Source organism: Centroberyx affinis, unplaced genomic scaffold (genome assembly GCF_046629955.1).
Source record: "Centroberyx affinis isolate AG114_WGS23_722 - 3 ecotype Tasmania unplaced genomic scaffold, CSIRO-AGI_Caff_v1 ptg002702l_1, whole genome shotgun sequence".
Taxonomy (NCBI): domain Eukaryota; kingdom Metazoa; phylum Chordata; class Actinopteri; order Beryciformes; family Berycidae; genus Centroberyx; species Centroberyx affinis.
Genome location: NW_027280879.1, coordinates 152868 through 224956, shown reverse-complemented (window position 1 = coordinate 224956; position 72089 = coordinate 152868). Strand labels below are relative to the sequence as shown.

Here is a 72089-nt window from a genome sequence, read left to right as displayed (position 1 = left end):
ACATATAAGACACAGACTTCCAGGTCACTCAGCATAATAGCACAAACTAATATAATTCACAACAAGCAACTACTTATACAATATACTGTATGTTTTCTGAGTGTCGATGCTTCATCTAAATCAGTGTTTCTCAATAGGGGTCCTTTAGGGGGTTCCAGGGGGTCCCCAGCAAATTGATGAACTGTTTAACTTCAACACTATTTAATTTACAAGAGCTTAATGCAATTAGAGAATGTAGAAGAATGACTATTTTGATCATATTTTCACTGTTATCTCTCTACCTACAATAGTGATAGTCATGGAATTCTGGACAAAATCATATCTAACAATAAAAATATTCTCAGATTTGGGTCCGAGAGACAAAATCTCATCAAATGGGGGTCCGTTGCTCTGATGTAAAGTCGATTAGGGGTCCTTGATATGAAAATGGTTGAGAATCACTGATCTAAATAATACACAAAAGCAAATGTTTCCACCTTGCACAATTTCTTCTTGATTTCTGGGTCTTCCATCTATAAATAATCAAGATCTTCTCTGTTGATCTTATTAAACAAACCAATTCTGTTCTTCATGGTACAATCGACAATATAAAACAAAATGAACTTCATTTGAAATTTCCTTTAATTCACATGAATAACAGGGATTTGTCTTGGTGACACTGACTTATTGATTTATGTCTTAACTAATTGCGCAACACAAATATATATTGACACACAGTATAGAGACAAGTTCAGTACCAGGAGACAGTACAGCACAAGACACACAGTAAAAAGAACATATCAGTCTATACAGTAAGGAGCTCAGGTTAATGGAATCAGTATATTCTTTTAAATCCCTAGTAAAAACTTATTTTTATAGAAAAGCCTCTTCATATAAAGGTTCTATTATTTATTTATTTATTTATTTTATTTATTTCACAGGGACAATGGACAGTTAGTAACTGTCCCAGAATTAGCTAGAAAGCTAAATTTCATCTGCAGGTCCCTGGGCAGGTGATACATTAATGCCCTGGGGCCGGATTCACCAAAGTGTTCTTAAGATAGATCTTAAGAAATGCCATAAGAGGAAATTTTAGGAAGTTCTTAAGAAGGCTCTTAAGTGCATTTCCTCAATATTTTCTTAGTCACGGTCTCATTTCTTACGGATTTCTTAAATTTTCCTACTTAAGAACTTCTCAAAATAGGGCGTGAATTAATTCTGGTTATCATGATATAGTTTTACTGTGTTTCGCAGTCTTGCTCTGAATGAGGAATGTGAGAATAGCGCTGCTGCTGTGAGCTTGTGTTCTGCTGCCAGCATGGTGAAAGCTGATCTGTCATTGTAGTCACAGTGATGCCATCTGCAGCCAAACTCTACTGCAGTCAAACCCATACAGAGATTATCGCAGTCAAGCTGCCTATGGGAAAATGTGGAAATTCAGGATAAACCACTGTGATTGTTTTGTTTCTTAGATGAAATCAGTCAAGCTGAAGGTTGCCAAAGCGACTTAATTATCCCACAGTAAACTTGCTGCAGGGTAATCTAGCTCTGAATAACAGAGGTTTTGCCATGTTTTTTATTGATTTTTTATTGAAACAGTTATCCTTTTATCTATCCAGGAAAGTTTTGCTGAGCATGCATGCATTTTTCAACAATGCTCTGCTTTCACATTCATACAGTTAACCTGGAGCTGCCCAGTACAGCCACACCCTTCTGATGTTGTGCTATGCAGAGGTGGAAAGTACATTTACTCAAGTACTGTACTTGTACTTTTTCCTCCACTTCATTTATCTGACGGCTGGAGTTACTAGTTACTTTGCAGAATAAGGTTTTAAATGCAAAACATACGATAAGCTCATAAAACATGTTGCATTGTTAGAGTTTAAACTCCCCAACAGTATCTGGAGCAGTTAGACCGACAACATTAAAATACTTCTGACAGGTTAATGCTTCAATAATTTAACTCTGTGAAAGAATGAGGACTTTTACTTTGGATACTTCAGTACATTTTACTGCTAATACTTCTATACTTTTACATAAGTAAACTTTTGAATGTAGAATTTCTACTTTTAATGAAGTATTTTTCCATTATGGTATTGCTACTTTTACTTGAGTGAAGGATTTGAGTACTTTTCCCACCACTGTGTGTATGATATTGATACCGGAGCACAGGAACACACAGAAGTCAATCTGATCAATTAGTATATTAGGTTAATAAGCTTAATGATGCATCACTGGAGAGGAACAACATGAACAAAGTCTGACGTTGCAAGCTTTTGTTGGTTACGATAGCATCGGTAAAACGCTCACCCATCTCCATAGACATCCGTGGTTGCTATGGCAGCAGTAACGGCCCCCACGATGGCACCCAGGATGCCAGGCATGCCGTGCAGGTTGTGAACCCCACAGGTGTCTTGGATCTTCAGCTTTTCCTCCAGGATGGGCTAAAAGAAGGAGGAGGAGAAGAAGAAGAAAGGATGCCATTTGGTGGACACTTTTATCCAAAGCTTCTTACAGTATCATGAAACATTTTAGGCCCAGTGGGAATCAAACGCCATGCTCTACCCACTGAGCTGTGCGTAATATTTGGGCAAGTAAATGTAGGTTGTTTATGGGTCGGATTAGAGTCGTAATGAAATATTAATATATGACTACATCTGTACTCTGAAACACCTCAAATCTATAAATACACATGGACCTTCCAAGTATGTTGCTGCCAGTTTCTCTTAACGCCTGCTGGCATTACAACGTTATTACATTTTACCCATTTAAATTTAGTTGACAGCAGAAACAGCTGAGTCGACATGGCTAACTATTGTGACAGGCTAACAAAAATGCTGCATTTGTTTCACTGATTAGATGAAAATTCTTAGTTTGGATAGGAATCCTCAATTGGGATGAGTGTGCACCCACCTTGGTAGTGTGTTTGCTTTTGCTTTTTTACAATTAGCCCCGCCTCTCATGTGTACAGTAGGCTATCTACACTCTACACCCAAGACTGAAACATGAAACATGAAATGCGAGGTCGTCCGTACCGAGAGATACTTGAAGCCCAGGACAGAGATGATGCCGGCCAGGAAGCCGACGATCATGGAGCCGAAAGGTGTCAGCATCATTTCACCGGCCGTTCCCGCCGCAACTCCACCGGCCAGGGCGGCATTTTGGATGTGGACCTGAAGAGAGGAGAAGGACATTAAGATTTAATATGGCACATCTTTATTACATTACATTTTAGGCACTTCACTAACGTCCACTGACTTTCGGTGGAACGGCACCCTGATATTGCACCAGTCAACACTTGTCAACTTCAAATAACTGTCATTGAAAAGTCAATGCAAGGCAGAGCTGCTCTGGAGGCAGAAATAATCTTGCTGCTTGAGTTAAACCTCAGTGGGCGGAGCCACACTAACACTTTTTCTGGCAAAGTAACATCAGACTGAAGCCCAATGAAAAAGACAAGAGGTAAGAGAGGAGGAAGATAATATTATGAAGCCTAGTGCTTTTTCTACGAGCTGATAAAATGTAATCCAGCCATACTAAATTATCTAGGTAAACTAGTTAAGTTCAAAGTTCAAAGTTCACGTTTCCCAGTTAGCTAACTTGCGCTCTGAAAAACGGTGGTTCTTTGGCTCCGCCCACTGAGGTTTAACTCCACCAACACCAGTCAGATTATTTCTGCCTCCAGAGCAGCTCTACCTTCGAGAAACTAAAGTAAAACTCTAACCTGCAAAACAGTGAGGCAAACAGATCTGCACACCAGAAGAGGTTGCAACTTAAAAAAAATGTGCATAACAGATGAGAAGGAGATGAGACTTTCTCATGTGACAAGCAGGTACTTTCCAAACAATAAATAATTTTGCATCATGTTACTGCCTCTTTCATGTTATGTGGGGGTGTGGCAGCAAAGTAGGAATGCATTATTTGATTTGCTATGCCGACACACAAACCCTTTACAGACTAACTGATTCCGTCAGTCGATTAGCTTGTCTTCACTATCAACAGGCTATATGGCATGTCCACTCCCTTCTCAAGTCTTTGCACTGCATATGATTCTCTTTTGTTTGATTGCTATCAGTGCAGGAATGTCCCATCTTGATTCCCATATGATTCACTGTCAGCAGCTGAGTTGTCAAACGACATGACAAAAACAATACACCGTTTCACTCACCTGATGAGATACCATGTGACTCAGCTACAGTAGAAAAGGTGCATTGCTCCAGCATGATTTTTTTGGACAGGTGACACATTCGTGAAACTTTATCTTGTGAGAAACTACGTAGCAATTTTTAAACCCTGATAACCCAAGATCTGCAGTACTGACAAAGTCGAGATGTTATAAAAACCTTTCTGCCTCTTGCCCTCGGCTCTTATTTCCTTACCAACATTTCTCTATCATCCATGACCATTTTAGGGTCACAGGAATATTTATTACATCCATTGTCAGACTCTGTATTGCCCTTCACACTTCTTAATATTGGTTGCTTGTAATGTTGGTGAACTAGGAGCTCAAGCATCTTCTACTTCATTGTAAGACACTCTGGATAAGAGTGTAAGATAAATGCTTATAATGTAAATTAATGAACATACATTATCAGATTTAATCCTGGCCTAGGCCTTTTTTACTATATTCTATGGCAAGGCTTCTAAGGCTAACCCAGAGTTAAGATAATAAGACTTTAATCGGTGACAACAGACCAGCATGAATGGAGTCTTATGACAACAAATTATTTGCACCATTTTCATTTGGCTGCTGTGGTGACTGAGGAAATTTGAGTTCCTTCCACCGTTTCACCCACTCAACTTGATCAGAGCGTCACCTGAATGCCTGATGAGTAATCAGTGGGTTTTGTGTGAAAGCCAAAACACTCATTCTGTTCCCACAATCTCTTCATTATTCTCTCTAAAACTTTGGCTTCTAACTACTGAAGACTCAGTTTCAACTTTAAACTGTTCAGGTTCTTCAGGAGATGTGCATATGTACTCAACCTTTTGGTTCTCTTCATACTTTTGAAGATATTTAACTTTTATTCTTTCTTTTTTTTTTAAATGAATGGTGGAGACTGAAATGTGAATCTTAATAATAGAAACACACCGCAAAAAATATTAAGGCAGTTCAACTTAAAAACATAAGTTTCCTTGCTGCCTTAAAATTGTGAGTTGACTGAAGTAGTACTGAATAGTTAGGTCAAAGGTCATTAGTTAGTTGTTCTAATGTAGAAAAGCTAACTGAGTGAACTTAAGACAATAAATTCAATCAACAAATGTCTAGTCATGCTGATTCATGTTTCCAAGTTGAGTGCAAGACCAGCTACGATTAAGCAGTATGTTATATTGCTTTTATACAACAGTTCTATAAACAAAGCTGGTAATTTGAGACAACAAATTATGATTTTTGTCTTTTGTTCATCTCCGGATTCCACTGCCAAGTGTTTCTATTCTCTAACAGCTCTAACAGCTGTAAAGCGGAGTGATACGTATAGTAAAACGTCCCACTGCTGTTATACTGAATAGCAGCACTCATGGAATGCCTCCTGTCCAATCAAATTACTCAGTTGGAACTACCTGTTGTATAATTAATAATACAATCATAGAAGTCAGTGTTGAGCTAACTGCTGCAGTGTGAAAAAGGGGTAAATTAGCTTTACTTAGGACTAAAGATAACCCTGGACTAAGTATGTGCAGTGCGGAGACGCTGAAGTGTCCCTGTGCTGGCTGGACACCTCAGTCTCAGTGTCGGTTCCTGTTTCCTCACCATGTCCAGCTTGCCGTCGTGGGCCGTGAGGGCGGACATGGCGTAGGTGGACAGAGTGCAGGCTGCCAGGGAGTAGTAGGTGTTCATGGCTGTGCGGTGCTGGTCGTCTCCGTGGGCCGTCACGGCAGAGTTAAAGCTGGGCCAGAACATCCACAGGTAGATGGTGCCTGAGCCGAGATACAACAGGTCATCAGAATGTCACTCTATTGGCTTGTCACTAGAAATTAAGTTAAATTAAAGCTGCGCTGGGCTTCATGACAGTTGAATTGTTTGACTTCAATACCCAGAAATCCTGTGGTGACATCAGTAAACTGCAAAAAAACAAAACCCAAGAGACAAGAGAGGAGGAGGTCTAACTTTGGTGAGTCAGCTTTCTCTGCTGCTGTTTAGGAGACAGTTTGGATTTTGCTCTTAAGTTTCGATTCATTACTTACCTACAGAAAAGATTTCCACCAGTGTCGATACCGGCACCAGAATTTCATTTGACAGAGCATAAACATGCAGGTGTATTTTTACATAAAAATCTTGTATATTGAAGCTTAAAGATCTGTTTGACTATAGGTCTTGAGTACGGATGCATATCAAAAACCACTGCCTATTAGTTCATGCTGTACTCTCAAGATGAGAACTCAAGTTTTCTTTTTTCTCATGGAAACTGATTCCATTTTGAAAGCCAGATGGCATTTACAAGAGTTAAATTGAAAATAATTAACTCTTATGCACAATGAAATGTACTTTCATTTGATAAAGAAAGATATCAAAAAAATAGTACTTCTGAACAGGTATCAAATTTGAAAGTATCAGACTTGGTATAAAAAACGGGGGCGCTAGTGAGCAAGCTAGTAGGCTGTGTTTTTGTGAGCTCTGCTGAAATCCGCACAAAAAACTATATTATTGGCACGATATTCTCGCAAAAAGTTGCTGATTGACGTCGTTTGTTTGTTATTGTTTATTTGTGCAAGTTATAGCTACTTTTCTTCACGTAAATGGCCAGTAAATTACGAAAGTACAAGTACACAGGAGCCGCTAGCAAGACTTATACCGATGAGCAAGCTAATATGGCGAACAGGAAGGCCGAGATTCTCTCTTCTCTGAAAAGTGACATCGCCACACTCATTCGATCAGAATTTAAGTCTGTACTCGCAGAGGAATTTAATGAAGTCAAATCCGAAATGCAAGTGGTAAAATTTGAGCTCTCTAACAATACTACTGTGCTTCGTTCCGATCTGGACAACATGAAAAACGACCATGACTGATATGGAACGCGGTCTATCTACATGTTCGGATGATGTGACGGTTTTACAAACCACTGTGGGCAAACTGGAATCTGCCGTGACAAGTCTACAAGAAACATGCCTTGATATAGAGAGACGAATGAGGAGGTCTAACATCCGTATACTTAATGTGGCAGAAGGACCGGATCATGCTCCCCAACGTCTGTCTCAAAGAGGCTCTACACCTGGATAAAGAATTGGTATAAAAAAACCTCAATGCAACGATTCCCAGCCCCGGTCTTGTGGATCCTTACCGATCATAGCGAACAGATCAGAGTGGTAGACCGAGCTGTTCCGGTGTTTGCTCTTGTCCAGGTTGGGCCGGTAGAGAACCCGGGTCACCACCAGGCCGAAGTACGCTCCGAACGTGTGGATGGTCATGGAGCCGCCAGCATCCTTAGCCTAAAGGAGAGTTAGTTTGTTTTAAAACCTGAAGTGCATGTGCTAGTCCAGGAGATGAGTTGAGGAATGTACATAGAACTATAGGTTAAGAAAAATGACATTGTGCATGAGGAATTTTATTCCAAAATGAGATACAAACCAAAAAACAAAAAAGTGAAACTGCAAAAATGGTTGACGTAGCATTAAAACAAATTATGGTGCATTTAAAATGATAGTAGCTCATTTTAGGGTTAGGGTTTCCATCTTTGTTGCTCAGCCTCATTGCTGTGGTGTTTTTGCACTGCACTTCCCAGAGATCACCTGTCAATCAAACAGTGTGGGCGGAGCTTGGATTCTCTGTTGATGCAGTTTGAGTTTCTCTTTTCTCTGTCTGTTCAGCTATGGTGGCTATCGCTGCTCATGCTAACTACCCAGTTCTTCTTCTTCTGTTTAGTCCAGAAAATAAAACACATCACTTCCTGCACAGCAGAGGATTTTTCCCAGGAAAGAGCTGCCAGACACACCAGAGTGTTTAGAACAGACGATGGAAAAGCTTTCATCAACTGGATATAGCTTGGATCACTGTTGTGTTATCAGTCAGCGATAGAGAGTAGGAAAACTTGTTGATTATTATTTCAGGTAATTATTACAATATTTATTTTCAAAATGGATAATAGCATTTTGGAATAGATCTCTTCATATAAACTACGGTAACTCACCCCCAGAGCAGACAGCAGGATGAACTCATTGACAGCGAACAGGGTGACTTCAAATAAAGCCATGACCAGTAGCTGGACCGGGCTGGTTTTACCCAGGACCGCTCCAAACGAGATCAGCACAGACCCGGTGCAGAAGTCAGCATTGATCATACTGAAGAAGACAGAATTAGTGAGAAACTGCATTTACAAACGTTTGAGGAAGTTAACTGACAGTAAGTGGAACAGCAAAAGACAGTTACATTACCAGATTGTAGTACTAGAGGCAAATTGTAAGATATGAAATCGCCATGAATAAAACTCCATATTTAAGTTCACATAATTAATAATGAATATAGTAATAATACCTTTAATAATAATTTTATTTATATAGCACTTACTGAAAATGGGTTAGGGTTAGGGTTTACAAAGAGCTTAACAGACCAGCAAAAAAATCAAACAAGACGAAACAGCGGCAATAAAACAACAGTAAATAGAATAAATGAGAACTGTAAGAACAGTAAAGGAAGAAACAAAAAGAAGAAAATAGTGGTAGAGAAAAATCAAGTATGGCATGGAATCATTGTACGCCTTTTTGCATTTACATTGAAATTCTGTCTGTATGAGATGTATGGCCTATTGAACTGTTTTTGTATAGCAAGAGCTACAAGAGAGGAACAATGGGAGAAAGTGATGTGTGTGTGTGTGTGTGTGTGTGTGTGTGTGTGTGTGTGTGTGTGTGTGTGTGTGTGTGTGTTCCTACATGCCTAAGGGTGTGTTCATGCGTGCTTTGGCATGTGTGTTAGAGAGGGGAGTGAGGACAATGAAAAAGAGAAATAAAAGAGTACATATTTTGCATATTCAGTATATTTATCTGTGTATATGACATATGTGTGTGTGTGTCTGTGTGTGTGTGTATGTGTGTGCATTCGTACATGCATGTTACGCACGCACCTCTCCACCCCGATGTGGATCTTGCCGCCGTGCATGCCGTGGAAGAAGCCCTGCATGAGCGTGGCCCACTGCAGGGCGAAGGCCGCGATCAGGAAGTTGAAGCCCACGCTGCTGAACCCGTAGCGCTGCAGGAAGGTCATGAGGAAGCCGAAACCGATGAAGATCATCACGTGCACGTCCTGGAAACCTGGAAACGACACACACACACACAAAAAAACACATGAGGCTGAGACCTGAACGAGATCCTGAGCCCGGAGGGACAGAGCTCGGTGTTTGTGGCCTTTTCTATTCATCGTAATATATGTTTTATTTGGTGGAGAGGAAGGATGGAGAAAGACACAGGAGGTTGGAGGGCGCATGTGCATGACCGAAACACAGAAGATGTGGTAGAGGAGAAACAAATGAATCTGTGTTCATCAACTTGTAGGTTTACGTTGAAGTGATGTTGAACTTTGGTAGTATCTTGGGTTGTGTCTCTTCCTCCATGATAAAACCCAAAAAATCAGTGATTCTCTGTTATCTGTTGCTCCGGTAGAGGAGATTGGAGAATTGTGTTTTTTATCTCTCTCCATTCACTGCCATTGTATGAAGGAACAGTCTGAAAAAAAACACTTTTAGCACATAAAGGAACGCCAACAAAGCAGATTCTGACAATATATATATAAAAAAACTAGTCCTGTCACTGAATTGTGGTGAATCGCTTTCTTTATGTTTATTAACCTTTTCGATTTAAAGAAGTGTAACACTGAAACTACTGTACTAGTATGAAAACTAGTACAAAAGTAAGAAAATAGTATGTTTACCAATAATTGTAAATTGGCAAAAAAAAAGTGAGAGACTTGTTTTTTCTATATTGTCAGAATCTGCTTTGTTCATGTTTGATTACGGGCTATAAATGTGATTTTCAGACTGTTCCTCCATACAATGGCAGTGAATGGAGAGAGAAAAAAAAAACACAATTCTCCAGTCTCCTCTACCGGAGCAACAGATAACAGAGAATCACTGATTTTGGGGTTTCATCATGGAGGAAGATACACAACCCAAGGTACTACCAAAGTTCTGCTTTGTATTTTGTCAATAAAAAGGTAAGTAGATGTATGGCAATAGTACATCAGTGAGGAATGAAGTGGCTTCCCATCGATCTCATATTTACTCAGACCATCTAAGACTATCAACATCCACAAAAAAACCATGTGATCACCGCCAACCACTCTATCACTTCAGGGCTTTGTCATTCAAAACAGCCATTCTTTCTGAATCAGCACAGTTACATAAGCAGTGGTCAATGGGGACTTTGCGGGTTCAGCTGCCCCAGATAGACCACTACACACTATGCGACTCAAGACTGTTTTTTTTGTTTGTTTTTTTTAGATTATTTTTTGGTCATTTTTGAAAGTTGACAGTAGCGATAGATAGGAAATATTTGGTGAGAGAGAAAGGGGGATGCGACAAAGGTCCCAAGCCGGATTTGAACCCAGGACAGCACGGTTACATGGGAGTTTTACAGTTTTATTCTATATAGTGCTCTATATTAATTTTGAAAAAAGAAGTTCTTTAAAATATAGATGGTGGTGATAGTTGAATAGAAGTGGTAGTTCATTAAATAAGGACTACTATACTTAAAAAAAAAAAAAAAAAAAGCATTAATTTGTTTTAAATAGTGGCATATGTGGCATCAATACTTTTGTAAGAGTGTGTGTCACTTTTTTTAAAAATGCTGATCTCAATGCAACTCTCTGAGTTCACACCCCGGTGCTTCACTCTGTCCTCCCCTCTCTCCCGGTTCACACAACCCGCTAGAACTGCATTGTAGCTCTCCTTGTTTGGCCCGAACCGCCAGACAATATACCACTGTGCCGTGGCTGCTGTCGCCATGGAGACGGATAATTGGCATGACCGGTGGAGGTGTTGCCAGCGTCCCCGTTGGCATTTTGGCCCAGATTCACGGTGCCATCCGCAGGGACGCCAACACACCCGAAATGACAGGGTTTACTGGGTGCAATTAGTCTCATCTTGAACTGTATTCTGCACAATCATGCATGCAGGTTGCACATGCGGTTTAAAAAGTGTCCATTGTAAATCTTGTATGCATGTATTAGGATTCGACTGATGGGTTTTTGAAGGTGGATACGAATATTTTTGGATTGAAGCTGCTGAAATCTAAAGTCTTTAGTGTTTCCCGCCAGGATTTTATTCTCTGCAGGGTGTAAAATTCTCTGAAACAGCATTCAGAGCATCGTGGGACACTAAAACTCTCCAATGAAATTCTTAGGTGGTTTTTGAAACTGAATCTAAAACTATTGAGTAAAATCAAATCCTCCCCTCCATCATATCAACGATGGGCAATAATGACTGGCCAATGCCCAATTTTTATTGAAAGGCCAATATCGTCCTTATATCAATAAACCGATATCGCTTCTAATCCTATATTTACATTTACCTTTTTTTGGCATTTAGATGAATCTTAGCAGTGTCTTACTGAAGAACTCTTGAACAGGACACACTGCTGCTGTAGGGATCTAACCTGTGACCTTTCAGTTATGGGTCCTATATGTATTTGCCTTCAGGTATTGCGCAAGAGGGAGACAAGAGGCATATTTCCAGTTGACATACCATCCTTATCTCAAGGGAACGTACAGACAATACATTCAGATGACCTGCACATGCTTAAATCACAAGCCGCACATGATCCTGCTTTAGAAAAACCAGTCAAGCGTGCATTTGTGTTTTTACAGCACTGTATAGGTGTGTGGAGGGTGAACTTGTCTGTTTATGGAGCAGCTTATGCAGATGTGTACTCAGAGTAGGTTGTGTAAATTAACAGGTGAAGAACAGTTTGCACACTGCCTTTAATTATTTTAATGCACCAGAGAAGAGAAGTGATGTTTCGAGCACAAAAAAAGAGTTTTGAGCACATTTCAACATTTCAAGCACAAAAAGACCATTAAAAGAAGGCTTACTGAGTAGGATTTTGGCTTGTAAACACCTCTCCTCCCTAGCTCAACGGGACATGACGCACACAACCCCTGATGCCAGAAAAGCACAAAACAGTAAAAAAGTTAAAAAATAAATAAAGAAATACAGCGAGGCAAAACAGCAGACAAGGCTCGTTCCAAAACGAGAGTGAATCTGGGGTTTGCTTTCATCCGTTGGCGAGTATTGAAGGAGAGGATGGAGATGAAGAGTTAGCCTGTTTTCTGTTGGACAGGCAGCTGCCGGTTTAGCTTAACTATCTATATTAGCTACTACAACAAAGCTACGCTAACAACAGTATAGCTTAGCCTACTCTGTACAGTATTAGAGTTCGGACCACTACCGCAGCCTGCGAGGCATTTAGATATAAAACAATTCAGCAGTGGTTTTGGTCGCAGGCGGACACACCCACTGCCAAAAGGTTGACGCCCAGAAATGTCCCAAACATTCAGAAATAAGAAAATCCAAGCAGAAGGCAGCAGGCTCTCTACACACACACACACACTGTCACTCACTACCAATGGGCCATAAGTAATGATTGAGTAGGATCATTTTTGGATGAGTTTATGCTCTTTCAAGGGGGGAAATCCTGCTCAGTACGCCTTTAAAAGAATTAAAGGGAGTTAAAGGGAGTTAAAGGGAGCCTTGCAGTGTGCGGACTGTTCTTCACCTGTTAATTGACTTCTGTCCAGCTCCTGTCCCAGATAAGGACAATGGACATGCGTGCCGCCACCACTCTGCTGTAGGTTTTGTACACACATGGCACTGAAACATGAAGGTGCTCTTCCATCCAGCTCACGCGACGGTGAAGGTGTCAGGTTAAAGATTATCTGAAGCCATTAAATCTTATAGACCTTTACACTCTGCTGCTGCCCCTTATTTATCTAACCTCTTTTCGCTTGAACTCGGGTCTTTTCCGGTTGAAGGACGGCCTCCATAACCACTAGTCCACCTTGCTGTCTAATCTGCTGACAGCTCTACTGTATCTGAAGAGTTTTATTTGAAAATGAGATATTTGCTATCTGAAAAAGTGATACCCACTCTTGCAAAATAACTGATCGCATGTCATTAAAGCAAGTTCTGGGAGTATTTTTAAAGGATTTAAAGGATTTAAAGGATTTAAATTTATTCAAATGACTCATTCATTCAAATATCCAAATAAATCAGGTCAGGTTTGGAGACTTGATGTGAACCCGACTTTGATGTTTTTCTCCTAACCCTGAACTATTCACCTCTCATATCATTGGGTATAATATATTCACTGTAAATAACCTGGCTGCCACACACAACCAGGTTGCAGGTCTGCTGTCCTTGCATGTCAGTGACACGCTATGACTTGTCAATCTATCTGCATCAATGTCATCAAAGACAGATTCTTTTTCATGCTTGGCGATTCTGATTCTTTCACATTTTCCCTCCCATCTATTATTTTTCTTCCACTCCTTTCTCTCTCTCTCTCTCTCTTGCATTTGCCAATATGTTAGGCTGATACTGGCCTTTTATTGAAACTATTCTGGGTTGTAGTGTCCCATGATGGTATAAATGCTGTTTCAGAGGCTTTTCCAACCTGACAAGAATACAATTCTGATTGAAACACTGTACACTTGAATTTTTTTTAATTTTTGCCATGAAAATTTATTTAAACATGTTTAAAAATGTTGCATGTCGGCACAAAATAGCAGCTATTGGCAGCTTTAATTCAAAAATACTGGTATTGGTATCAGTCTTCAAAAACCCATATCGGTCAAACCCTACAGGTTCCTTCAGCCTCAGGCTAGAAGCGGTTTCAAGGTAGGCAGTAGAGTGACAAATCTTGGGGCGGGAACCTGTCCAACTGATGAGGAGGAGGGCAGGGCTAACAATACGCCCAGCTGCCTGAAGGCAAAATGTTGTATATTGCAGCTTTAGACAGTGCTGGACTGAGAGTATTCCTCTCTCCACATTCCCATGTCCCTGTTCTCTGCCCAAGGCCATCCCAGACACCTGCAAGGCAGTGCAGGGAGAGAGAGAAAGAGAGAGAGAGGGGGGGGGGGATGAGAGAGAGGGAAAGAGAGAGAGGGAGAGAGAGAGAGAGAGAGAGAGAGAGAGAGAGGGAGGAAGAGAGAGGGAGGAAGAGAGAGAAAGAGAGAGAGAGAGAGGGAGGAAGAGAGAGAGAGGGAGAGAGAGAGGGGGGAGGAAGAGAGGGAGAGAGAGAGGGAGAGAGAGGGAGGAGGAGAGCAAGAGAGAGGGAGGGAGAGAGAGAGGGAGGGAGATAGGGGGAGGAAGAGAGAGGGAGGGAGAGAGAGGGGGTGGAAGAGAGAGGGAGGAAGAGAGAGAGAGGGAGAGAGAGGGGGGGAGGAAGAGAGAGAGAGAGAGGGAGGGAGGGAGAGAGGGAGAGGGAGAGAGAGAGAGAGAGAAGGTGTGTTGTAACAGGTAGACCTGCAGGCCTGGAGGTGTGCAGCAGTCAGACAGTCACACACTCTGACAGCGTTGGACTTGTTAAGACACGCCCACCAGCTGCCTCTCACCCATGTTGCTTCAGATTGATTTGTTAAGGTGGAGCTGTGGGCGGATGAAGTGGCTCGGAGGTTTATAGAGATGAATGGAAATGTAAGCCCAGGTGTGTATTTGTAACTGTCAGTGTACTCTAACTGCAAATGTAAATTTGAAGGTAAACATACACCTGCAACTGTCAGGATGATAACCGAGACAGAAAGTGTTTCATGGCCTCTGTACTTTTCTGTACTTTTCTGTCTGACACTTATGTTTTCTGTTTAGCGCCTAAAATTCTAATTCATTTCAATGTTACCTTAAATTCAGTAGTTACTCTTTCAAAAACAGAACTATTATGTATGCAAAGCTTTTAAGTTGACCCACAACTTCATTAGCAACCCATTTTTTTTACTTTCACTCATTTTCAAAGTGTACATTAGGTGTCAATTTTGTGAAACGGTGGACAGAAAAGGGGTTTTATAAAACAAAAAATGAGCGATTTACTGATTGATAATCAGCGGCCTGCATTTCACCTCCAGCCTGAGGGGAAAAAACGATTTTTCTACACCATCAATCAGGAAATGAATAATGAGAGAGATCAATGGATCAGCCTCTATGGGACATCAGTGGACTGGAAGACATCTCCATGAGCTGTTCACTCGCAAAGAATGGGACCGCAAACACCCATCCAATTAGGAAACAAGAAAGCTATGTACTGCTGCTCAGCAACTTCTTGTCCCGTTACACAGGATGCAATATTTCCCACACTAACTAGCAGGGATCGAAAAGTGACAGTCTGACAAAACAAAAACAAAATGTCCTGGATATGGTGAAGGAGCTGAGATAGCATGCAAGGTCGGCATACTTACAAGTATGTAAAAAATCATTGAGGGTAGCATGTAAGAGAGGATGAAGAAGATTTTAGGGTTAGTGAATCATTAGAGCAATAGCAACTGTTTCTGTATTTAAGATGAAATTATTCATCAGTGCCAAAGAAATATATACATTTTCATCGGAAAAAAACATATAATTGTTTGGCATTAAAGTTAGATAACTTGTGAAATTATTAGTAAATGAATTTCACTTTGCTTCTATGTCTTTACAATGCAATATACTGTAGTTGCAGCACTGTGCTATTCCCATTAATGTAGCAATGTTCAGGATGGGAAAAGTTTTTGGAGCCTCAATCTAAAGCCTCTCATTAAATGAAGGCAAGAGGATGTACCAACAGCATCTTTGATCCTCAAATCCCATCCCAACTCTTTAAAAGTATCCCCATCCCTTAATTATAGGCAGGTAAAAAGAAATTCAGGCACTTATTACTGTTCAGAGCCAAAGCATCTCCACCCATGACCCCAGCTGTAACCTCTGACCCCCCCGCCTCTCTTCCCCATCCCTTCCAGAAATCCACAGGTCACTCACTTGGGTAGCGGAAGTAGAAGTCGTTCTCATAGTCGGAGTGGTTCTTCAGATGCTCGTGCCACTTCCTGGCGTCCGTCCCGTGGTCGTACTGCACCAGCGCGCCGAAGAGGATGATGAGGATGACCTCCAGGATGATGCAGATCAGCGGCAGCTTCAGCCGCATGTTGGTCGCTGCGTCCGTCATGTTTCTGGGTGCGAGGAGGGAGAGTTGGGGGGGGGGGGCGGGGGGGGTCTGTGGCCTGTTCTTAGGTCGGGGGATGAAAGGGATTAAAGATCCAGCTAGTTTCCACAGAGAGTAAGGCACAGTCTCTCTCGCGCACCCAGCGGTGTCTTCAGCGCAGAGACGGGAGCCAGTGTGTGTGAAGGTGGAGGGAGAAGCCAGCAGACAGACACATGGGTTGGTCTTACTTGTTTTGTGTTTTTGTCCTGCTGGTTCACGCCCACCAGACCTGCCTCTGCCACAAATAAGGCAGGGCCAGTCTTAGCCCCTCCCTTCTCCTACTGTAGTTTTTAAGGTGGTCTGAAATGTTTGGGCTCACCTTAAAGTAATAATCTGTGACTTTCCCCATGTAATTGTATGTCTGTTTTGCTACTCTCTGTCTCCAGTTGATATAACACAGTAGGGATTCAACCTATATCCAGTTCATGAAAGCTTTTCCATTTGCTGTTCTAAACACCCAGTGTCTGGTAGGTCTTTCCCAGAAAAACTCCTCTGGCGCACAGGAAGTGATGCTTTTTATGTTTCCATCAGCAGCAACAGCGGGTTGTTTGGAATAAACAGAAGAAGAAGAACTGGGTAGTTAGCATGAGCAGTGATAGCCACCATGGCTGCAACAGACATAGAAAAGAGCACCGCTTACAGAAACTCAAACTTCATCAACAGAAAATCAAAGGAAAGGTGTCACAGTCCCACCCACACTGTTTGATTGACAGGTGACCTCTGGGAAGTGCAGTGCAGAAACACCACAGCAATGAGCGCTGAGCATGGAGACAAATTTAAAGAAAAAAGAATCTCAAGGACTACCACTTTACAGTAATATGACACAATACCATTTGTTGTCTTAAAGGTAATTCAGATTACAAGGCCAGAATCACCTGAACATTTCAAACACCTAAACAACAAAACAGTCAGGGGAATCCAACTAGAGCTGCAACGATTAATCGATTAATCGATTAGTTGTCAACTATGAAAATAATCTATTTTGATAATCAATTAATCGGTTTGAGTAATTTTTTAAGAAAAATACATCAAAATTCTCTGATTCCAGCTTCTTAAATGTGACAGTAAACTGAATATCTTTGGGTTGTGGACAAAACAATTTGAGGACGTCATCTTGGGCTTTGGGAAACACTGATAGACATTTTTCACCATTTTCTGACATTTTATAGACCAAACAACTAATCGATTACTTGAGAAAATAATCAACAGATTAATCGACAATAAAAAATAATTAGTTGCAGCCCTAAATCCAACATCATTTCAGAATGCTGAAGCTCTTGCAAGCCATGATGCACTGAGCATCCTGGTTTTTGTTTTATAGCTCTACTATGAGTGTGACGGTATCTTGGTGAACAGATGTACAAACATGCATGCACACAGTGCCACTAGCATGTTAACATTGACATTGTTTGCTTTGCTAAATTAGCCTGCTGGCTAGTTAGCTAGCTAACTATGCCAAAAACTATTTATTCAGGTTAACTGAGCTGACTCTTCTCAAGCTACAACTCAAAGTGTTTTGGAGTAGAGACTAGGGCTAAAGACAAGACAGTTTACTGTGTCACAGTAACATTTGGAAAAAAACATATCAGACTATTCACTTTTATTTCTAACTTGACCTGCACCCACACTGCAACAATCATTTTCTGGTAGCCTCTCTTTTTCTAGCCCAGTTGCACACAGCCAATTCTCCAATGGACCTCCATGATGGCGCTGCCCATGGTTGATAGTATATTTGTGACACAACTGCAAAGATAGATAGATAGATAGATAGATAGATAGATAGATAGATAGATAGATAGATAGATAGACTGGTTCTAGCCAGACCGTATTGGGAAGTTAAGCATTGCCTTCTAGGCCTGTTCATCATTCAGTTTTTTACCCAACTTGTTGAAGAGATACTGAAACCAAAACAGCATAATTCCATTTACCCTTCCACAGTCACAATAGAAAAAGGATACGGGCCTGTAGCTGAGATGGTGGTGCCTTTGAGGTGGGAACACAATGAATTAGCAGAAGACTGGGGTTACATATTATAGGGACACACTAGACTATACAGTAGAAGCAGGAGGGGGCCGGGGTGTTGGTTTAGGGATAGGTTTGTGCAGATCCTCCTCCTGTAAAGTTCGATAAGAGATGTCACTCACGCCGTTATCGGCCTACTCCATCAGCGGAGACTGCCTTCTCTTCAGAAAGGTAACTGATAGGAATGCTGGTATGGTTTTGGGGAATCTTAACTATTACCACTTGAAACCACAGGCGTCAAAGGCAAGTTATGAACTTCACAGTGGGAGTGAAGGGCCTCATTGTCTGTTGAGCATCCTGCCTGTCCAGCTGTCTGTCACAAAGCCAGCCAGTCTGACTTCAGATTGTGCATCTCCAGTGATTATCTGTCAAATAATAATCATTGGCGGTATATGTGAGGCAGTACACTTCATCATCCCCTATCATTGTGTGACAAACTCTGACCCTCTAATCTTTATTAATAGAAACTATTCAACTATTGAGGGATATGCAGAATGAAGTCTAACCAGTTGAAATACATCAAGGCAATGTTTGTGCCCCGTAGCAACTGATAACTCAATACTGTAAAACTTCAATTAAAAGCCGAGTCCCAATTAAACGCAGAGTCCCTTTTACTGGCTACACGGTTTGACAAATAAAGACCGGTCTCAATTAGAAGCCAGTTGCCATTGATGCTGTGAAGCAGTTTTTTTTTTTTTTTACTTGCATTCAAACGTCAGTCACATTTGCTGATCGCCATGGCGGCACAGAGAAAAAAGTGCAACCTGAAATTGAAGCTGTCGGAGCTCTCTCTCTCTCTCTCTCTCTCTCTCTCTCTCTCTCTCTCTCTCTCAGTGCATGAGGTTGGCCTAGATGCGCTGTCTCTCGGAGCGAGATCAAATGAATGATTCGTAATTGAGATGTATAGACACCTGTCCCAAATATAGGCCGGTTGAGTTCAGTGTTTGAAGCAAATAAAAGCCTGGGCTATTAATTTAAGTTTCACGGTAACTACCGGATAATGTCATAACTTATGTTATAACGTCAAAATGTAATAAAATGTCCTAAATGGGTTGAAAATCTATTAATGCAATAGATTGTTAGATAATGTAATGACATTGCACGATTGTATTATCCTGTATTATACTGTGTTTATTATTTCATAATGGGTGTAACATATTTTTAACTAATGATGTACTAATAATGTTGATTAATGTTACAGTATTAGTCAATGTTATTGTTATTATTACATCATCGGTTAATGTGTTACAAAGTAATAATGAAGTAATAATAATAAAAATGAGTAATGATTAACATTAATGTGATACTGTGATACATTTTATTACATTAACAGGTTTTATTACATTTTTTGACCCATTTAGAGGGATTTAGAGGGAATTTTGACATGTTATTACATGATTTGGTAATTAGTACATTATCAGTCACATGCCCTCTGTTTCTGCAAAATTGTGCATTTACACAATCACATAGTTGCATACTGTAATTCTATGTAAGAATTTCTAAGAAAAAATAAATTCTATTCTAATTTTACAAGAAAATAGTACTGCAGAATGCAAATGACAGCATTACATTACTTTTTTACTTCCACTGAAATTTCATAATGTTTGACACTTTGAGCTGTTGCTGACTGTTACTATTAAATGTTTTGTATTTCATGCCCAACTGTGCCGCTAGGACTGAAACAATTCATAACAATTCATTTGTCTTCACTTGAGGACAAGTTGACTCATGCAGGTGTAGCCTTGCTTTTAGAATAAACCACAGCAGGCTTAAGTAACGCTTTGGACTGATAATTTATAGGGACAAGACGAGCCTCGTCTTGTCTTTTTGTGTGAACCGTTCCTCCTCAGCTCCCCCCAGCAGTGAGAGCTACAGGGCATGTCTAAGTCAACAAGCCGTCAAATACAACTCAGTTTCACTTAATGAACCACTTAGGTTACTTCTCTTGAAACTCTGGTCAGGCAAAGGTCCACAGGTGCAGATTCCTCAAACTCTTACTGCATTGCTTAAATGTGTTAATGACACCTTTGGTACAATGTACCTGTATGGTCTTGCTGGGAAAGCTGATGGACAACAGGATAAGATACTGACCACTGTCTTCTCAGGGCATTGTGCATTAGTGTAGTGATTGATGTTTGCTGCTTTGAAGTCAAGAAAATAAAGAAAGCCTAAGGCCTAGCTAGAATACATGACAGGTAGAGAACAGAGCAGAATAGAGGTAGAAGAATAAATACTGTTGTGGTGTGGATGTAGGTCATTTCATTGATGTTATAAGTAAAAGTGAATAGTCAGGACACAGGAAATTGTCTCGTCTTTATCCCTAGCCTCTATTCAAAACATTCTGAGCTTTAGCTGGAGAAGAGTCACGCAGCATGGTTATTGGAAATGAATGCTTTATTTCTTGTTTATTATGTAGCTCCTTATATTTATTACAGAAATACTCAACTACAACTTAACCACAACACCAGGAAACCCATCCTTATCCATGTGTATTTGTTGTTGGTACAGTGTTGGTATCATTATCTTCCTGTTTCGAGCATTCATTGATAAGGCTCAACTTTTTCCAAACCTTGATGTTGCAGCTACTCTCCAGGGGGTTGAGTCACACCTCCAGTCCCCTGCCAGATAAACACACGATGGAGTAAATGACTAAAGGGATTAGTTTGGCTCCACTGAATTCCTGAGAGATGCATGCCAAGAGTCCCTGTCATTCCAGAGTAAACTCATGTGGTATATGTATAAAGTTTTGCAAGCCAGGCGTACGCTAGTCTCGTGCTAATGAAAATACCAAGCATCTCTTCTGTCATCATGACCTCCATCTCTGATAGTAGATAATACTTAACATTTCCTCAGATACCTCCAATTCCACTGTATGCCATGCTGTGCAAATGTAATGACAGAAAATTTAATGATGAATCTAGAGCAATATAGTCTGCTGTCTATAAGTCTCACTGTGTCTCTTTGTACTGTGTCTGAGGTCCTGTTGTCCCTGGACCATCGTTAGTATTTACTATTAAACTTAGTTTAGTTAAAAATTCCAGCAAGCTATTTTAGCAAAGCAACTGATGTTAACTTGTGAATACTAGCCACTACTAATGCTAGCTTCTTCTAGATCAGTGGTTCTCAACGTCGGGTCCGGGGACCACCAGGGGTCCTTGATGGGGTTCCAGGGGGTCCCCAGCAAATTGATGAATTGTTAAACTTCAGCATTATTTCATTTACCAGAAGTTAACTTTGTTTATTAGAGAATATAGAAGAATGACTATTTGGATCATAGTTTCAATCTCATCAAATGAGGGTCCATGGCCCTAATGTGTACTGAATTAGGGGTCCTTGATATGAAAAAGGTTGAGAATCACTGTTCTAGATACCTTAGCTAGTACCCAAACAGATGTGTTAAGAATAAGGCAGTGATGGATAGCTGACCAGATACTATGGTTAGCTAGCTAACAAGTTGACATTATCTAAACACTAAATGGATCAGATATATCAGTGGCAAAATGATCAGTTCCCAGTCAAAAACTGCACAGAAATTAAAGGGGCCAATCTATGACTTTTATAAGTAAGCTAGCTAGTTACAGCAGAGATCCAACAGGAGTTTTTGTTCCAAAACAGAGTGCGGGACAGAAAGTGAGTTTTGAAAGCCATCTGAGCACCTGGAAAAGTAATCCTTTAGTCATCAACAACACTATCAAACCCCCACATATATGGTAATTTTTGTTACGGGACTGTAAAAATCATACTTATTGCACCTTTAACAAATTCTGTTGAGAAGACCCAAGTTATAACCCAAGTTGAAACCCAATCAGCTGTTCGCAGCCACTGTTGCCCAAGAGCTGAGGACCTCCAATATGGCCACCAGACTGAAGTCCAAGTGTGCGTGCCACTGAGTTTTGCTGTGGAAGTGGATGGTTCTTGTCGCTCCATCAGCACAGCAGGCTGGCTCCTGGTCCCACAGATAAGACAATCTCCCAATCAGACAGGGTTGACAGGACGTAAGAGGGGGGGGGGGGGGGAGAGTAGTGGGACATCCATCGTAACAACGCAGGCCACTAGAGGCCTGGCACCAGATCAAACGAGATAAACACAAGACCGAACCTGCCCGTTATGCAATGCTGAGATAACATAGAGTAGGAAGCCATACAGGTACTTCACACTTCACATGATAATGCACAGTAGGGCTTTCATACTGTAGGCGCTTTGTGGGGCCGGTATGTGCATTTCAGAGTGAGCACTGCAAGGTATTTTTCTTAAAACAAGAAAAAAAATCTGCCAACATGGATAATTGCACTTCCAATTCAAATTAAACTGTTTCAAGAATTGTCGTTGATTTGACTTTGATACTGCCTTGTTTAACATATCGACAAAGAAAATTCCTGAAACTGCTATGGAAAACAAGTGTAATAATCTCACCCAAGTGGCAGAATTTTTCACATATTTTGAGAGACATTTAAAGACTGAATATGAGATGGACAAAGAAGATGGACATTTTTTGCAGTGTGAGACCATCTAGCCCAGCAAGCATTTGATGGATGATGACGTGCAGGAGGTGGCAGAAAGATATTTAGGTCTTAATTTCACAAAAAGATGCCGTTGGCAGCCGTTGAGTATCCACGTTATCTCAACTTTCATTTTGCTGTTATATTTACACAGGTTTTCAATGTATCACCATTTACTCAACGTCAACATGTTTGCTTGCATATCTTCCAATGTATATAGCAGCTAGCAGCTATAGTAGCAGGTACAGTATATCTAAGATAAGTTTTTCCAGTAGGATGGAAAAGGTGGCCTTGGTGTCAGAGGAGGGTTCCACACACACACACACACACACACACACACACACACTGTTACAGTATGCCCTTGTTCTTGTGATGTTTTGAGGTTTTGTGTTGTGGCGTTCACTGTAGAGAAAACCGCTCAGAGAAGCTGCAGGGAAAACAGAGGAAGAAAGAGTGGAGGAGGGAGGAAGATAAGTCGACATTCCCATACCTGAGATCTGTATCTGCTGCTGGTGTGACTCTCACATGGGGGGAATCCACGTGCTACAAAACCAGCCTTTAACTGATAAGTGATTGGTTAAAGAGCCTCAGGCTCATCAATAAATCTATCCATGTTCGGGACAACAGGTCAAATGTGAAGACGAGGCCTGTTGGAGTAAATTTACTGAGAAATGGCCCCAGGCCAGAGCATCACGTTGGACCTCCTGGAATAATGCTTTCTGTTCACTCTCTTGTTTTTATCTGTCCTCTCTTGCTCGGAAAAGCAGTTGGTGTCAAAGTTGTTTTGTTAAACAAAAAGTAAATTACTTGATTTGACTAATTATGCATTCATGAACAGTTTAATTACTGCATTTACAAATGCATTTGTTAATTACTTAGTTAACATGAAGAAATGTATTCATGCCTTAGTTAAACATTTGTTCCCCATTAATTAATGCATTCACTCATGTTAGTTAATACAACCTTATTATAAAGTGTCACCAACTATATGAACATCTTTCCTCTGACATAAATACTTTTATAAGGAAGCATTAATGAAACAGTTTGACTAGAACTGGCATAGCAGAGTATCTGAACGGGCCAATCAGTGAAGATCTCAGCCTTGATTGGCGGAGCCTGCTTGCCCGCTGGGTGATGCGTCGCAGAGAATCACATGACAAGAATCTCACACAACCATCAGCAGACCGTGGAAACATGACAAACACAGCTTCACTCAGGAATGTGTGTAGATCCTTTATCAGTCGCACCTACATCGGTATTTTGTGAAGGCAGAAAGGAGTTCAGTGCTGAAAAGAGAGCGCAGAGGCAAAAAGTTCAAAACATCTGCGTATAGTTTTGTGATATTTTTCGAATGCCAGGTCAGCATACCTTCGAGGTTCACCTGCACAGCATCCATAGTGTGAAACGGTTCCTTAATGTAACTGATGAAAGAACCACAAAGGACAGAAAAACAAGATAATGAATCAGTTCTCCTGAAATGGTTCTTTCATTTCGGTTCTTGTAGAAAGACCGAGGAGTTCACCATTTTCGGGTTCACATCTTTTGGAGCAAACACATAACATAATCTTGCACAGCTAACCTTTACATCCGCTCCACTGTTACATTTAGCCTTGTAAAGTTGTGGAATTGTATATGGTATTCACACCGTGTTCTTGTTGTTCAAAGCTGACCTAGTCTCAGGATGTGCCTGATGTTCCTGCTGCAAGGACATTCGGCTCCAAGCATCAATTGTTCCGTCAGCTATCAGGCATATGGAGACAAGCAGGAGCCATGTCTTGTCATTTTATCTGTCATGGACGTAACTGACCACTATATAGATCACAGGTCTCTCTCAGTGCGAGGAGAGACTAACAGCACTGACTGTGTCCATGTTGTTCCTCTCCAACAACTTATTGTCTACCAACTGATCAGATCGAATCCTGTCTGTTCCTGTGCTCCAGTATCAATATCACCATTCAACAAAGTAGTAAAAATATGGTACTAGAGGAAAGGAATTCAAAATACACTGCAAAAAATATCCATCTTAACAAGTCATTTAGTCTACTATTGAGTCCTAAAATCAAAATGTTCTTAAAATAAGTGGGAAAGAAATCTGCCAGTGGGATTAGATAATTCCACTTGTTTCCAATGCAAATCAAAAATCAAGAGTTTTCCAGAATAAAGTGCAGTGATCTGCTTTATTCTGACTTGTTTCAAGATGCTGACACTCATTTCTAGAAAGTTCCTGAAACAAATGAAGCTGTATTGGAAACAAGAAGATGTTATCTCACCTCATTGGCAGAATTTTTAAGAAAAATAAGATTTGATAGCTGAATATGAGACTAAATGACTTAAGATCTACATTTTTTTTTGCAGTACCCACTGTTTTCAGCCCCACTATGGTTATTTACAGAAGTTAATTGTTTGCTGCATTACCAAAGGTCAAAGGTCAAATTCAAGTCCATTCAGAATCCCTAAGATAACATGCGTAAGGTATGCAAAGACACTGAGACTACCCGCATTAACCTGCATGAAGAGGAAGGGGCACGCAGGAAGGGGGAACCTCTCTGAGCTGTCAGGAACCTTTAGCTTTTTAAACTCAGAAGAGGAGAAATCTTTCACAGCACTCCAAACCTGTCAATCACAGTGTGAGCTTCAGGAGAAGGGGCATCTGTAAGAATGTTAAAAACGCTTCAATAGTGTTTTTTTTTCGTTTTAAAAATGGGAGGGAAAGGGGAATCTTTCAGAATGATAAAAAAGCTGTCAGACAGTGCATACTTTAGGCTGTGAGCGCCTTCATGACCCCGCTGGCTGTCACAGCTTTTGTCAACAGAGTCACGCACCGCTGAACCCCGCAAACTGATACTGCATCAGGGCTGCAGGCAGCTCAACCTGCTCCCCTATCAGCCTCGCTCATCTGCCGTATACGCACACGGATGGCAGAGACATTCAGTCAGCGCTCTCAACTGAGACGACACCTTATGTATCTTAAGGTGGATTGCAGGTGTTGCAGAGTTTTGCTTGTGTTAAAAATGTATAGCAGGTAACGTTCTGGATAAGAACTATGAACCGACTTCCAAAAATCCATGAAAAACCTGAAAAAGGCTTATCTGTGAAAATATGGTGTGACTGAAATCAAGTCTTAAGTGAAAATTTAAAGTTTGGAGTGCCACCATTCCCATGTTTTTTCATGGATTTTCCCTATATGTTTATTTAACATCTAAGGACATTATACACACTAATAAAGGCTTATTTTCATCTGTAGTTACCTAAAATTAAAAGCAAATATTAAAAAAACACAATCAGAGGACAATATTCAGGCAGATACACAATGTCAAAGGCCCCCATAGCATAATGGCATATTTGGTCAATGAGGTGAACCACCTTTCGAATATGCAGCGATAACACTCAAACCATATAAATATACAGTACTGCAATACATGCCCAGACTTTGGCAAAGAACATTTTTTCGTAGCACATTCAGTTATTTACATTAAATGAATTCTGGTCTGAAGAAAGACTGGAGGTATATGCGATTCTATCTCATGACCCATGAGCTTTACCTGAAAAACAACACATACATACAGTGAAAAGAACAAATCCATCAGTCATATGGTAATGAAGTGTCAGTATGTTGCCACAGGGGCCGAGGCTGTTTACCTACAGGGTGGAATGAGTTATGACCTCGACAGCTGCAGACAGCAAGAGCTAGAAAAAAAATCAGTCAAACAGGGAGACAGAGCAGCAACGGCAGGCTAAAAAAAATGACTGATTCCCATTTCTTTTGCCTTAAGACTTATGTCCCAAAAGAGTGCCCAAAGAACTGACCTTCTGTGTTATGTTTACCTCTGAAAAGCTGCAATAGGGTGTCTCTATTTAGGCAGGCATGATGTGAAAACCATGTAACGTTTTGGTGATTTTCATATTTTTAAGTCCTTTATGTTGAGATCCTTAGGTTCACTAAACCCTTTCAGAAGCCATTGTGTATTTTCAAAAATACATAGTCGTCAGTCTAAAACTAAGTCTGCTTTTCTTCATTAAAAGTTGACCTTTTGAATATACAAGATGTTCACCTTGGCCTACATATCACCCCATGTCTGACCTCTGACCTTTGACCTCTCAGCTGTAGAGATCAGACAGTCAGGATGAACTGTTGGAGCTTTTCACCACAGGACATAAACCCTGTTTCTGTTCATTGAACAACATTCAAACAATGCATCTGACCACTTGAGAAGACATGTACGTATGTGTTAGGATTGCATCAAACAAATAATTTAGCATTTAATATGATGACATTCCTCTCAATGGCAGTGATCCCGGCACATTTATACATGATATAGACAGCAGAGGGCAATGTTTCTGCAGCTCCTTCACCAAAACTGGTGCTGATGATGGAGAAACACAGAGAGGAAGGACATGAGAATGAAGTGAAGGGAATGGAAGGAAGAAGGTGTTGATAAAAACCTACAGGTGTTAATAAATGTCACAAGTCTCTTTCCAAATGCTCAGATGATGAATGTGAAAAATAGAGATGGAGAGAAAAAAAGAGACAGGGAAGATGTCCAGGAGAAAAGAATTGTCAATAAACAGCAATGACTGAGGGTAAAATAAATGAAGAGCTGTGTTCCAAATAATCTATAGATCCATTTTGAAAAAACAAATAAGAAACAAAACATTACCTGAAGTTTATCATTCAATATCTTTAAAATAAAGAGAATTAATATCAGTAAAGATTTGGTTAAAGCGTGAAAGCCTTTTGTAAAAAATGTACAATTATTTGTTTTGTAATTTTCCTAGCAGTCATTTTGTTATATGTCACTTTTTTTCAAATGATAGATACCTCAATTTGGAACAAAGCTGTAATATTTTGTGTGAGAGGGCAGGGAAGATAGATAGATAGATAGATAGATAGATAGATAGATAGATAGATAGATAGATAGACAGATAGATAGATAGATAGATAGATAGATAGATAGATAGAGGGTGGGAGAGAGAGACAGCAGGACAGAAAGAAGAGGCAGTTGTCACCTACGTGTGTCTGGATGAATACTAATTGCCGCACTGGAGCGGTAAGAAAGAGTCCCATTGATGACGGAGCACAATGGAGAAGGGACACAAGGGAAACAGAAGAATCCCATTATTTCATCTTTTTCCACATTGGACCGTGTTTGTGTTTGTCGCTGCGGGGAGAACGGACACCGTGGCCCTTCACAATGCGGCCCTTGTGCCCCGGGGGCCGACGGAGCAGAGGAAACCAGAGCCGACACAGCTTCCTCTCCCGCCGCCCCCCTGATGCCGTGTGGGCCGCGACAAAGATGGCTGAATGCACACTACAGTCCTGTTTGGCAGCGGCCGGTTGGGAAAGGTTAGGACACACAGGAAGGCTTGTTGTCGCATCACTATGCACTGTATGATACAGCAAGTTTGTCTTCAGGTTCAATCGATAATGGATTTTTGAATTTTTTGTACTGATATTTTTAGACCGATACCAATAGCCAATATCTTTATCAAAATGTATTCTCGGAAGGATGGAAAAGCCTCTGAAACAGCATTTAGACCACCATGGGACACTAAATTGAAATCCAGGATAATAAAAGCGTTTCAGGGTGGGTTTGCAACGTTGAACAAATTAAATGAATAAATAAGTTATGCAGAGAAAATGAAATCATGTCAGATTTACAGACTGTTTACAGACGAACTATGTCATAGGAGGACGGCATAAAAGGCTGAATATATCAGCCTAACCCTTGTTTGTTTTATGTAAAGGAATAATCTGCAACATTTTCATATAAATAAATGTCTTATTTTGTGTCTCTGAACCTATAGCCAGTTCATAAAAGCTTTTCCATTTACAGTTCTAAAACAATATAAAGACAAGACAAACGGTTATCCTGGAAAATCTTTTTCAGCTAAATTTGCACATAGTTTAATCTAAATGGAAACTCAAATAGAATACAATTACTCAAACAACTACCCAAACCTTAAATTTCCTCAGTTGTCCCTTCTCTTGTGCTTTTGTCCCGACTTTACCAAGCAAAAAGACACCAGGGAAAGACAGAAACAAAGAAAGAATGGCAGACTGTCATGCGGTCATTAACATCTGGAGCAGAGATCACAACAATCCTGTTTACACGCTGCTGACCACAGCCTGCACCATATGACCAGAGTGAAGGGGGGGAGGCGAGGGACAGAGAGGGAGAGAGAGAGAGAGAGAGAGAGAGATGAAGCGGGTATGACAGCTAAAGATCTCTGAGTGCGGAACAAACAGGGAGACGGCTTCTACTTCATGAACGGTTATCAACAGTAATCAGATAAGCGTTTTCTGATCTGCCACCTGCAAAACGTCGTTGTCATGTGGGACAAACCTGGAGGCTGAGCCGTCCCTGAAAGGAAATCTGCATCGTCTCAACTACACAGGTTTAAACTATTGCTTTGCTTTTTTACATATCAGACCGGAGTCAAATAGTGTTACCTATGAGTGTTTCCCTGCCACATAGGATAATACAATGAGTACCTAAACATTTAGACTATTTGAGAGTCAATTCGTTATACTTTCTGGTGAATGACAACTTATTTAACACTATATGAACTGCCCTCCTCGTCAGGTGTTTTAAGTATGTTAAAACAAAGACAAAGAAATATTTGCAATTAGATCTTTTTGATCTACATACTTTACAAAGTGTAATTTTGGTTTTGTGCAGCAAAGATTCCTTAATAAGAATTCTGTCCTGTTTTTATAGGAGCTGGAAGAGTGACTCCTTTCATAATGAACTGTGCTGCTATTCTTCTATTAAGCTGTTTCATCTGCTCCTCCGCTATATATATCCCCAACAGACCAGGTAGACATTATAATACTTGTGAATGGCTGAATGAATGGATGAATGAATGAATGATGAGTAATTGGTTCTTACATGAAATTTGTGTCATGTAATCTTCACGCTGGTAAATGCAGCCAAGGTTTGTTGTGAGTTAAATATTTTTGGCTTTCAAAATTCGCTTTGTGATCTGAACTATTTTGGACCAAAAACTGTCCACCCATTGGCTTCAAGACTTTCCCATTTCCCTCCCCACACCTGCTGGTATTTTCATCTGCTCAACATTACCAGTGAGCTATACCAGCATCGCAATACATTTCAGCTACAAAGGCTAAAACTCAACAAACAAATGACAAAGCAGTTTTATTATTCCAGTATTTAGCATGGTGATATTTTACCTCTTAGATGCTTCTGTTGGATCTCTGCTCTAAATAGCTGCTTACTCATCTCTATTGTTAAAATATTACTTTATTGTTTGTGGCAATTACAGGCCACCCTGGGGGGTGGTGGATTTGCCAGATACTTCTGTAGGAGATAAGTTGTTGTAATTCCTATTGGTTGCCAATAGCGGTCGATAAAGGTCATATATTAGCCTACTCAATGCCCCTTTAAAGTGACACTGAAGTGAAAAAAGACTTTTGTGCCTTTTTAGCTCATTCTATCATACCATACACATATTTGACTACACAAAAATTTATGCCACAAAAAGGTGCATTTTATTGTATTTTTATATCTTTGACTTCCTGGAAAATGTAAAATCTTTAGTGGTGACTTCATCATATCTCTTATCCCTCCCCGCCTTATGTCCGGTCCCAATATCCTGTTTCAAGAGGAAATACATCACATTAAGGAAACAAGATGCTCTCAAAATGCGCTTTCATTGTAACTTTAAATGAACAAATGAATCAGTGAATTGTAAGAAATTCCACATATAACAAGGGAATTTGATGGTTTTGCCCACAGAGCCCAAGAAGCTGAAATATCTGATCGAGCCTCTTGTTTACGCCGAGGTCAGCGCCCGCCGGGGGGAAAACGTCACCTTGCCATGTATGCTGAGAACCAAACCCACCCACTACAAAATCAAATGGACAAAACTGGAACCAGAACATCGAGGTCCGGAGAACATTGTCCTAATATCGAACGGACACAGCTTCAAGCCCTACGGCCATCTTGGACCGCGGGCTTCTCTTCGGAAGGCCCACGGCATGGACGCCTCCCTGCAGCTCTGCCATCTTGAGCTGGAGGACGGCGGCAGGTATCGCTGCGAGCTCGTCAACGGCATCGAGGACGAGAGTGTTGTCATTACTTTGAGGATTGAAGGTAATGATCCCAGTATCTATTACTTGAAGGAATGCTTCCCAACCAAAGATATCAGAGAGGTGCAAGACCTTTGAGAATTTGAGTTGAAGGAAACATATTGGAAAAAAAACCTCAAAGGAATTTGTTATAAAACTCAATTTTTGAAGAAGATTCATTAAATTTACTGGTCTAAATGATGTGAAATGTGTGTTTGAAAGACACACATGCCATGCAGCCCCGCCCACTTTAGGAAGAGTGGCTTTTGTCAGTTGTGCGACAGGAGAACCTTACAAAAAAAAAAGGTTGGGAATCATGGACTTCAAAGAAAGACAGGACTTTTTGATGTAAGTGTCTGAAAATGAACACTGACAAGATGACTTCCATTAACTTTTAGGGGTGGTGTTCCCGTATCAGAGTACAAACGGCCGCTACCAATTCACTTTCCATGAGGCTAAGGAGGCTTGTGCTGGGCAAGACGGCACATTAGCCACGTTCAAGCAGCTGTACAGAGGTACCACACAGAGTTTATTTCCAAAAATATATATATTCATTTATGTCCTTATATAAGAATGAAAAAATCCTGTAGTTCAGTAAGTAATTCTAAATGAGCGAGTACAGCAGCAACACCAAATTAATTCCCAAAATGTCAAATGAAACAAATAAAAGAAATGTAGAGAATCTGGTCTGTTAACATGTTATCATTTTGTATGAGTTAAGTTACCAACTATTGCTCAAAAAGTGTCATAATTAGTGGTCATTTTGTACAATCAGTCATTGTACAAATCATCAACATCTCTGCCTCTGTAGCCTGGACAGAGGGTCTGGACTGGTGTAATGCAGGTTGGCTCAATGATGGAACCGTTCATTACCCCATCCTGTATCCACGACCCTCCTGTGGAGGAGAGCTGTTCCCGGGCATCCGCACCTACGGACCAAAGGATAAGAATCATGATCGGTTTGATGTTTTCTGCTTCACCTCCTTGACATCTGGTAAGCTGAGTGATGTTTAGTTTATATAGCAGACCTGTCAGTAAGGTTTGGTCTAGTTTTGGTCAGTTTTCAAATTCTCACAGGAAGCTGGAAGCAGATTGTAGTTTTAGTTATACAAACATTTCTTGGAGGCAGAAATAATTTCTTTGGTTGAGTTAAACCTCAGTTTGCTAACTGGCAAACTTGAATGGCAAAGAAGTTTGGTCAAAATATAAATTAAAAATATGGCATTCATGTTGGAAGGTCAGCAGCTAGCTAACTAGCTTACCGAGATAGGCTAGTATGGCTAGTTTGAACTTGGAAGGTCAGCTATAGGCTAACTAGCTAACCTAGATAACTCAGTAGCCTATGGCTAGCGTACAGATTTTCAGTTATTAGCAAGAGTGCTAGGCTTCATAGTATTAGCTAGCTCCCCTCTTACACCTTGCCTTTTTCACTGGGCTTCAGTCCATTGAGGTTTTACTAAACCAATCAGATTATTTCAGTCTCTGAGAAATGAGTAGAACTCAGTGGCTCTTTATCATTGTGCATTCTTGTGCGAATTGTGTCCTTTTGTTTGGCTGTTTGTTTCACCTTTAATGCCCAAATGAGATTGATTTCAAAGCAGTGCTCAATTCCTGAACAAGACAATGTACCCAGATTGTAAGAAAGTCATCACACAGTGTGGATTTCCTCATTATTGTCAATGGAGCAGGTGTGGAAGGTGTTGCTTGATAGGATAACAGATGGGTTAGGGTCAGGGTCTTTAAAATGACTCTCTGCTTCGTCCAACGACTGGGCAGTTCAGTGGAGAGTCACAGGCAAGGCACGGGCAGGCGCATATAGGGTTAGGTTAGGTTTAGGGTCAGAGTTAGGGTTAGATTTAGGTTTAGGTTTGCCTTAGGGTTAGAATTGTTTCTAGCTTTGGGAAAGACTGGTTCATGTGAATAAACATTGATCTTCTAAAAGCATAGAAACAAACAAAATTTGGAAGTTTAATTTTGGTTAGTTTCTTTTTGCTTGAATACACTATCATTTCATAGTGTTTTGGCCAATTATGAGAACCACATCCCAACCTTTCTTAGCAACAAGCTGACCTTTAGCTTTGTATAGGAGTGGGATTGGTAATGTTTGACAGAGAATAAGGACAATAAAATCTGTTGTTGAGACACGCTGCAAACATGCTCATCTGTGGGAAAGTACTTGGCCCTGGAAACACTGGAAACATCCACTGCAGTCAGAAAAAAACTGACAAAAGAGTTGAAAACTTGATAAGAGAGTGGGCACAGCATCACCAGTATCACACAGATCCAGTCTGTAAAAGTGTTGTCATCTTGTAAACTATGAACTTATACCTATTATCCTTTAAAAACTACCATAATTTGTTTACATTTTGTGATATTAAACATTTTGGAAGTGTGGGTGTCAGTTTTTCATCTGAAGACAGCTCTATTTCAAACAGTGTTTAAAATAATGACACAATAACCACTGGTTTGTGTTTCCTTCTGCAGGCTCTGTGTCCTACATAGCAGGGTCTTTCTCCTATGGGCAAGCAGCACAAGCCTGTAAACATAAAGGAGCAGAGTTGGCCTTGGTCGGCCATCTTTATTCTGCCTGGCGTTTCCAGAACTATGACCAGTGTGACGGCGGATGGCTGAGAGACGGCAGCGTGCGGTATCCCATCACCACCCCCAGGGAGCGCTGTGGAGGCATGCCTGAAGCCGGGGTGCGCTCCTTTGGGTTCCCCGACAAGACCCTGCACCTGTATGGAGCCTATTGTTATACGTAGCTTAAAACACACACACTTTAGAGAGTAACTAAACCCCAAATCCCATGGTGGTCAGGTAAAATGCATGCTACTGAAATCTGTTATTGGCTGATCTTTGGTGCCAGGTGATGTCACCACCTGTTGTAGGCTACTCTATAGAAGATGACGTCACCCGGCACCAGAGATCAGCCAATAGCAGATGGCAATTTCAGTAGCATGCTTTTTACCATTAGATGTCAGGCTTTACACAGATTTGGGTTTGGGGCTTAGTTACTCTTTAAAAACAAAAAACAAAAAAACTGGTTTGAGACAATGCACATTTATGTTACTTTTCAACAAAACATTTGTAAAACATGTGTTGTTAACATATCGTTGCTGTTAGATGAAATCCTTGTAACTTCAGCTGAAGGATTACATGGTTCCTCTGTGGGTTGAGAAAGTTCTTTGACCCTTGGGTTTATGAAACCTTTTCAAAACCAATTAGATAAACTCAAAAATGCATGGTGGTCAAGCTGAAAACAAGGCTATTTGTTGACATTTTGGAGATACAAGATTTTCAACCAACAACAGCGATGTGTTAATACAGGTGTGTTGTCCCTAGCTAGACATACTGTACGCCTGTGTGTTGAACATGACATCCTTTTCAAGACAGCAGGATAGCACAGTACAGACTTTACAGTTTCATAATTCCAAAGATGGGGAATTTCTTTATGGAGTTTCAAACATTACTGTTGGTTCCAAGCTCATGCAGAGCTCAGAGATATAACTGTTCATCAACAAGCAAACAAACAGACAAAAAAACCTCAAGGGCCCAGAAATTTATAAGAATGCATCAAAGGGACAAACTACAGTCCCAAGCAAGAAACCTCACATCTGAAGCAGTTTGACAATTATGTCTGTCGTGAAAATGAAGTGGTTGAGTTTCACTACATGTAAACTATCTGTTCTTTTTAATGTTTTGTCAATGTCCTAGAAAAGGTTAAAATCTCCAAAAGGTGCACTTCTAGAGAAATGAGGAAACAGCCTCATTTTTCAATGATGCTCATGCATTTTTGACACTTTAGAAAACTTTTGGAACGGGCTTACTGACCCTTCACACAAAAACATACACAGGACTCACATACACAGGAAAATGAATGTTGAATTGAGATAAAAACTAAACATTTTTTCCAGGGTGCTTGCAATTTGTCCAGTGATGTCAGATACTATCGCACAAGTGACCTAAAAAGAAAACAAATTATGTAAAACTTAATATAATCATGGTGGGAAATCACCACAAGCCACCAGACAAATGCTGGTAAGTTTTGTTTGTGGCGAATAAGTTTGTCTACTCTGCCAATTGCCTCAGAGTTCTTTTTCATTTCAAAAATCCTTGTTGGCTGGTAAAATAGTGAATGTGTTTAGTTTATTTTGGAAGCCACCAGCTGCTGTGGCTGATGGATGGAAGGAAGTTTGCCCTGAATGTAATATCTGGTGAATAAATGGCATAAAAATGTGTTATACATAAACAATCATCTCGCAGTTCTAAACCTGTAATAACTTCTTGACGTTTTTGCAAACTTATTCTGTAACTCTCAAACACAGAATTATGTGAAGATTACGTTGCTCCACAACAAAAGAATTATGTGACAATGGTACGAATCAGACAAGCCATTTTCTCCTATTTGTTGTGAAAAGGGTAGTTAATGGTTAAGTTTAGGAAAGTAAAACAACTTTGGTTAAGGTTGGGTTAGGTTAAGGCAACTAAAACTATTTGGTTAAGGTTAGGGTTAGGGTTTTGGCCGTGGGTTAGGGTTAGGCTTAGAAAAACTTTTGTTCAAAATGAAAACTTCACTTACAGAAGAAAACGTCTCAAATGATATTTCATTGTATGTTCCTGCTGTAAGAGAGAATAATAATAACTAAGCCCCTGTGGATGGAAGGAGGCTTCAGTGTTTAGAGAGACTGTCCCGTAACTGAAAGGTCACAAGTTCAATCCCCACAACTGTCGACTGAGCATGACACTGATCTCCTGCCTGCTCACTCTCTGTTTCACTCTGGATAAGAACAACAGCTAAGTGCTTGAAGTGTAAAATGTAAATAACACTGTTGGTTAATTAAAGGGTGCACTGCTTTATCTGTACTTTGACTGCATGCAATTTAATTTATTGATTAAAAATCTTTAACCATTTCACTCCAGGTCATCATGTCATTGCTTGTCATGTCAGTGCATTGATTTAGCCAATAAATTATTTGCACATTGTTTCAAATTAATGAGGTAGTAATTTTGAGGTGTACTGTTCACCCTGTTGTCTTTCTCAAAACAGTGTGTGACGTGGTTCACTCCTCCTCCTCCTCCTCCTCCTCCTCCTCATCCTGATCATCATCATCATCATCAAGATCAAAAGCATTGACTTTTATTATAATTTTTGAATCAACAAAAAATAAATCATTAGTGGCATCTAAAGATCACAATTCATTGCATATATCGTTTGGACACAAAATTTCCTATTTCAAGAGGAACAGTAAGTGATTTTGGCAACATGGAGGAGATTACATTTTCTCATTAGGTTATATTTATTTTCAACCCTGTTTGTTTGTTGCAAAAAGTAACAAATGGATCTGGCTAAAATTTGTTGGACAGATCGCCCAAGGATCAGTTGATTTTATGCTGCGTTCAGGTGCTGGTGGGAAAGTCTGACACCTGAGATTCAAGTCGATTCCTAAATACCGTTGCATTCACATGCTATTTTGTCACAAAATCGAACTTGGAAGATACAATAAACAAACATAAACCATTATGGAGGCTGCAGCTTTGCAATATGGAGAACTGTTCAGCGTTGGTGGAGGTTTGTGCTCTACCGAGTGACTTCTAGTTAACCACAGAAATGGTTTTGGGATAACCAGGCCATGGACAGTCAGTACAGACTCACAGTGATCATGAAACCTGAAGACCTTTGCCTTCATATGCCAATATGGGACAAAATCATAGCAAAATCATTCTGCTAGAATGTATAAAAAACTGTGCTGAATGCACCTTCTGTGCCATAATATTTTGCCCTGATATGGTTGATTATTTCACCGGTATAACCCAGTAAAAATATTAGCAGCACCGTCTGATAAGATAAAAACATAGAAATTCCATGTAGAAATCTTCACAACCTTTACTTGATTTACAGAAAGACTGTATATTTGATAAGACGTTGTACTATTATGAAAAAAAAAAAATAAAGATCATATGATTACGGTGTATAAGTACAAATGGTTTGACTCTTACACGTACTTTTTGTAATAGTGTTTGTGTTTTTTCAAACAGTTAAAACAACCACAAGAAATGTAATGATATAAAAATGCAGTCTACTTTACAAAATTACATTTTATTCGTCCTTTCTTCATTGGATCCATTTTTACCATATTATTTCTACTTTTACATTGATTTATTACGTGTTACATTAGATCGACAATTAACATTACCTGCATGGTTACTGTCACAGCGTCCAATACAGTACTTCATTAAAAACTAGAAAAGGATGCAGCTGATGAACTATTGTCACATTAGTTACATTATCAAAACATTTGTTTTTCTTTGTGGATCCCCAGAAGAATAGCTGTCACCTTAGTGCCAGCCAATGGGAATCTGGATAAATTTAAAATTAAACCTATTCAGTGTTTATGATAGTATAAGCTAATAAACTTAGGATTCTGGCCAAATACAGTACAGTACAGTACATATCAGCTAACCATGGTACAAAGTTTACAAGACACCTGAATAAGAAGCACCAGAGGACAAGCAGAATAAGTGATCTGCACTCTTAAAAAAGATGTGTGGTTTGTGCACAGAGACAGTCGAGTGGTTAAGCTTCTTCCCTCTGGAATGACGTTTCTTTCCCTTGCTACTTTCCCAACGTCTAAATAAAGAATAAAAGGTACTCAAGGTGAAGGGACGGCCCACTTTCCTTCTAGGAAAAAAAAATAGTTTCATTTTCAGCACATCTGTGTGTCTAACGTGGGACAACAGCCATTTGTCACAGTATCTGCTGACATTAAAGCTGCACTAGGCAACATTTTTATGTAAAAATACACCGGTCTTGTCAGCCTAAATCACAAAGTGGGGCTGCAACAGAGAAGAGCGTCCCATCCGCACTAATTGAGACGCTGTAGATTTGTCCTATTTACCCAAATTAATTTCTGGTGTCGGTATGGGCACTGGTGGGAAATCTTCTCCACACACAGGGAGTGACAAATCAAAACTTAAGAGTAGGGCTGGGCAATATATCGATATTATATCGATATCGTGATATGAGACAAGATACCATCTTAGATTTTGGATATCGTAATATCGTGATATGGCATAAGTGTCTTTTCCTGGTTTTAAAGGCTGCATTACAGTAAAGTGATGTAATTTTCTGAACTTACCAGACTGTTCTAGCTGTTCTATTATTTGCCTTTACCCACTTAGTCATTATATCCACATTACTGATGATTATTTATCAAAAATCTCATTGTGTAAATATTTCATCCCTACAATATTGTTGCAATATCGATATCGAGGTATTTGGTCAAAAATATTGTGATATTTGATTTTGTCCATATCGCCCAGCCCTACTTAAGAGTGACATCTAAAACTGTCTGCTAAACAGCAGCGAACGCTCCGTCCAGAGAAAACTAGAAAGCTGACGTCACGTTACACAATTTCTGGGTTTTGAAGTCCACAAAATTCAAACAGTTACCTCTTGCTACCATTATGAGCCGTTGCCTCGTGCAGCTACAGTATGTTGTGCTGAAAAGTAACACAAATATGTGTTGTTGCCAATTAGACACACAGATGTATTGAAATTGACACATCCTTTTTAAGAGTGTAGATTTTGGGAGTCGAGGTGTATTGGACATCTATTGAACAGTTCTTGACATTCATACAAATCCCTAAAAAAGTAAAAACAAGGAATCTTCTAGATTTTAAAGAAGAGAGAGGCTTTAGTGAATGTCAGACCAGCTGAGGCTGAGAATTAAGTTGTACTTTACTGAAACCTATCAAGAACTTACTGCAAACTATCATAAACACAATCTGTTATAAACATGTTAAAATATATATGGCACTAGCAGTCAAATTCATGAATTCAACATTGTCACTGAACAGGCTGATGTTTCATTTCTACACTCGTCAACAATACATGAAAAGTTTCATTCCAAAATGAGATGTCCACCATTTCAAAAACTAGATGCCTTCACTTACAAAACGCTTGCTGACTATGAAAGTAAAGCACATTATAGCCTACTGTTAAATAGTTATGTTGTCAATGACAGAATCATATTTGTTTTTGAAATACTGCTGAATCTCAGGTTGCCTACATTTTAACAGAATGAACATGTACCATTTTGGAACAAAATCCTTCATATCACCTAACCAAATCCATCCATTTTGATGGGACACACAATGCATTAAAATGAGCTTAGGTTAGGTGATGAAGACTTAGAAAACTTACATTGATGTTGGGTTATAATGGCACTTCCCATTCTCCTGTTCTCTAATGTAATTTCATATGTGTGATTGATGGAAACTTAGAAAACTTACATGATCAGAACGGGCTTTGAGAAACATCAACATATCCTGATGTTACTGGATAAATGGGCCTAAGAGATGGAGAACTTAGGGTTCCTGCATTTTCCCTTTTCTATGACTATTTCATGACAAAGAGTGCAATCCCCATGATCAATATTTGTGAATTTCTACAATCAAATGCTACTTCTTTGTTGTTATTCTTGATTCTCTGATTGAACTGTTTCAAGTTTTGTTGTAGCTAGCTACAGCCATCACACTAAATTGTTTTTTTGAGTGTCATTTCTTCCAGGGGCGTCTACATCAACCAGCAGCCAGGCTTGGTGTTTAACTTTTTTTTTCAGCTGGTCAAGTGATTATGAAAACATTTCTATGACATTTCCAAAACCTTCTAGCCTTTAGCATCACTTTCCATCACTTCTCCACGCCTGGAAAACACAATTTTCAGGTTCCATCGGCTGTAGGAACCCCGGACTTGAGAAGATCACTCTTGCATGGATCCATCTGAATGCAAGGAATGGGCTGGATAGTCTTTGAAACACAGGGGAAGTGTGTGGAGGGGGGATACTGTTAGAAAGGGGAGGACGGGTTTAGATACTCCACTTAATGTCCCAGAACTGTGGAGTGGATTTCTCCGTGGCTGTGTCCACCTCCATGACGTCTTCATGCTGGGAAGGAGGTGATGTCACCAGCTCTTCATCCATCGAATGGGCTAAAGCAGGGATGGGACAGCAAAATAAATCATCACAGCCTTTACTTTACCTATCAGGGAAAGTTGTACATATGCCATGCTTTATCAAAAATCCCAAGCATGAGAATTATTTAGGGTCTGTTTTTACATATTTAACATTAAACAATAGCGGTTTCAGGCTTCTATATTATGAAACAGTCACACTTTAGGTTTTTGATGTTGCATGACACATTCAGAATATTCTATAATACAGGCTTCACTTTTAAGAAACCATTAACACACATGTAAGTCTTATCATTTCAAAGCATATTAACTGTACAGTTAACATTACAGACATGTGATTTCTGTTGTATTAATGCATATGGCTAATCTGTGTCAACCAGCGGTAGTTCTGGGTCTTTACTTGGTGTGCAGGTAATCATAGGCTCCTCCCACTGGCCGTTGGGCAGGCACCTGACAACAGGGTTCAGTCTCTGCAGGAAGCCCTCCTCGCAGTAGTACCGCACCTTGGCGTTGGTCTCATAACGCAGCCGCTTCTTACCGAAGAGCTTTGCATTGGGAATCTCGGGCGGCTCGCCACAGGAGGCTATAGGCAAAGAAGAAAAGGAGAAAAACACCATGCTGAGATGAAAACATAACATGATTAAAACCTTAAAGATTATCGGGAAGGGTAACTAAAATGGTTGAGAGCAACCTTTAGCACACTTCCATTTAATTAGTGCATGTACATTTTAGCAGCCAATTAATGACCCTGAACAGAACGGCGGTATCTCTCAATTCTGCTTTTTCAACAATCTTTTTTTTGTTTTACATAACATAGCTAATTGGTCAAGAGCCAAACCACTTATCATTCAGCTGCTGAAGCAGGCATTATGTGCATAGTTTAATGCTCAGTCACTGGTCTGTCAGAGAAACCTGTGCTTACTATGGCAACTTCCTCAGTGTGGCAATTTTTTGAACTAAAAGATGACAAAGTGACTTGTGGAATATGCGAGAGAAGCCTAAAGTATTACAAATTAGCTTTAGGCTATTCACTCATGAAATAGTTACTATACTTACATCTCACTTACATCTTACTTTACTTAATTAAGTTACTGACTTCGCCTATTGTGTGCCGCATTGGTCTCAATAGCTCCCAATAGTTTATTCTATAGGAGCTGAAGAGTCGATTCCAGTGACTTCCACCATTAGAATCAAAATCAGGATTGTCTCCAAATACTTGGGAGTCGTGCACAACTAATGATGGTGGCACCTATGGCTGCTGGGAGATTTATGACGCAACTGCAAAGACTCTATTGTAAGGAGAGCAAGGTCCGAGCCACAACACTCAGACAACAGACGTCACTAACAATCCTCTAGCATCTACTAACTAGTTAGCAGAGGTGGTAGAAGTACATAAATTCCCTACTCAAGTGCAAATACTCATTTAAAAATATACTCTGGTAGAAGTTGAAGAACCATTTCAAATCCTTTACTCAAGTCAAAGTATAAAAGTACGTGGACTTACATTTACTTAAAGTATAAAAGTAAAAGTCGTTCTCTAAAAAAGTAATTTCTTATGTTCTAAACCGGTTTTCTGTTGAGCGTTCCTCTGAATCCCAGATGAGAAAGAGTCTGCAGCTCAGATCACGAACCCGAACCCTAGCAGCTGAATTCGCTAATGTTAATTCTCTCTCTTGTTGCTTCTCTCTTCTTCGTGTTGCTTCTCTCTCTCTCTCCCTTTCCCAAATTTTTGGTGTCACTTTACTGAACAAGCAGCCAATCACATCTGGCTCTTGATCAGCTGCTTCCGGGATGGAAGCCGTCTGATGCTGAAAATACATTTTTCTTAGAAAATCAGTTGATGATTTCCCAAAAGTAACAAGTCTGTTTTGAAAATGCAATGAGTAGAAAGTACAGATTTTTCTTTTGAAATGTAGTGAGTAAAAGTAAAAAGTCTTCAGTGAAAGAAAAACTTGAGTAAAATACAGATACTTGAAAGTCTTACTTAAGTACAGTAATGAAGTATTTTTACTTTGTTACATCCCACCTCTGCTAGTTAGTTTCACTGAAGCACTGGAGAAGGACCCAGACCAGAGAAAAGTGGTGTACTCACAGGTGCCCTTCTTGCAGGTGTAGGACAGGTGGTAGTTACACGGCACGTCGCTCCAGCGGCCGCTGTCGTGCCACACCATCACCGCACAGTCCTCACCAGACAGGAAGTAACTGTCAGGCTGGCCTCTGTACCAGTTCTCATACAGCTGGCAGAGAGAGGGAGCGAGCAAAGGGGGAGAGAGAGAGAGAGTACAGTAGAGGAGAGTAGAGTATAGTACAGCAGAGTAGGGTGGGGTAGAGGTTGTTGAGATTGAGTCTGAGCACTTATACAGTTCACATGCAGATGAGAGCCAGTAAACATACCAGTTCTCAGGATTATTCCAGTTATAACATATATATATTTTGGATTTTTGTATCTGTTGTATATTATTTGCAAATAGACATCTGTTTAACCTGCTTCGAGTGTAAGATGGGTGAGACAATGAGCACTAGGAAGCTTAGACAATGATAAGAAAGTATTTGACAAGTAAATTTATTATAGTTTTCTGTGACTGACAACTTTCTTGAATTGAACTTACTAAATTGTAAACCACACACTTTTGGTACTGCCAGTAAGTTAAAACCAACATCAAGGATTATTTGCAAATATTATTTCACCCAGGTCTGACAGTATTCAAGGTGTAACCAGGGAGAATATAAAAGCAAAATGTAAGATACACTGGAGGTTTAGTGCAACAATTTGACTGAGTAACACTCACCAGAGGGTTCCCGTCCGACCAGCGGAAGTCTCCCTCAATGGTTCTGTCATTCAGTCCGATCCACTGGTACTCTCTGTATTTGTCTAGAGGTGAGCAGATGTTAGGAGAACAAAAGAAGGGAGAAAAAGAGAGAGAGAGGGGTCACTGTATCTGAACAGGGCTGTAGTAAAGATAAAGTAAAGACCAAGATGAAATGGGTTCAAATCCAAGTCAAAATCAAGACCAAAAATAGTAGACCAGTCTGAGCCAAGTCATTTTCAAGACCACATTTCATTGGAAGGATAAACTAAATATTGCAGGATTTTGTTCTAATAATACAGTTCCTGATGGTAGCCTAATATATTTGTTGCCAAATATATGGTCAACTTTTTAAATCAATCAACTGATCAAGACTCAAATTCTACAACCTTGCTTTTGAAATTCTGATACTGCCCTCTCTTGCACTTGCTAAACATACAGTATGAGTCTCCATGGCAACCACCCGCAGAGTCAGGCAGGCACCACCAGAGGAATGTGAGATAATTATCTCATCGCCTTGTTGCCAGACGCAATACCAACACCAACATCACAGCCATGACATTTTCTGGATAAACCGAGTCAGTGAGAGGTGAGACATGAAAGACAGTTGTTGTGTCTGTTCTGGACCACACAACTTTTAAAACAAACCAACTCAGTGCTTGAGGTTATACAAGGGTTTGAATTACAGGGATGTTTGGGTGGTCTGGTGGTTAGAGATGTAATGAATGAGCATAAGCGGAATTTGAATAGGTGCTGTGGGTGGCCATGGAGATCATGAATGCCGTGGTCATGAATGGATGAAAAAAAGCAGTCATTGCCATTTATATTTTTATTATATTTATACCAGAGTTCCCTCTTTGCTTTTCGCACTTATGCACTGCTGCACTTCTTTTAAAATGTTGTATTTTACTTGATTTTATGCATTCTATGTACTCTATTTTTTAACTTTATTTTTATTATTATTATTCAGTGGGTTTTATTTTCCATCTTATGTTATGCATTCCTCATTTTTATCTTAATTTTACTATTATTATCAAGTGGGTTTTATTCTCCATCTTATTTTACATTAATTATGGCATCCTATCCCTGTTTTTATGCTCATTCTATGTCTATTTTCATGTGAAGATGCATTCTATCTATTCTATTCTCTTTATCTTATTTTTACTATTATTATCAAGTTTTATGTGAAGCACTTGGTGCATGTAATTTCTTTGTTGTAAAGAACATTGAGCTGCATTTCTTGTATGAAAGGTGCTATACAAATAAAGTTTATTATTATTATTATTATTATTAATATTATTATTATTCAAGTTTGCCAGTTACCTAACTTGCGCTCTGAAAAAGTGTGGTTCTTTGGCTCCGCCCACTGAGTTTTAACTCAACCAGTGAGATTATTTCTGCCTCCAGAGCAGCTCTGCCTCTGAGAAACATTTCCAAAACTAAAACTCCAATCTGCAGCTGTGAGCATGCTATTCTTCAGCCAACAGTACCGTTGATGTAGTCCTGCTCCTCGGGGGTCATGAGAGAAACCAGATGTCCTCCACACATGCGGCAGTGCTGCTCGGCCACCTCCCAGCCCTGCCGCTTGGTGAAGTGACGGTAACAGAAGCCCTCAAACTTGTCCCAGCCGGGCTCACAGGCCTCCAGGTCTGAACAGGATGGAGAATCAGAGGAGAGGCAGTCAAACAGCAGAGAGAAACACATAAAAAAACACACAGAAATGCAAAATACATCAAGGGTATAAAACACACTAGGAAGACGTGTTTTGTCCATGAAATAGTAGGTAAGTTCAAGTGAAAGATATGATCTGTTATTGTTTTCACCTGTTAAATCCATTTCAGTCAGAAAGGAGAGATGTACACGAAAGGGAGGAGACAGGTTAAAGAGAGATTTTGAAGTTTTGAGGAAACCAAAGCAAAGATGCAAATGCTTTTTAATGCATTTTAATGCTTTTGCTTGTTTGTTTGTTGTTTGTTTTTATTTTTATCTCAGCAGCATACATTTTTATTTTTTTCTTTGTTTTTTACTATAGTATTTTGTTATCGTGTTTTTGCAATGCACTTCTATGGTTTGTCAAACTAAACTAGGTGAAGGTCTTCCTAATTCTTTGTACACTGTGCGTATAATTAAATTAAATGTTTAGAGAGAACTTAAAATAGGAAATTATGGAACAGTGTAAATAGTAGGTACTGCACCTGTTTGGCACAAGTCTCCTCCATAACCAGGCAGGCAAAGGCACCGTGTCGCTCCACCGTCCACACAAGTCCCTCCATTCAAACAAGGGTTCTCCAGACAGGAATCTAAGGCATTGTGAACATGGTGTTACTTAGTAAATAACAGAGCTCCAGGCAATGTAAAACAACAAATGCTATATATCTGTTCTGAAAAGACAATTTACACTTTATATTCATTGCTCAATATTTTAAAAAATCCAGCTGATTTTCTTAAATATCACTATTTTGTAAAAAATAAATAAATAAATAAATAAAAAAAAATGGTTAAATAAATGTCAGCAAACATTTTGTCAGCAATCGTTTTATCAGAGTAGGTGTCACTTTTTCAAATGGTGAATATCTAATTTTGGAATGAAAGTCCTCATTTGTTGAGCTGGAGGGAGGCACCACCAGAGGGAGCTGTTACATCAGGGATGGGACCCATTCCTCCAAAAGCTGCAGTATTGTTTATGCTCCTGCTCCTGTTTCAATATCTTAAACAATTTCATGCAATTTTAAAGCGGCAGCACTATGCAGCCTAGTTTTGGTTCTAAATCATATTATGGTAATTTGAAAATATTGCTTATCCAAAAACACTTAAAAACCTCTGTAGACTGTGAAGTTTAAAAATTGTAAATGTGATGGAAGGGTAGGGTCATCACAGTTAATGAGTTACTGTCTTGCTACATCCAGCTATAAAGCCAAAGTTTTTGATATTTCAGAGGTTCAAATTGTCTTTCTAAAACTACCCAATTCAGCTTTTCAGATGAAAAATGTGACTGTATTGACTCTATTTCATGGTGATTATGTTTAAAGTGAATAAACATTATGACTGGGTTAAAAATTGTAATTGTATATATCTCTGTATTTTAAATAAAAAGGACTATTGAAGTTGTCTTCATTTTACAGTCACTTTTACCTCATTATGATTAAGGCTGAGTCACAAATATTCAAGCGAGCAAGCATGTGAAGACTTTTATTCCAGAACAAAAACATTTTAATTATTAGCAATTTTAAGACTTTTGGCCCCCAAATACTACCATTGTTGAGGATGGAATTGATTATATTTTTTAAACTAGTCTAAAAATGGATATATAGCGTTTTGGAATGAAACCCCTCTTGTGTAGCACAGTGAAGAGTCTCCCGGTGAGAACCTGCTGTGTGTTTTAGTGTGTGAATTAATCCAAAGAGAAGAGAGAAGCTAATCCCTCTGTTGGGCTGAGTCAGCTTGAGGTGCTTGGATGCAATGCAAATCCTTCTCCTGATTAAGCAGTTTGGAGGGAGAGGTAAAACCCCCCAAAAATCAACAGTCAAGTGTACTTACACTACGACTGATGTTTTTGTTGTTGGCAAAATTATGCAGCAATTTTTATGTTGAGCCGTTACCTGAAACGCCTCCCTGTCTTGCAGCAGACACTCTACTGGCAGGCGGTGTTGCAGCTATGGTAGTCTGCTCTTCTTCTTCTTCTTCTTCAAGATCCTCTGGGTACAAGGTGGCAGCGGTCACAGCCGAATCATCATCGTGGTCTGTGGTGAGGGTCGGACTGGCGGTCTCCTCTGGTTCCTCTGTAGATGGGGATGAGGTGGGGTCTTCCGCTATGACCTCTTGCTCTTTAGACACATCATCATGTTCCTCAGTGACAGGCGGCTCTGCGCTGTATTCCAGATCAGAGCGGGACTCCTGGGGTACAGTGGGGGGAGGCCTCGATTCCCAGCCGGGGCTGAAGGTCAGAGCGGGGAGAAGTGTGATTTCTATCTCTGCTGATGGCGCATCGGTGCCCGACTCCGTCTCACTTCCCTCAGATCCGCGGTCTGTTGAGAGAGTTGGGTTTGTCAGCAGGAGCTCTGGTTTCAACCCCGGGCTTTCCCCCGAGGATTCACCCGATCCCTCATCTGATTCTGGATGCTCCTCTCCTGCTTCCTCTCCGCTCCCCTCAGGCTCACCGTCCGCGCTCTGTCCGGAGGCTGTGATATTCTGGGTGGTGCTGAGGAATACCTCTGGGCCTTGTCCTAATCCCTCCTGCTCGACTTTATGCTGGATCTCTTCCACAAGTTCAGACCCAGATGTAGCATTGCTTTCAGGGATGAAGGTAATGAACTCACCTGGGGAGCTAGCCTCCACCTCAGCAGAAGGGGGAGACAGGGTTACAGGAACAGGGGATGTTAATAAAGTAACCAGATCATTCTTTTGAACAGGACTCTCTTCACTGGAGCCTGAGTCATCGGTGACTGTCATGACTTCCACAGTTGGGATTTCTGCAGGGTCGATGTGTTCATTCTGGTCGGTGGAGGTGCTTGGATCCACTGAAGTACCGTCAAACTCTTCATCACTGTGGTCGACAGGCGAGGAGGACTCTATCGTTACGCCTGACTGTTCATGAGTAGGATCGTAACCTGTCAAGAAAAGGGATCATATAAAATTCTAGGTGTAAACATATCTACACACGGGAAAGTTCAAGAGCACCTTGTAGTTTGATGTGAAAATGGATCATTGCAGCAAGGAACAGGATATAAAACACTGAAAAGTCATGATTAAAGAATGCTTAAGGTCCTAAAGCAGTATGAAATGGGTTTTAAGTTGAGAAATGCAATAAATATAATTTGACAAAACTACAAGTAGCGCAACAAAGCATTGTCATGCTGTGTAGGCCTTTATATTTCATATATTCAATAGGGTTCAACTGATCTGGGTTTTTGAAGCCTGATACCAATGTTTTTGTGTTAAGCTGCTGACAGCTGATATTCAATATCATTACATGTGACTATTGCCAAAAAAATACAATAATTCAGTCTTTCATCCAGATTTGTATTTTTGTTAGGATGGAAAATCCTCTGAAACTGCATTTAGAACATCATAGGACACTAAAACTGGCAGGGAGACCCACCACACCTATTCAATGGTAGGGAAACTCTGGGATACAATACTGCCTTTAAAATAAGAATTCATTTACCAAAAACATTATTGAACAATTAAATGAAAAAAATATGTAAAGGAAATACATTTCATTGCAGACTGTTTTCATGTAACTGTGGTCAGGGAGGAACCTCCATCATATTGGAATGGATTGCATGACTGGCCCATATCTGGATATCTATTTAATAAAAGCCCAATACCGGCCCGATATATCACTCTAGCCCTAATATTCAATGTATATACTTACTAGACTCAGAGGTAGGGACCAGTCCAGAGTTGTCATTGGTGTCCATGTCAACTGGGCTTTGAGTGACCGGATTTTCTGTTTCTTCAGCAGCAGAGCCATCGTGCTCCACTGTTGGGGCAACAGATGAATCAAGCATGTTGGTGTCCTCATCTGGGAGAGGATTTGCAGTCTCCTCTGCAGAGTCTTCTTCCGTTGGAGGGTTCTCCGGTGTCGTATTGTCGAAGTACGGCAACGGGGTGGTGGAGTGGATGTCCGGTTCCTCATCGTGGGGCGAAGTAGCCACCACTGACGTCTCCTCAGCACCACCAGCACTGGCCTCCTCTGGCCTTCCTGACACATCGTGAGCGGTGCTTTGGTATACCAGCTCAGTTTCAGTTGTGTGCTCCAAGTGGATATCTTCAGTGTGGTCCTCTTGTGAAACGGGCAAATCACTGTCCTGATGCACCTCCGAAGAGTTGTTGAGCATTTCACCGCCATCGGCTCCAGATGTCGCGTTGACACCTGAAGCGTCCAGGGTTTCGGTCTCGTGGTTGTTCTCAGAAATCTCATGAGGCTCTGTGGGTTCACCGCTCTCTGGAGCTGCTCCATCGGTTGTGAGCAGAGTGGATTCTTCACCAACAGTTGTAGCACCGTCCGTCTCTGGAGAAGATGTTGGACTTTCCTGAGACTCTTCATGAGGGGAAACAGGGTGGCTTGTGTCTGGGCTTTCTTCAGGGGCAGGTTGATAGGACTCCGGGTAGCTGGCCTCCTCCACTGGCTCCCAGGTGTCCTTGGTGGATGTAGACTCCCGATGTTCAGATGGGGGAGTGACAGATTGATGAAGGTCCACAGTGAACAGCGGCTCCTTCTGATAGCCCGCCGTTGGGGTCTGACCCTCCACGGGACCCTGCTTCACCCCATGCCCCTCTGGGACGGGACCAGCTGTCTGGGAACCTTGGGCCTCTCCGCCCCCCTGCACTGTCACCTTGCTGAGGCTGACCTCCTGCAGCGGGTTAGTCAGGGAAACAATGTCCTGGCCAATGTCCTCCGGCTCGGTGGCCAAGAAATCCTGGGGAGATTCTGTGTGAGGGCCATTATTGCCTGGAATAATAAATAGAATGGGTGAATGTTATTTATTAATGTCCAGGATCTGTAACTATCCCTTGTGCTACTGAATAGGTTGAGCGTCTACCTAGAAAGCTGGCTTGGATGTAAGAAAAAATAAAGGGCATCTATGATAGCATCTTTGTTATTAGAGTTATCAAGTAGGCACCTTCCATCACAGGTAGAATGATTATTCTGGGAAATACAGAAGCTCAAAGTGCAGTATAGCAGCCTAGCTTGGATGATGCTGCCCATAGAAATACATCAACTGTTACACCTAGCAATGACGGATCGCTTTCTTACTTCTGAAGCAGTAGACATCGTGATGAGTGTGAGCCTCGGGGAAGCCCGTCTGGTTGCTGAAGCGATAGAAGGTTCGGACCCCAGGTTCGCCCCCACCACAGCGCTCTCTAGGGGTCACGATGGGGTACCGCACGCTGCCGTCCGCCAGCCACCCCGGGCTGCAGTGGTTCAGCCCATCATTCCAGGCTGCGTACAGCTGACCCGTGGTGGCTAGCTCCGCCCACTGACTCTGACAGTAGGCCTTAGCCTCCCATAGGGTGAAACGCTGGGGGGCGGAGCCATGGAACACCTCCCCTGTAAATAGGGATAAGATGTGATGTAGTTTGTTAATGTGCCATGCCTAATCAGATTTGCAATCAAAATTGAGAGCAGTGGATGATTTAAGTTGTTTTCTGTGTTACCCTGAATATTCTCCACGTAGCAGTAGACGTCATACAGCTCATCAGGCTCTAACAGCCCATAGTTCCTCACTCCTGGCAGCCCATCCATGTCCCCAAAACAGCCCTCTCTTGGCATCTGGATGGGATATCTATGGAGGGAAATGTTGCACAGCATTGAAACACCAAGTCCCAAAGAGTCCTCTTCCATAATAGCTGTACTCTTAGCCTAACAACCACTTGCATGAGTACTTCTTTGAGTGAATGCTAAAGAGGCACTGGCCTGATCTCAAACCAAACATTTCTGCCCACTTAGCCACTTGACGACTTAATCTGTGTGTTCTCATCTGCAGATGCGGAGAGAGCATATCAAATCTTAGTTGCCAAGCGGCTGAGTGGTCCACTAGACCCTCTATCAGCCCTCCATGCTAACTAGCCTCCATACTGGATGCTCCCTCAGCCACTTAGACAGCGACATTTCAGCACTTTGCCCCGGTAATGCTATTCAAAGCACATTTTAGAGTGTTGTTGTTTGCCTAAAGCTGCATAAAATTTGGGATGTTGCCAAATGGGTGCTGGAAATCTGAGGGACTCAAAACTCAATTTAACCCAAACGCAAAATGCAGAACTTTCAAGTTAAGTGGCCACTTGATCCAGCATCAAGTGACAAGTGTCCCGTTTGACATTGGTCCATTTTCTCTGAGGTCCTTACCTCACTGAGTGGTCTGAGAGCCACCCTGCATCACACTGCTCATATCCACTGTGGTAGGCGGCCAGGAGCTGCTCTGGAGTGGCAATTTGAGCCCCAATCTCCTCGCAGGCGTCTCTGGCCTGCTCAAAGGTGAAGGCGTACCGGCTAGACGCATCACGATAATGGAACACCACCCCTGTTAACCCAGAACCACAGTCTTATGAATTCTAATGCAAAAAAATCTCCATCTTAACAAGTCATTTAGTCTATTATTGAGTCCTAAAATCGTAATTTTCTTAAAATAAGTGGAAAAAATGTTTCATTTTCTTGATAGTAGTGCAGTGATCTGCCTTATTGTGAACTGTTTAAAAATACTGACACTCATTTCTAGAAAATTCCTGAGACAAGTGAAACTGCATTGGAAACAAGTGGAGTTATCTCACCTCACTGGCAGAATTTTTCTCTTGGTTTAAGAAATATAAGATTTGAAGGCTGAATATGAGACTAAATGACGTTTTTTGCAGCGTTTCATGTGATCATTCCGAAAGCATCACTGATGGCAGGACACCGCAAAATCATCAGTGTTAATTTAACAACGGAGAGTGTAAAAATCAACACTATGCCAGTGTTTATATATAAGTAAGTCCCCACCCATCTGTTAATTTGCTAGTTTGAGCACCCACTTCACAGCCAGATCAACAATAATCAACACTTGTCAATTCAACAAAATTTTCGCAGAAAAATCAACACTTATTGACATGAAAATTTGCTGTGCAGTGGTTAGAAAGATTGCCCTTCAACCTGAAGACCCAGGTTCAGGTTTTGCCCCCTGCTGAAGTGCTGAAGCAAAACACTGAATCTGTAGCTGAGCCTGACCTTTGGGCAACAGAAAATAGAATTTCCCTACTGGGATCGATAAAGTATCACAAAGTGTCACTTTACATTTTAATGCAAAGGCCTGATTAATTGTGTTACAAAAGATGCTGGCGGGAAACCATCCCCAAAGAGCCAAAGTCTTTTGCATTTCGGGTCTTATAGTTTATCTTATTGGAAGAAACATGCAGTGTGAAGGCATAATTTATTGGATTACAAATAACTGTGGTCAGGGGAAGCATCGCCGCCGTGGAAAACCAGCCTTATTAACACAGAACAAGAGTCTTGTACTTTCTGGGTTCAGTGTTTTCTGTGATCATACTGCAAGCAACATTCAGTGATATATTGGGTCACAAATAACTGTGGTCAGGGGATCCATAATCTATTACTTGCTAGGTGCATAGAGTGAGACACCCAATTCATCAAAGCAGAGTCTGTATTGCATGATAAAGATACAGACATATGAGCGGCACAGTAGCTTCTCTCTATTTTGCGGGAGACGGTTTGTTTGACCTTGAGTCCTTTCATGACTTCTCCTAAATCACTTTTCTCTGGCTCGGAGCCTGTCTGCTGACATGTTGATGCTCACTGCCGGGGCTGTCAGTGCCACAGGACTACGCTGTAAAAAATGTCCATCTCAAGTTATTTAAAGAGTAAATCAACACTAAATCACACAGGGCAGAAAATTGCTGCTGCACTCCTCTAAGTGATTTAGTGTTGATTTTCTCTTACTTTATTCAATCTTATAATCGTATTGTTTTTAAAACTACTGAAAAAATCTGCTAATGGGATGAGATAATGTAATAGGGTTCCAGTGCAGCTCAATTTGCCTCGAGAATGAAGTGACATTATCTTGAAATGAGGCAGATCAATACACTTGTTTCAAGTTGAGTTGATGATATTTCACCTGGGCTGTAAATGTCATTGGACCACAACTAGATTATCTGTTTTGGCTGCTATCTAACAGCAACCTGTAGTTATCACTGTGAAATATTTCAGTATGTGAATTAGACAATAAGAACCCAGCAAGAACACACACACACACACTGATAAAAAAAAAAAACAGAAAAAAGGAAGGAATCCACCTGTGCAATAAAGCTGTATATATAAAAAGCTGATTGTATATTTTTAAATAGCAATGTGAATCATGTCAATATGTTAATACAGGAATCAACACATATTTTGAATTGCTTCCTTTAATCTTTGGATTTCTTATTAATATCCTTTACTTTTTTATCTTTTATGTTTGCTGTTTGATATCTTATTATGATAAATAACATATCTGTCTCTCTCTCACCTTTAACCTTGACCTGAACCACGTCGTCGGCGTCCTCCAGGCCCTGCTGCACCTCGCAGCGGTAGAAGCCGGTGTCGTTGTGCCTCAGGCTGTCCAGGCGCAGGGTGAGGTCGGCGGGGGAGTAGGCGTAGTTCAGCAGGGAGGCGCGGTCCTTGTAGGCCTCGCTGACTTTCACCCTGTCGCCGCGGGCGACCAGGATCTCCGTCTCGCGGCCCTGAGTCAGTACGCTCCATTTGACCCGCGGCAGGGAGAGCACGGCGTGCCGGCCGTTGGTGGAGGGGGAGGGCGGCGGGTGGGACAGAGACACCAGGCAGGGTAACGTCAGAGAGTCGCCCAGGACGGCCAGCACCGGGGCGGCGGTGGGGATCGTCACCTGGAGGAGCTTCGAATCATCTGGGGACAGAAACCGTTAAAGCAGGTGTGCTTCGACTTTTCTGACATGGAGGGTCAAGGGCTGAAATGTAACATCAGTGTTGGACCACGGGCCACAAAATGTAATTGGACAAATGTGATTGATTATTGAGTAATGCAACAAATAGGCGGTAACACTTTACAATAAGGGTCATTAAGTTAAGGGTTAGTTAATGCTTAATAAGAATTAACTAAGCCTTAATTAACAGTTAACTAATGTGTAATTTACTAATGGTGTTCATGTTAACTAAGGTATTAATTTATACATTATTTAATAGTTTATAAAGATGACTATTAAATAATGTATAAATTAATGCCTTAGTTTTCAGTCCAGGCTGTAGAAACTTGTGTGGGAGGAGTTTAGTTTATTGCTACTTGTTGCCAATAGAGGACGATAAAGGAAAAGATGACTTCTTGCCCCTTTAAAGGAGAACACTGGTGTTATTTATAGGCCATTCACCTCTGTCTACATCTAGTTATTTCCCCCAATCATTTTGCAATGCATGCCGTATGTAAATCGAGTATTTTAGTATTTACTCGTTTTTCGTTGGTTTTAAAATCCAAACTTTACCCTGTCAAACCTCGCTAGAAATGAACTGCTGTCCCGGCTAACAAAGACACCCTGAATAAAAAGCCATGGATGTGACAGTAAAGTGTTTCTAAGGATTATTTCCTGGAGGAGACTTAATTTCTTCCTGTGGTGTCAGCTGGCTGACAGGAAGCTGAGCGGAACGTAACGCAGCGCTGAGAAGAAAAACACTCGACTCAGCACAATGAAATAACTGTAAACTGTAAATAAGGGCTTCATGTTCACTGTGATGGATTCTATCGCTCTGTGGAAGTTGTTTTTCATACTGTGTAAGAATGAATGGCAGCAAATGGCTTCTTCTGAAGGAGGAAAACGAGTGCTGATATCTCAAACTACGGTGATAATGTTACGTAACGTAAGTGTTGTGCCTTACGTCACGTAACAACCAACTGTCCGGTCCGGTTCTGGTTCACACTACTAACTGAATGCGCTCTCAAATTCAGTAGTCAATACCTGAATTTTCAGGTATACAGTGAGTTCGGTTGTAGAATGCGGTTCTCTCCTTAATAACCGAACTGTGTGAACTTAGCAGGATTAAGCTCCAATGAGGAGTGACAACCGTATTTAGTTGCAGTGTAGTGGCATTTAGCCCGATAGGCGAGAGGCTATCTCTTCGTCAAAAACGCCCTCTAGAGACCATCTTACGAAGCGACATCTCACTAAGCGTTACCCAATCCTGGAACCCATCGTCTATCGGTCTGACGACGATTAGACTCTGGGGGTGACGGCCAATATTTCGGGGTTTCCGGTGTAGCCAGCGGACATCCGGGCCAAGACTTTCTCTTCCGTGCACTGGTCATTGTTTACAGTCTGATTAGCAACTTGAGATGCGAGAATGGAGTTGGAGTTGAGAGACAACGTCTACGACTGTATTGTTTTTTAGGTCCAGACGACATTTCGGCTAATCTCTATAAACAGATATCTGCATATGAGACATCGTCTCTCAACTCCGACTCCATTCTCGCGTCTCAAGTTGCTAATCGGACTGTAAACAATGACCGGAGCACGGAAGAGGAAGTCTTGGCCCGGATGTCCGCTGGCTACACCGGAAACCCCGAAATATTGGCCGTCGCCCCCAGAGTCTAATCGTCGTCAGACCGATAGAAGATGGGTTCACAGATTGAGCGTTACCTGACTGACTGACTGACTGACTGACCTGAATTTGGCTCGTGATGCCCTCAGCTGCGCCGTGGGAAAGAAACACCGGTATTATGTCATAGGTCTTAATCATCTCCTCATAATCCTTATATGACTTACAGTATAATAAGTATCTCAACCAGCAAGTATCTCACAAATACTTTCACAATTCACAGTTGTATCATAATAGACAAAATATCTTATCGCTTGCTGAAACCCTTTTATAAAGGACAAATTTCCCTCTCAGGTTCAAGGAAGCATTTAGCTGTACAGCAGGGACTTAAATATGATCCTGTCCTCTTCTGTGGTGTTATGGTGTTACAGTATATCCTGCACAGTAATATAATACACTTCACCACAAGGTGACCCGGTAGGTTCAGAAGGTTTCTCTGAGGACCGGTGACCCAATTTGTCGAGCAAATGTGGAAATCTGGAAGCCATTTTAACGTCTCGCCACTTTGCCTTCACTGTGCTCTTGACACAGTGAAGATAAGACACTTCGGCCATTCCTTTGGGCACATCAGTTATACTTGAATTTCTATACTGTGGAACTGAAACGTCCTTGAAAACGGTTTCCAGAGTGTGCACGTCAGCAAGAAACAATGAACGACAGGAAGTGATTAAAGAGCACCCCGCTACCCTTAAAAGTCAGAGGTCGCGTATGATTTAATGGACTGCTGGATGTCAGTGGTGGAGGGGAGCGGTGAGGGAGGGAGGGAGGGGGGGGTGGGGGGAGGTTTGATGTGTACCTGACTCCTGGTTGGGGGTAGAGGAGGACGGTAGGACAAGGAGACAGATGGCACACAGCAGCAGAGATAGAAGCACATCCAATCTGTGGGTAAAAGACAGAGGGAGGAGGAGGGGTGGGGTGGGGTGGCGGAGGGGGGGTGCAGATGAGGCGGGGGGGGGGGGGGTAACAGTGAGACAGAAGGAAGAAAGAGACAAAACATTTGAACATAAATGACTAGGAACTCAGGACTGCAGTACTTGAGCCGTGTCTCGGTCTTAAAGCTTAACTCATGTAACGATCTTTTTCCCCTTCTACTCTTAATAAGGAATAAAATAAAATAAAACAAAAACTCTGATTCTACAAATGCTACTTATTAGTACTAGTAAAGTCTTAGCTGATGAAGACTGTGATATACAGTTGGCTTGACAACTGTTGATAAAATGCAGTTATTGTAAGTCGCTTTGGACAAAAGCGTCTGCTAAATGACATAATGTGATGTAATGTAACTCTGTCCCTTTTCAACCTGGACTCTATTTTCCCATCACTTTCCATCATACCGATCAATGCTGACCAATATCTTGTCAATTACTTCACTATAGAGCTACTTGCATCTTATTTGCCTGGCTGCGGCTCTCCACTACAATGAACACTCCAAAAATCAACCCCAAAAACACCCAAAGCTTGTCTTTTTAAACATATTGACACTCCATCCGTAATGAAACATATATATATATATTTAATTTTCAGTTTATTTTATTATTACAGAATTCTACATTGTTGAATGGTGAGGCAGCAAGAGTAAACAAGGAAGTGCTAAAGCAATGTCCAACGTAGCATGAAAGCGGCACGAGAAAGGCAAGACTTTAATTTACTGCGCATCTTATAACTGACATGTATCATTACAGAGCGAGCAATCAATATACTGAAAAGGGCCATGCTTTGGGTGCTTTTGGGGTTGATTTTTGGGGCGTCGATTGGCCACTTAGGACTGGACTGGAGAGCGGGGGCAAGACGTTAAGTAGCTCTATAGTGAAGCAATTGACAGGATCGATCAGTATGATGGATGAGATGGGAAAATAGGATCCAGGTTGAAAAAAGCCGGAGTGAAGTTCGATCTCAAGAACTCTTTTTTGACCTGTTTGTAGACTCTCGGCCTCAGCCACTGCTGCATGTTGACTTGACTTTTTCCTGCCTATCTCAAAATATAAAAAGTGGGTGAATTTATTTGTTTTTTTCCTCAGAACTACAACCAATTTAAAGGTTTCACCTGTAGAAACCTGTGTATGTAATGGGCCTTAAATGTGCATTGATAAGTCCATAATAATTCCATACAGATAGACCTACATTTCTGTAGATTCTTAAGAAAGTTCTTAAGAATTATTTTTATATTTGAAAAGAAATGAACATGGTTTGCTGGCTATTTTTGTCTAGGTCTTGAATAATAATAATAATACTAATAACTTTAATAATAACTCTATTTATATAGCACTTTTCTAAAAATTGGTTTACAAAGTGCCCAGTATAAAATCAAACAACATGACACAGCGGCAATAAAACAACAGTAAATAGAAGCAATGACAACTGTAAGAACAATAAAAAAAGCTTATTTCAACCTTATTTTAGCATTTTTTTGTGAAATCATCTTGCTGCACTGGCAGATAATTTTACCGGTTTCAACAAATGTGACTTTTTTTTTCAGGAGAATGTAACTTGTTTCAGGACATTTACTTGGTAAAAGTGAAATCGTCTTGGAGAAAGTTTCTTGTTTCAAGATTTTCTTCATTGTTTCATGATGATTTCTTGAAAGAAGTCACATTGGCATGAATCAAGTGAAATCTACTGAAACCAGCAAGATTATCTGTCAGTGCAGGGAGAAAATTTGACTAAAAATATCATGAAATAAGCTTGATAGGTCTGGAAACAAGATAAAATCACTGGACAGCTTGTCATTTTTTGCAGTGTGAGAACTGTGAGAACAGTAAAACAAAATAAAATAAAATCAATAAAGTCAATCAAATAGGATTCTGTTTGCTCCGGTCATGGACTCCACTTGGACTAATGTGGCTTTGACTATACCGGTGTTTCTCAACGTGGGGTCCGGGGACCACCAGGGGTCCTTGAGGGGGTTCCAGGGGGTCCCCGGCCAATTGATGAATCGTTAAACTTCAGCATTATTTCATTTACAAGAAGTTAACACAGTTGAAAAATGGAGAAGAATGACTGTTTTGATCATAGTTTCTCTAGTTATCTCTCTACCTACAATAGATAGTCATGGAATTCTGGACAAAATCATATCTAATAATAAAAACATTCTCAGATTTGGGTCCGAGAGACAAAATCTCATCAAATGGGGGTCTGTGGCACTAATGTGGACTAGATTAGGGTCCTTGATATGAAAAAGGTTGAGAATCACTGGACTATACAACCCTACAGGACCTAGAGGGGGACATATGGAAAACACCACAAAGTGAGACAGTGATAGCTGTGACTCCCTCAGGTTCTCTGCAGAGCGCTGGATGCAGACGCTCGCCGTGGAGGGAGAAAAATACACAGATATCGATTCACGCTCAGAGCCATTCATCAAACTCAGAGCAGATTACAAGACGGTGGCGAGCGGCCAACTTTTCAGCGCACACTTCAGTTCGCTACTGAAGTAAAGAAGCCGGTGAGCAGATATCGGCCCTATCGCTCTGGCCGGGGGCTCCGTGGAAACAGATAGGGTGATGACTTTATCCATCACGGGCAACGTCGATGAAAACACTAAGAATGCCAAGAATACATCCTGCATTCCCATCGATTAGAGGCATAAGGGATTGCTGCGGAGTTTTGCTGCAGAGTTTTGCTTTGCATAGAATAAATGAAGGGTTTTGCAGGTCAGGGTTCAGGCCAACTGACTTTCAATTCAATCAATAGACTATCAAACTGCTGTTCACTGGCTCATGATAGGAGTCTTAATTCTCAATTCTATCAGTGTTTTTAAGAAAAAAAAGGTGTTTTGGAATTGGATTTTGAAGTGATTCCACCTTCTGAAGTGATTGAATTTAAAGAGAACTGATCAGGTGTGTTTGATAGTATATTTTCACACACATGGATCTTCTGCAGCCTTGTATTAGATGACGAGATGAGTTGGGGTCTCCTGAGGCTCATATCATAATATTCAAAACATTGTAGCTTTGAATTCAGAAATTACATTTTTAGAAAGAAAATGTGAAGATGAGTTCAGAGGTGGAAAGTAACTAAGTACATTTACTTGAATACTGTACTTAAGTACAATTTTGAGGTACTTGTACTTTACTTGAGTATTACCATTTTATGCTACTTTATACTTCTACTCCATTACATTTCAGAGGGAAATATTGTACTTTTTACTCCACTACCTTTATTTGATAACTTAAGTTACTGGTTACTTTGCAGATTCAGATTATTAATACAAAATATAATCAACTAATAAATTGTGATGTATTATTATAGATTACTGTAAGCTACCCAGCAGTATATAAAGTAGTGGAAATCAGCCCCACCTTTTCCAGCTGCAATATTAAAGTGATGCTTACACATTAATGCATCAATAATTATAATTCAATAATATAATATATACTGTATTATTCTGAAATGGGCCATTCTGCATAATGGGTACTTTTACTTTTGTTGCTTTAAGTACATTTTGATGCTAATACTTTTGTACTTTTACTTAAGTAACATTTTGAATGCAGGACTTTTACTTGTAACAGAGTATTTTTTTTTACTGTGGTATTTCTACTTTTACTTAAGCAAAAGATCTGAGTACTTCTTCCACCACTGCAAGTTAACCAGTGACTACGTGTTATAAAGGTGGCAAGGGCATTTGTCACTGTTGTATGTATATGTCGACCAGAGTGTGTGTGTGTGTGTATTGGGGCTGCAAAATTGATCGTAAAAACATCAAAATCACAATATTGATTACTGCAATTTCCAAATCACTGGAGGCTGCAGTGTTTTCTATCATAGGGAAAGGTATTCATGTATTCTTGAGTTGTGTGTGATCCCTGGCCCTCAAATCAAGTTGCATCTCAGAGAAAATCTTTTATTGTATTCAAGCTGAGCAAATCCAAATTGCCCCCCCACCACCACACACACAATTATTTTTAAAGGCTTGTAAGAAGGTTTGGAGAATAACCTTTTGTCCCTGTATGTATCACAATTGAAACATAAGAAAACTTGATTTAATTAAGATGATTTTTTTTTTTTGCGATATCGTCCAGCTCCAGTGTGTGTGTATGTAGGTGTGTGTGTGTGTGTGAGAGAGAGAGAGAGAGAGAGAGAGAGAGAAATGGGAGGAGGGGGGGTGACTGCCTGTGTGTCCTTGGTGTTTTCTAGCTGGCATGAGTCAGGCTTCAGGAGCTGGAGAGTGTGAGCTGAATTCTGATTTCCCCCAAAACTCCCTGGAGGGTAAAACGAAAGGCTTTACCATTATTACAACTCCTTTTATTCTTCTGTGGGTTCTATTTTTCCGTTTGTCTTTCATTTGTCTTTGTTGTACTGTAATACTATTTGCTACACTGCAACAACCCATTTCTCCACGGGGATCATTTAAGTTTTCTCTTCTCTTCTCTTCTCTTCTCTTCTCTTCTCTTCTCTTCTCTTCTCTTCTCTTCTCTTCTCTTCTCACTGCCCAGCTGTGAATTCCAGTCCTGCTCCATCCAACCAGCACACATCACTGGCTGAGAAGTATACAGAGCAACACATCTATGAGAGTGGTTTACTGGGTTCACAAAGGCTTTTTGGGGACAGCAGTCCTTATCCAAAATGGCTCCAAATGGCAGTGAGAGGCAACTGTTTGAAAGGATTGCAATTCAATACCCCGAAATCCTGAAAGGTGACGTCAGTTAATGTTCATGTTTACCAACCGGCCGGTCTGTGATGCTTTATACCAAAGGAAACCAAAGAGACGAGAGAGGAAAAGATCTAATGCTGGTGAGCCCAGCTTTCTCTGCTGCTGTTTAGGAGACAGTTTGGATTTGACACATAAAGTTTTGATTTGTCACTCCCCGCGGGCAGAGAAGTGTCGATACCAAGCGGCCAAAAGCACGGGCGAATTTTGAAGCCAATAAGGAACTGGCTGAAAGCTGCATGTAGCACCCAATAATGTAATAATTTCCTGAAAATGTAATAACGTAAAAAATGTAATAAAATTTGCACTTAACTTTATCGAAAATGTAATAAAACCCAATAATGTAATAACTTGACCAATAATGTAATAAAATGTCCTGACTGATATTGTAATAACATTTTACCGATAATGTAATACTTTTCAATATAATAAAACCCAATTATGTAATAACTTGACCAATAATGTAATAAAATGTCCTGACTCATATTGTAATACCTGAAAGCTATTACATTATCAGCAAAAATGTTATTACAATATCAGTCAGGACATTTTATTACATTATCGGTCAAGTTATTACATTATTGGGTTTTATTATATTTAAAGGTATTACATTATCGGTAAAATGTTATTACAATATCAGTCAGGACATTTTATTACATTATTGGTCAAGTTATTACATTATTGGATTTTATTATATTGAAAGGTATTACATTATCGGCAAAATGTTATTACAATATCAGTCAGGACATTTTATTACATTATTGGTCAAGTTATTACATTATTGGGTTTTATTACATTTTCGATAACGTTAAGTGCAAATTTTATTACATTTTCAGACGTTATTACATTTTCAGGAAATTATTACATTATTGGGTGCTACACTGCAGTTCCTCTAATGTCCGCTAGATGTCGGCTCCAAAAAGACTCCAAACCAGGCCCAGCTCCATGCAAGTCAATGGGACCACAGCCCAACTTCTCACTCAAAATATAAAGTCAATACATTTTTTTGACAAGAGGTTATGGTCTCAGTAGCTAATTTCACTTCTTCTTATATTTGTCTATATGGCGATTTTCAAAATAATTGTTGTTTTCTGAGTGATCGACAGGTCGCTAATTACGGACCAATAGCAGGCGGCGCTGTGGGAAACCCCCGGCTTTGCTCTGGCTGCTTTGACTCTAAAAAATGTCAACATGGCGGCGCTTGTAGACCCCAACTTTTGGATTCAAAACGGCCCTTAAGAAATCTATGAGTGACATCACACTCACTATGTCCACCTTTTTTTACAGTCTATGGTCCATACCAACACCAGAATGTAATTTGGGCAAATAGGGCGAATGTATGGCATCTCGATTATGGATGGATGATGGCGGATAGGACGCTCTTCTCTTTTGCTGCCCCACTTTGTGATTTAGGCTGATAAAACAACGGTAGTTTTCAAAATCTGGCCAGTGTAGCTTTAAACGCACAGTATGTAATTTCTGCCGCTAGGGGTCTGTCAATCAAAACAATAACAAAAGACGTAGTTTGATGACATCGTGAAGTAGCGTGGGATCATGGGAGTTTTTTTTACGGGGACAGCTTTGGCGACAGAACGCGCAGCAAACGGGAATGAATAATCATGATCCGTCAGGAGTGAGCGATAAAAACAATAGAATGAAAAAAACAACAGAGCGGCTAGAGCGGCTAGCTAGCTAGTTGGCCGACTTCCTTCCTCACTCTCTGAAGGATCATCTGGTGTTTCCCGTGTTTCCCCGGAAGTTAGAGGGTAAAGGGGATATGGCGCCATGACAGGAAGTTAGGGGGTAAAGGGGATATGACGCCATGACAGGAAGTTAGGGGGTAAAGGGGATATGACGCCATCGACAGGCGACCAAATTAAACGCACCATTACCTTGAATAAAATTACGGATTTCTCTGGGTTTGAACATTGTTGGAAACATTTGGGATAATGTAAGTGCACAACTCAAAAAAATATATAACAGGTCTAGTCGTTTTTAATGCGGAAATGTTACATATTATACCTTTAAATGAGGTTGTGGGGTAACAGCAACTCTCAAAACAGACTGCAACCATTATCTTTCTTTATAAAGAAGCGTTTGACAAAGATTCCTGTTGAGATGCTTCAAGCTTGCCCTTTCTTTTTTTGGAAAATTAAAGTGAAACCTGCTTTGGAAATGAAAATCACTGGTTGCTGCCTGTCTCTGGGAGTTGCTGTTATCCCCAAACAAATTTTAATGCAGAGTATCACATTTCACTGCCTGACCAAGAAGAGTCCTTCGTTTCCATTTCTGTGTCCCAGTGTCGCTTTATAAGCTGCGTTTCCACTGAAGACAGGGGAAATGAATAAATGATCGGAGGCCCACTGTGCCGGTGGGGAATGGAAACTAAATTGCACAGTCATGCCGCAAACTCAGTGAACTTTAAGAAAAGCAGAATCTTTAACTTTTTAACTATTATATTTTTTAACGGGGGAATATTATATTAGAACAGTAAAATGTATAAGTTCTTGGTCATTAATGATTGTGTTGGATGAAGCTGTTGTTATTCTTCATCTGATCTTCAACATCTAAACATACAGTGTCTGGTAGCTCTTTCCTGGAAAAAAATCCTCTGCCGCACAGGAAGTGATACGTTTTATGTTTCCGGTTTGTTTGGAATAAACAGAAGAAGAAGAACTGGGTAGTTAGCATGAGCAGCGATAGCCACCATGGCTGAACAGACAGAGAAAAGAGAGACTCAAACTGCATCAACAGAAAATCCAAGCTCCGCCCACACTGTTTGATTGACAGGTGATCTCTGGGAAGTGCAGAGCAGAAACACCACAGCAAAGATGCAGACAAAAAAAACAAACAAACAAACATTGCTCTTACAGATGATCTCTTTAATAGTTCTATTTGATACTGATACAGTCATTAGTAAAAGCATGCTACCTGTTCTGGTCTAATTTTCATGGCTATAGATGGAGTCTATTCATGAGTGTTACATTACTGTAAGTCTTTGATTCAGGGTGCTTTCAGACCGGTTCCCATTGGCTAGCTTGTTTCGAAACAGAGTGCGTTTACGTTCTTGACACGGTTACTTTTGACAAGTGTGAAAGTGAAATCACAACTTGTTCCGAAACAAACAAGCCGGACTGAGAGACGCGTTTTGTTTCCCATCAGTCTGAAAGCAATCGTGTTAAGACTAGGAACAGAAATCAATAGTGACACATGTTTCACAGCCATTTTTTGTCATCTGTATAGTTACTCCCTTCGCGCGCCTTTGTCTATTCACAAGAACCCTAAAAGAATGTCATGTCAGGAATCAAAACGGGACAGATATCGCTTGACGGTTGTCAGTGTGAAACCAAACAGGACAAACGGGACGGGGTTCGTTTATACCCATAAGGACGCAGTCAGAAAGTGCTGTTAGTTTACACAAAACTTTTTGGAAAAAGAGCATTACCAGAAGTGGGATTTGCTAAATGAGTGTCTGAGCGACGGCTCTGCTGGAATAACAAGCAGTTCACCTGGAGGAGGAAGTAAATTAGGCTGAAAGACTCTAAAAGGCCGATCCAGACTCTTTAATCTTTTATACAAGCTCTTTTACAAGCAAACCTGCGGTGAGGACAGAGGAAGACGTACTCTGTTTGTCTCAGCTGTTGCTTTGCCTGAATCTGGGCGTCTGAGTGGAAAATCACAGACAAACACCGCAATTATGTCAAGGAGAATTTTCCTTCAAATGAAAGGAGTATTAAACTTGAACTGACGGCGGAAATTAAAGGTTGTTTTGTGGGTCTCAGCAGAGAGACATTTCTAATCAAAACAGGATTAATAAATAATCACTCAAAGGTTTCTCCTTTAATACCCGAATTTGGCTCTGTCATCCACGATAAAATCTGTGAAGACAGAAGTGCCACTCAGGATAAAACCGGCCTTTCAAATCATTTCGCTGAACAGGACTACGGATGAATTAATAAATACCCATATCCATAGGATTTAAATGGAAAAAGGCGCTGTAATAAGTAATGGAAAATACAATACACCCTAAAGTGTCTATTGTATGAGAAATGAGTCATGACAAAAGTCTGCTATTCTATTCAAAAGCAGTTGAGTAAAATGGGTGATAACATCTATTCTGAAATGTATTAAAATATATAATACAGCCGTGACAATTATCGTCAACTTTGGTGCAAAAGCTTTCCCAAGCCTTCATTACTTTAATGTTTGGTTAAATTCAACATGAATACAGTATGACTGTGCAGTAAGCCTCTGTCACACCAAATGTGATCCTTTTATTTCTCTATCACGCCTCTTAAATGATTCCCTTTGTTTGAATGCATGGCAACAGGCATTTCAACCATTATTTTTTGGGTGAGCATGGATACACTTTGGTTATTCTGAGTGTGGACAACACAGCTAAAAATGGCAAGCTATTGAGTCTCTAAGCTATTGAGTTATAACTGCGATACCAATATTATATCAAAACAAATTTTCTTTTTATACAACAATGTAACCCAGCATGCCTTACAAACATGGTTAAAAACAGTTCAGGATCATAAAAAAGAAAAACAAACTAACCCTAACAGAAACAAGATGACCAACATCATAATAACAGAAAAAGTAATGTTTAAAAAGTGTAAAAGTATAAATATATGTATTAACAAGTATGATTAAAAAACAAAACAAAAACAATGCATCTAGATAGCATTTTTTTCCCAAGGTGGTAGTAAGGTGTATTTCCGGCCAGCATCCAATCGGTAAATATTGGATGCGGTAAATATGTAAATGAGCAAACCAACAGTCTACCTATAATTCCCTGTCAACCTTTTCTCATACTGGTTTCAGCTCCTCTTTATATCTTGGAAATGTGTGAGATCACAGTGAGATCCAGCATTGCCTTGATTCGCAAACTATCAACTCTCTCTCTCTCTCTGTCCCACTCCCTCTCTCTAACTCCTTCTCTCTCTCTCTCTAACACACACACACACACACACTCACACACAGTCTCTCTCTGGGTGTATGGCCTCTCGCCATGACCACATTTCCATACGCCAAGGAGAGGGAGCGGTGTGTTTCCTCTGGGGAGACGGAGCAGGCAGAGGACGCATCCCAGGCAACATCAGAAGTGCTTAGACAGGCATCACAAGTGGCTGAATACCCGATGACTTCACCTTGAGGGAGAGGCGGCGGGGGCCGAGAGGGAGGATGTTTGACCGCTCAACTTGCCAGGAAAGGTCATTTGAGGCTAGAGGGGGAGCGAGCCGCACTCTTAAAGGACTACACTGACTTTCTGGGAGTTTGGCCGACTGGTCACCTCACCCAATACGTGACAAGAGCAACCTGATCTCACACAAATACATGAACTGAACAAGACTTGTTACGTTATTTGTTACACCGAATTTTGTGCACTGCAAAAACTGACAAACAATCAATCAATCAAGAGATTTTTATCTTATATCCAGACTTATCAAGCTTATTTTAGGAATTTTTTGTGTGAAATCATCTTACTGCACTGGCAGATAATTTTACTGGTTTCAAAAAAGTCAACTTTTTTTCAGGAGAATGTAACTTGTTCCAGGACATTTACTTGGTAAAAGTGAAATGTTTGAAGATTTTCATTGTTTTATTGTTTCACGTTGGACAAGAGGATTGGCACCAAAATCATCTCTGTGTCTTTGGTAGATAGTAGATAGTCCGGTATGCTAATGCTTAGCATACAGTGTGTTAAGCAATTGTAGGCGTCTAGCACTATGCTAAAAGTGAGAAAATGAGAACTTGTAGCAGCTCTAAGGCTGGATGGTCAGTTCATTATAATGACATGTCTAATCCTGCCAGGCTAGTGGGATTGGTAAAATAGGCAGAAAATTCAACATAAAGAACGCACTTTCAATGGCAGAAGATCTCTCTTCCCGCGATACTTTGAGCGTAACTTGTTTTGTTTACAGAGGAAGTGAGCAAAGTTAGCTAGTCAGCTAAAGTTTTTGTGCTGCTGATTGGTAATGGACTTCACTAATGATGAAGATGGATGAAGATTTTGTTTTCAGAATTTATGAATCTACAGGTCATAAAAAAAAACCAGTAGCAATTTATTGTCATACTTTGGATAATACTAGTCGCCTACGATTACTTAGCATACTGTATGCTAAAGCGTTAGCATGCACACGGATGGTTTTGGTGCCAAGATAGATGTCAGATATTGGGTAAACTGAATTTTGTGTAGGTCCTTTAAGTAATAATCTATGACATTTTTGATACTCTCTATCAAAGATTGATATAATACAAAAGGGATTCAATCTATACCCAGTTCATGAAAGTTTTTACATTTGCTGTTAAACACCAGTATCTGGGTCTTTCCTGGGAAAATTCCTCTGCTGCACAGGAAGTGATGTGTTTTACATTTCCGGCGGCAGCAACGGCGGTTTATTTGGAGCAAACAGAAGAACAACTGGGTAGTTAGCATGAATTCACTGAACAGAAAGCAGATTCATGTCTGGAAGTACAAACTCACACCGACATGCTGCGGTGCTCATATAATCAAAGCCGGTCACACACACACCCGGCCAAATAAAGTCTCTCCTTTGTCATTCAGGTTTTGAGAATGCGGCGCAGGACCGCTCGCTGAGCCATCGCTGGATCGACCTGACACCACCTCCTCCCCTGTGCTGGACCCCTTTCCTTTCTCACTGCAAAGGACCACCGCTATTCCCCTCTTTCTGCTTCTCACCAGTTCCTCCATCACCGCCGGCCCACCAATCCCGCATCGTGCCACATCGAATGACTCGGTCTGCCCGTCTCCAGGGGCAACCCGAACCCCCCCCCCCGACAGACACAATCTGACAGGAAGCAAGGAGCCGGGGAGGGCTGGGAGCGACGGAGACTTCTCAGAGAATAGGGTGACAGAAAGAGAAAGAGAGAGAGAGAGAGGAGAGAGAGAGAGAGAGGGAGGGGAAAGAAATGGAGAGCAAACACTGTACCGAGTGCTTTGAGTGCGGGGAGAAAGGTTTGGTCCGCAGGAAGGATTTGGGACGATTCATCACGCAGCGGCCGTGTCCTGCTCGCTGTTCGCCGCTGACTCACCGTGTTGGAGGGCAAAACTTTTAAAGAAGTGACAAAAGCCGTCCATAAGCTACAAGATTCAAGCTGTTAGCTACGGCAGCTTTTAGCACTGACTCATAGGTGAATTGTGCGTGTGTGTGTGTGTGTGTGTGTGTGTGTGTGTGGAGTATGTGTGCAACAAGCTGATTAGGCAGAGTTGCTGTGAGCTTTTTAAGGGCTTATGCTTGAGACTGGGTGACAGGAATCAACAGCAACACAACACTGGTCTACACTCATTATTCCATGAGAGTCTCACTTGTGTTACAGATCCTGCTACATGGAAACCACACTGGTTTGAAGTTACAGACAAAGCATGACATCCACTGCATGACCTGCTGCCCCCAATGCGAGGCAATCGCACCATCAAAGCACCGAGAAACCGCAAATTGGTAGAAATCAGCGCTAAAACGAACTGCCTGAAAACCTCCACCCGGCACATACGGTAATTAGACTGGTCTGGAATTTAAAACAATGCCTTACGGGCAAGTGTGCAATATAAAATTCAGCAATGTGAAATATAGACAGGTGTGTAATATAAAATTCAGAAATGTGCTCTTTTATCATCACTACCATTTTCCGGGCGCTCTGAGATATATACTTCTTTCTGTTTTTATAAAGGTTACTTTATTTCTGTCCTGTCTTGGCCCTATCTTGTCTATGTGTCCCTCTGAAGAACGGATTGCTGTAAAATTCTGCTCAGTTTCTGTCTCTACTGCTAGCATGAATTAATAAAGTCAAGTCAACCTCATCCCATAAGCAGGTAACCCTAGAAAAACATGAAGAAGAGATGAAACTGAGGTACATTTACTACAGTACAGCACGGAGATTTGAACTCACAATGTGAGCTTGACCACTTCAGTATCTTGTTTTGGAAAGTGTAATAGCAAAAAGGGCAAAATCCGATTTTTTATTTTTATTTTTTTTCGCGTCCAGACCTGTTTCTTAAAGGAATAGTTCACCCAAAAATGAAAATTCAGTCATTATCTACTCACCCCCATGCCGATGGAAAGTCGGGTGAAGTTTCTTAGTCCACAAAACAGTCCTGGAGCTTCACAGCAAAACAGCGTTGCAGCATTCTCCTAAACAACCGAAGTTGCTGGGGACTTGTTTTAAAAACGTAAAAAAAACAACAACAAAAAAAACATAAAATGACTCCATACAGCTCCATACAGATCCCAAGTTGACTTGAAAAGACGTCATTTACACCCTTTTTTTAGCCGACATCTTCACTGTAGCCGCTGAGCTCAAAGCCGCGTTCACGTTAGCGCGCACCTCGTCTGAAGTGGGTGCACGAGCTCGAAGTTCACTAGTATTGAACCAGTCCCAGACGTAATACTATATAACAATATAAAAACGTATGGTGCAATGTAGCAAAATACACAGTCCATGAGATATCAAGATCATCCAGCGGTGGCATGAACAAATCCCATTCAATGCAGCAAAGGCTCTCTTCTTCTGTTGGCATTGGTTTACATTTCCTACAACTACACCACCAGGTTCCCAATGCTCTCTCTCTGTAGTCCGCTGCTGGCTGTGGGTCTGGTTGAGCTGCTGTTCCGGCTGCTTCTTCCATCTGTCTGAGTTCCTCGTCTGTATATTCTGGCTCAAACAAATAAGGCTCAAACAAAGAAATGATGTTCCTCTTCTATATCGAAGTCGTCTGACATTTTCTTCTTTGTTTGAAAGTTCGAAAAGTAAACGGTAAGCGTTACAAGTCACTGTGTGTGAGCAGAGCTCTCTGTTGTGTGTGACGCTAGCTTCTGGGTAGCAGTGTAAACATGGAGGTTTGCAGAAATCGCGAGTTCTCGTTGATCTCGTCTAGCGGCGCATGTACGCGCCTTCGAGCTCGTGCACCCACTTCAGACGAGGTGCACGCTAACGTGAACGCGGCTTTGAGCTCAGCGGCTACAGTGAAGATTTTGGCTAAAAAAAAAGGGTGTAAATGACATCTTTTCAAGTCAACTTGGGATCTCGGGGCTTCCGGAGACTTGGATTACGCCGGACGAGCTGTATGGAGCCATTTTATGTTTTTTTTTTGTTGTTTTTTTTAAGTTTTTAAAACAAGTCCGCAGCAACTTTGGTTGGTTAGGAGAATGCTGCAACGCTGTTTTGCTGTGAAGCTCCAGGACTGTTTTGTGGACTAAGAAACTTCACCCGACTTTCCATCGGCATGGGGGTGAGAAGATAATGACTGAATTTTCATTTTTGGATGAACTATTCCTAATGCATCCCGGTGTGATCAGATTATTAAAGTTGCATTGAAATGTCAAGTGTACCTGTGGCCCGAGGCTGTCTCATTTTGGCCGATGAAAGGTAGCACACACAGCGGCCAACTTAGCATAGGAGCAGTAGATGACAGGCTGAGAACAAGGACTGTTCCAAACGTCATACTGAGCAACAATAAGCCAAAGTCAAAAGTACAGTATCACAGTATCCTCTTTTCTTCCTTTGGCAGCCAGCTGGATTCCTGGTTTAAAACCAAAGTGTTTCCAAATGACAGACGGTGATCCACTTTTAGGAACTAAAACAACGTTTTCAGGAGTTTCTGTTTCTGACTTTGTTTGTTGCTATGTCTTTCCAAAGATGATCTATGTAAAGTTTCTCTGCCTGCTTCTCCATCTGAACTTTTCTTGTGGTCACATGGTGCATGTTGTGCATTCAAAGGATGCGATTGTTCAGACGTAACGGAATAGCTTGATATACTACATCCGGACTTTCAGGGGAATTGAAATTGTAATAAACACTTTCGACGAAATACATGATTCAGAGCCTTGTCCAGAGAAACTTGGACTCACCAACTACAGCTGATCCTGTCGTAAAAATGTTTCTTCACCACCTCCACCTGCACCAGCCACTAAAAAAATAGATTTCAATCGAAGGAGTGTGCAGTTTACTGAAGAACATGACGCTACATGATTTCTTGGTAATAAAGTCTTTCAAATTTGCAAAATTTCAAAAGTTTCCTCCTGCTGCCAGTTGAGGCCGACCGCATCTTTAACCTTTCTTTATCCACAGAAGGTTTGCTGATGCATGCAGTTGATCAGCACCCTTATTCATATAGTTACACACATTCACATCTGGAAGCTGCCCAGTATAGCCGGTCTTCTTCTGTTAGCCAGTGGGCAGCTCCTCTGGGTTATTATGGGTTTCTTGCTGTAGGGAGAGCATTTCTCATACAGAGATCTTCCATCCACTCTGGGGATTCAAACCAACAACCTTCTAGTCTCTAAGCCCATTTCTCCAACCCTTTGGTTTCTGTCGTTCCTACACAATTGCTCAACCTGGAGGTAACTTAGGAGCCAACAAGTGATGGGTACATCCTGAGGAACCTGTTTCAGACGAGATGTCAGGTGTAGGGACTCTCACAGGCAAATACAAATATCTGACTCAGACTTTTATAATTCCACTGTCAGTTCCACTTGCTGACAGGTGTCAGGCAGGAGCCTGGAGCAATTCCTCCTTTAGTTTGGTTCCTTTGATTCCAGTGTGGGTGGCACCAAATAACGGCACTGAGACGCCTGCAAATGTGAGTCTCAGTCCTCTAACAAGAGAACTGCAGTGCGGTTCTTTAGGAGTGAGAACGTAAGGAAATAAAGTATGCATTCACTATGTGAGAAACTGCCCACACAGTCATGGATTTTAAAGTTAAAGTTTAAGGAGGGTGGATGCCGAGGTTGTCTATGCTTCCACCATGACACCCGGAAGAATCTGAACCAACTACAGGAAACAACCCCAAAACGCAAGGGTTTATGGGTATATGGAGATGGATAGGCAATATTCAGTTTTTCTTCATGTGTTCAAACAAACCAAATACTAAAATTAAACAAAGTCAGATTTTCCACTCTGGTTCAGACCAAAGCAAACGAACTGTAGATATGATCGCACCTTTCTAGATCAGGTATACTTTCATGGATGGGTAATAAACACTTACAAAGTGCTAATCTGAACCTCAAGCTCATCAGTTGTTGGATGATATCAAGACTGATATCAAGGGCAAATATTCATTTTAGGAATGACCATTACTTCAAATTTTTATTTTAGTATTTCCAAACATAACAAAAATAGATATTCTCTGTTTTACTTGCATTATGGGAACTCACAGTGTTTTCCGCCTTAACATCCAAACATTCAATTTTCAGTCTTGGCAATCTGAATATCTTTACAGAAGGTCAAGCCCCTCATTTCGCATCATGCCAGTGTCAAAACAGCAGATGAAGAGAGACACTGTATTTGCTTTAGTGAAAGGTACATATTTCATGTATTGTCCTGTACATCCCATGATCCACATATTTTCTACTTCTTCTGCAGCCTTCTCAGATATAATGAAAAATCCATTTAATATTCCTATAGGGGCTTTATGGTATTCTTTATTTTATCTCCTATGGTATCACTATAATATTCCTATGGAGACTTATAGTGTGTCTATGGTACTCAATAGTGAGTTTATTTTGTGACTTAATTGTACTTTATGATCATTTTTAATGCCTATGTTATCACTATCATACTCCTATAATATTCCTACGGGCACTTATAGGGTTTGTGATGCTTATAGGCTACTGCGTTTATGAGTTCACATTGACTTTATTAAAAGCTAATTTTTTACCTTCTATGGTATCACTATAAAGTTCCTATAATATTCCTAGAGTGTTCATAATCACCTTTTCTGCATTTTAAAAATATCTTATATCAATATAATATACCCATAATCTTCTAATGAGATTTATTATAGGACTACTATGTTAAGATTGACAGCTTTCACAGATATAC

The 72089-nt window shown here is 40.7% G+C and overlaps 3 protein-coding genes across 4 annotated transcripts in view; 1 reads left to right on the top strand and 2 right to left on the bottom strand.

The window, feature by feature from the left end:
• Positions 1-16295, bottom strand: part of rhbg (Rh family B glycoprotein) — a 22116-nt gene extending 5821 nt beyond the window's left edge. Inside the window, exons 1-7 of one of the 2 annotated variants that reach the window (XM_071535402.1) lie at positions 15903-16295; positions 9036-9222; positions 8106-8256; positions 7260-7407; positions 5732-5898; positions 3015-3152; positions 2290-2423 (exon numbers count right to left, since the gene is read on the bottom strand). In XM_071535402.1, the coding sequence (XP_071391503.1) occupies positions 2290-2423; positions 3015-3152; positions 5732-5898; positions 7260-7407; positions 8106-8256; positions 9036-9222; positions 15903-16086 (1109 nt within the window). In that variant the 5' untranslated portion in view covers positions 16087-16295. The remainder of the gene's footprint in view (positions 1-2289; positions 2424-3014; positions 3153-5731; positions 5899-7259; positions 7408-8105; positions 8257-9035; positions 9223-15902) is intronic. The other variant, XM_071535401.1, reaches the window with a different exon arrangement.
• A 12721-nt stretch (positions 16296-29016) lies between these two features.
• Positions 29017-33494, top strand: hapln2 (hyaluronan and proteoglycan link protein 2). Its single transcript, XM_071535400.1, has 6 exons — positions 29017-29039; positions 29363-29461; positions 30401-30757; positions 31131-31247; positions 31544-31726; positions 33217-33494. Exons 2-6 carry the CDS (start codon positions 29389-29391, stop codon positions 33492-33494), a joined length of 1008 nt encoding a protein of 335 aa, XP_071391501.1. The 5' UTR covers positions 29017-29039; positions 29363-29388.
• A 6006-nt stretch (positions 33495-39500) lies between these two features.
• bcan (brevican) lies at positions 39501-66988 on the bottom strand. The gene is made up of 15 exons (XM_071535399.1): positions 66912-66988; positions 55395-55477; positions 52509-52901; positions 50360-50534; positions 49672-49799; positions 49271-49564; positions 48468-48964; positions 47885-48419; positions 46119-47117; positions 44706-44810; positions 44001-44159; positions 42493-42575; positions 41796-41940; positions 40104-40286; positions 39501-39721 (listed from the first exon to the last, which is right to left on the bottom strand). The coding sequence occupies exons 1-15, from the start codon at positions 66986-66988 to the stop codon at positions 39600-39602; spliced, it is 3978 nt and encodes a 1325-aa protein (XP_071391500.1). The 3' UTR covers positions 39501-39599.
• Positions 66989-72089: the final 5101 nt, after the last annotated feature.

Bases quoted from the DNA above. Each gene is read 5' to 3' on its own strand.
- hapln2 (XM_071535400.1), top strand. From the start codon at position 29,389: ATGAACTGTGCTGCTATTCTTCTATTAAGCTGTTTCATCTGCTCCTCC. The intron at 29,462-30,400 runs GTAGACATTATA...TTTTGCCCACAG, and splicing joins ATATATCCCCAACAGACCAG to AGCCCAAGAAGCTGAAATAT. The intron at 31,727-33,216 runs GTAAGCTGAGTG...TTCCTTCTGCAG, and splicing joins CTTCACCTCCTTGACATCTG to GCTCTGTGTCCTACATAGCA.
- bcan (XM_071535399.1), bottom strand. From the start codon at position 66,988: ATGCGGGATTGGTGGGCCGGCGGTGATGGAGGAACTGGTGAGAAGCAG. The intron at 48,420-48,467 runs GCAGCTCCAGAG...GAGATTTCTGAG, and splicing joins CTCTGCTCACAACCGATGGA to AACAACCACGAGACCGAAAC. The intron at 40,287-41,795 runs GTGAGTACACCA...CTTTGCCTATAG, and splicing joins CACCTGCAAGAAGGGCACCT to CCTCCTGTGGCGAGCCGCCC.